General features: G+C 37.0%; 1 protein-coding gene across 2 annotated transcripts; it reads right to left on the bottom strand.

Moving 5' to 3' along the window:
• Positions 1–39,701: 39,701 nt before the first annotated feature.
• LOC143598253 (phosphoglycerate kinase, chloroplastic-like) lies at positions 39,702–43,287 on the bottom strand. 2 transcript variants are annotated; one of them, XM_077076521.1, is made up of 5 exons: positions 42,847–43,287; positions 42,657–42,734; positions 41,748–42,008; positions 40,215–40,532; positions 39,702–40,123 (listed from the first exon to the last, which is right to left on the bottom strand). In XM_077076521.1, exons 1-5 carry the CDS (start codon positions 43,264–43,266, stop codon positions 39,770–39,772), a joined length of 1,431 nt encoding a protein of 476 aa, XP_076932636.1. In that variant the 5' UTR covers positions 43,267–43,287; the 3' UTR covers positions 39,702–39,769. The 2 variants fall into 2 exon arrangements, with proteins under 2 accessions (XP_076932636.1, XP_076932642.1); XM_077076527.1 differs by having other exon boundaries at positions 41,748–42,015; positions 42,847–43,071.
• Positions 43,288–70,401: the final 27,114 nt, after the last annotated feature.

Below are 70,401 nucleotides of genomic sequence, written 5' to 3'. Positions count from 1 at the left end.
AATAAAGGTCAACTATATGAATAGTTGGTGAGTTCACACAAGTTTTGATATAAGTACATAAAAATCTACAATTCCATGAACAAGTGTAAATGAGCAAGTAAGGTTATTTCCAGTTGCGATTGTGCACCAACGTACTCGGATAATAGCGCAAGTAAGTGTCTTTTCTTTTGGTAACAACCAACGTACTCGGATCGGAGGTCCCTATTCCACTCATAACATCAAGGTCCTGAGTGCATAGGGGGGCGTATGATCATACTTAATGAGGAAACCATGATGTAAGGCCCCGAACCCGGTAGCCCTACTTTAGCGTCGGATTTACTCATAAACGCAGTTCGTACAAATCAGAGTTCATTAAAACTTTCGCGGAATATAACATTTCATAACAAAACACGTCTTGTCTTAAAACATCATTTTGTCTTTCAAAATAATCGAAACATTTAACTTAAACGTCTTGAGTCTTCCGATGCCAGCCTCTTATTCAGTGCCACGTGTCTCCTCAAGCGAGCTGCCTCATCCTACTCACCTGCGTGCATACTAAAAGTCAGCTACGCTGAGTGAGTTCTAGTTAATCATACACCATACAATACATACACATACATACATATCCGAAGATACATATCCATACTTAACTAGTTACCCTTCTGTTCTACATACATACTTACTACCATACATACATACATATCTACAATCACTAACCTCAGTCTACCGAGAGTACGTTCATAGTCCGCCGTCTATACCTGTACTCAAGGTCGTGAACACGTAAAAGGTCCGCAGTCCTTACCTATGTTCACCATTCATGGTACGTACAAGGTCCGTGATCCTTCCCTATACCATCATACATCCACAACACGTACAAGGTCCACGATCCTTCCCTATGTTGCAATCTAATTCATAGCACGTACGAGGTCCACAGTCCTCCCCCATGCTAAAGCACGTATAAGGTTCACAGTCCTTTCCTGCGCTGACGCCTACCTATATTACGTATAAGGTCCGCAGTCCTTATCTACGTTACGTATAAGGTCCGCCGTCCTTATCTACGTTGGCGTCTATCTCCTATAACACGTATAAGGCCCACCGTCCCTATCTACGTTTACATCTATCATCTACATCACGTATAAGGCTCGCAGCCCTTAACTACGCCATCACCTGCCAAGTCTATGTCCAACAGAAGTTAGAGGGATTTGCCATCCTAACTTACTATGTCGAACGTAGAACTCACATACCATTCGTGTACCTGTATACACATACTTCATATATACAATAATTACATCATAGCATAAAAACATTCTAGACGTTCTTTACATCCTTCATTTAACAACCATACCCCTTGTCGTTACGTGCAATATCCGAAGATCGTTCACGCCCTGACAAGTATTCATTTGTAATATTCATACATCCTCGATATATAATATTCGTACCTTTATTTTTAACCTGACAGTACGCGCAATATCCGAAGATCGTTCGCGTACCGACAAGCAATCATTCATATCCATCACATATATCACATATGGCATACACTTATCACTTAGGAATAACAACACATCAAGTATGCACACAGCCCCGAAAACATAACAAGGAATGGGGCTAGAAACTCACCAGAACTCTGCTTCTTCCTCTGATAGTTGTAAATCCCTTCTTTAACTGTGCTCGGCTGACTGTATAAGTTACACGTATCAATACTCGCCTGATCTAATCTGGTGGCCTAGTATTAGCTTACTTTTACTTATCGTTTTAATCTATTCTCTAATCGAACTTGACTTTAGGCGAAGTTAAACCTTAGGCGAACTTAGCTTTAGGCGAAGTTAAACCTTAGGCGAACTTAGCTTTAGGCGAAGTTGTCATCAGGCGAACTTGGCTTTAGGCGAAGTTGTCATCAGGCGAACTTGGCTTTAGGCGAAGTTGTCATCAGGCGAACTTGGCTTTAGGCGAAGTTGTCATCAGGCGAACTTGGCTTTAGGCGAAGTTGTCATCAGGCGAACTTAGCTTGCAGGCGAAGTTCATCAGGCGAACTTAGCTTGCAGGCGAAGTTGTCGTCTGCAGCTACTGTTCGTTCTTAAATCCCTTAATCACCTTCGTTTCTTAACCAAATAACTCGATTTAGGTACCCACGGGATCGTCTGACCAGCGCCTACAAACCCCAACCATCAATCGACCTAACATCGATGTTTAAAGGGTGCGATTTAGGCATATAGGTTACGGGTTCTTTTATCAATCGATTAACTCATCAAATCTTAACCATTTTCAGTAAGATTAGCTTTGTTGGATTCGTTTTTACCATACAAACTCAGATCTATCATTTCTCAAATCAAACCGAACCTATACGAACGATTTCTAACTATAAACGTACCTTGAACGAGTCGAACTACGAACACGGTTAAGCCTTGATGTTGTTTTGGTCCGTCACGACGTTCCAGCACCACCAAGCTCGGGTTTTCGCCTTCGGATCTTGGTTCGGGTCGTGTGTGTTTTGGGTGTGTGTGTATGGAAATGAGGATTAAATGGTGGTTAATGGTATTTATATTTAGGGATCATGGGCTTAAGCCCATGGACTCTCCTTCCTTCTTTCATAACCCAAGTCCATAACCCATATCCATTACCCAACACTAGCCCGACCATACCAACTCCTACTCTATTTATTTATTTCCCGATAACCCGAGTAAACTTTCCCTCTATTATTAAGTAATATAATTAATATCATTTTGGAAATTTCGGGATGTTACACATGAGCACGTAATCTTTGAGCAAGTAAGCAAATAAACACACAAGTCCATGTAACGAATTGTAGTTTGTAAATAATAAGAAAACAAAATTGTAATGTTTATAGGATATATATGCTACCCCCAAAATGTGTAAAAGCGTTAAAATAAAGGGGTGTGAGAAACTTACCTTGACGTTGAAGACAAACTTGAAATAAAACCAAAAGTACGTAAATGAAATCGAAGCAATTGAACGTCACAAACTAGAATTAAAAGCATAAAAATTAATATTAACTGATGACTTGTAAAATGTAGCTATTCATACAAGCACTATAAGTATTTTCTAAGCGATTCCTAGAATTCTTAGTATCCAAACAATCCCACGGATTATTAAATGTTTGACCAAAGTTTAACTTTCGTTGACTTTTGACCAAAAGGTCCATGTTGTTGACCGTTGAATAAAAATATTGACCGTTGACCAAAATATTGACCGTTGACCCTAAATGTTGACCGACGACCCGTTGGTGGCTTTTGACCAATTATCTAGACTTAAAATAATCATAAGATATTCATAGTCGCAACCTAACAATCGATCATGTAATTAGCAGTTAATCATTTTTCATGCAACCCTATGACTAAGTCACACTTTTACCAATTTCATTTCTCATAAGTAAGACCAATAATTTAGTCAAATAATTTCAAGTTGACCAATAAAGTCAAATTCCAATATAACACAACAATCTTTGTACAAACTACAACTATTTTTACCAAACAGCATGCTGGATAAATTTGGACATGTTTTAAGTCACAAAAACCTATTTTTCTAACCAGTCAAAACATTCAAATAATTTACCAAATAATTTCCACAGATACTTTCAAGTATTAGGATAAACATAAAATTTTCTTGTAATATTTCAACAGTCACAAACATCATGAAAATTCATTCACTACAGCAACCTATTTTCAGCTACCTTATCAGCACAAACGAATGTAAATATTGCTAAAAGTTCCATATATGTTCAATTGATGCAAGACCAATTGGATTGGATTCCTAATTCAATTTATAACATTCCAGAAGTGGAATAACACCAATATCTATTTTCAATATCAAGTTATACAATTTACAACACATCTTATCAAATTTCTCTTTCAATTAGGATTGCAACCCGATTTTGTAAATTAATAAAAACTAGTCAAAAAAAGTCCAAAAATTATGATTCTTGACTTTTTAAAAACTAGATTCAAATTACTTAATCATAGTATCACAAATTAATCAGAAACACGAACGTATCATCATGTTATACAATCTACAATCTAAAACACAGAATCTGTCAACAAGAAGATTCAAACCAAAAGTCACAAAAATCATGATTCATGTATCCTTATGATCTTTAATCATCAAGGAACCATTTTTTATAACCAAATCTCATGTATATCATTTTTTTACTGATTTATAAAATAATATTTATGTACAAAAGGTTTCCATATTTTCTTTTATGACAAGACACACAATTTCTTGTAAAACCATCAACTTGATCATCTTTTTTATTTCTTATGATTACATGTGTTTGGATACTCAATCCCACAATCTCAAATCAAATAAACATAAAAAAAATATATATTAATCATGCTTACTTACTTGCTTGATCAATGCTATATAACTATTTGTTCTAAGAATCACCCAACTTGATTATGATATTTTGAGAGTGTTTTAGAAAATAAAATGTATGTGTGTGTAATGTGATATGGACGGCCAAAAGGAAGAAACAGAAAGTTATAACCTTAATTGTTATTTACTCATCATTAACTCAATCATTAAGACATAATTAATTTTTATTAAACTTTAGTTTTTATTACATGTGACATGTTACATTCTACATTTTTATTAAATCTTTCACATAAAAACAAATGTTTTTTTCTTTTAGCCCGCGGCCTAGGTAGAAAGGAAAGAAATGTTTGTCAAGGTATCCGACTTGTTGAATAAAAATAGCCTTAAAGGACTTAAGACTTGTTTGGATCAAAAAGTTTACTTTAAATATGGTTTGAATAAATAATTACATTATCATTAGTGGCGACGTAATACTAGTAATAATAATATTACTAATCATAATAATAATAAAAATATTATTGAATGAAAAATAGTTTTCAAAAGGGCTCAAAACTTGTTTGAAGCAAATATTTTACTTTAAACATTATTATATAATAGTAGTGACGATGATACTAGTAATAATAATATTACTAATATCAATAATAATAAAAATATTAACAATAGTAATAACATTTCTAATAATAACCATATTGATAATTACCGTAATAATAATAATGATGATGACGGTGATGGTACTGATAACAATAGTGGTAGTAATATATTAGTGATGATAATATTAATAACTTTAATAATAACAATCATAATAACAATAATAATAATGATAATAGTAGTAATAATAACTATAGAGATAATAATTTGTTTTTCTTTAAAGAAAATCCATTTGACTGAAAGTTAAAAATAACTGAGGATTTGGAATTAGGCGCGAGGCGTTAGTAAAAGAAATAAAATATAGGGAGGTATGCAAAAGAAAGTATAGACGAGTTTTATGAGTTTTGTAAAGATCTAAGTATTGAAACCGGGAAATCGTGTAAGGTCGCCAAGGATGCGGGGTGAGGGTGTTGCATAGCGGAACCAAGTTAGGCCTTCCAAAGTAAAGCGGGTGTGCTAGGGTCACCACAATGATAGTAGGTTTGAAGCATGACGTCAAATATGTGATTGAGACAAATGGTTAGGTACAGGTCTTGCAGATGGGTGAGTGGCGTCGAGTTTGGGTGGGTTTTAGCAATAAGTGGTAATTGAATCTACAACAGATTGAAGTATATCAACGTTTCAAGGAAGTAAAGTGATGAGATTTACACATACTGTACAAAAGGGTATGTTTCAGCGCGAGGCTCTTCGGTTTGGTTTAGTTTGCGTTTCTAATAATGGTGTTGGGTTTGAATTTGAATTTACTATACCGATGAAGGTGGGTGTGGTTAAACGTGGGATGATCGGGATCACGGAGGCCATTTTTTTTATCTTGGACTGTCATTTTGTGAGTTGAGTGTGACAACTAAGGAAACAAGGAGGCATGATACGAAACATGAAGAATTCGCGTGACTTGGGACGTAAGTATGAAAATGACTAATAGATACACCAATAAAAACAAGTAAAGAAATTAAATCGCATGAAACAAATTTGAAATAGAAACTGGAATTCTCATGAAACGTCATGAGTTTTCACCTTTCAATAAACGAAAACCTCATAAATTATTGAATAATCATATGGAAAAAGTATTAAACTTAACAATAAATAGTGAAATCGAATTGAAAATTGAGTGTTCATGAACCACCATGACTTTTCGAACTTTCAATTCTAAAACATAAGAGTAAATGAATATAGCAATAAGGTAATTGAAATGAAATTCGACCATTCATGTATCACCATGACCTTTTGAATTTTCAATTCTAAAGCGTAGTAGTAAATGAATAAATAATAAAATGATCGAATCGAAATTCAACCATTTATGTATCACCATAACTTTTTGAACTTTCAATTCTAAAACGTAATAGTAAAAAGATAAATTAATCATATTGAAATTAGGTTATTACCTTTCGAAATTCTAAAATTTTAAACCGTAAATGGATGTATAAATAAAGAAAATGAGTCACAAAATTTTTTAAACTTAACTATTCTCGTATTAAAATGCGTAAATCACCATGACTTGACAGACGTTCAGTTAAAACACATTGTAAAAAATAGAGAGTCGAACGTCAAACATCGCATAAACCATCGAAAACTAAAAATCGAAAATCTGATTAATGAAAATCCTCAAGAATCGTTACGCTAGGCGTAAGCCTTGGACTTGTGTGTGCTTGTGTAATTGAAGTAACTGAATCATCAGTATAATAGTATTTGCGTACATGAGGCATAAACAAATCAATAATAACCAAATAATGTGCATTAACGCTCACATAATTTCTAATCATGCAACCTAAACAATTAAGCAAATAAACTATAACCAACTTACACTACGTCTAATGTCCTATCTTATAGTCACGGCTCTGATACCAATCTGTAACACCCCGGCTAAAGTGGAAATGCCTAAGTGTGACGTACAGATTGCTCAAAACACATGTGACACTATTAAGTTGACAATAATATTATTAATTAATTTAAGCATCAAGTGCACAAGTTTGCAACAAAAAAAATACAAGAGAAATACAAGAAACAATTAACACTTGTCCATTTATTAATATAACCTAAGTTATAGTGTCTTCGTCACGGCAGCATTCTCTAAAAAAATGTACCTGTAGTATATATATAAAATAAAGGTCAACTATATGAATAGTTGGTGAGTTCACACAAGTTTTGATATAAGTACATAAAAATCTACAATTCCATTAACAAGTGTAAATGAGCAAGTAAGGTCATTTCCAGTTGCGATTGTGCACCAACGTACTCGGATAATAGCGCAAGTAAGTGTCTTTTCTTTTGGTAACAACCAACGTACTCGGATCGGGGGTCCCTATTCCACTCATAACATCGAGGTCCTGAGTGCATAGGGGGGCGTATGATCATACTTATATGAGGAAACCATGAGCACGTAATCTTTGAGCAAGTAAGCAAATAAACACACAAGTCCATGTAATTAATTGTAGTTTGTAAATAATAAGAAAACAAAATTGTAATGTTTATAGGATATATATGCTACCCCAAAAATGTGTAAAAGCGAAAATAAGGGGGTGTGAGAAACTCACCTTGACGTTGAAGACAAACTTGAAATAAAACCGAAAGTACGTAAATGAAATCAAAGTAATTGAACGTCACAAACTAGAATTAAAAGCATTAAAATTAATATTAACTGACAACTTGTAAAATGTAGATATTCATACAAGCACTATAAGTATTTTCTAAGCGATTCCTAGAATCCTTAGTATCCAAACAGTCCCACAGATTATTAAATGTTTGACCAAAGTTTCACTTTCGTTGACTTTTGACCAAAAGGTCCATGTTGTTGACCGTTGACTAAAAATATTGTCGTTGACCCTAAATGTTGACCGACGACCCGTTGGTGGCTTTTGACCAATTATCTAGACTTAAAATAATCATAAGATATTCATAGTCGCAACCTAACAATCGATCATGTAATTTGCAGTTAATCATTTTTCATGCAACCCTATGACTAAGTCACACTTTTACCAATTTCATTTCTCATAAGTAAGACCAATAATTTAGTCAAATAATTTCAAGTTGACCAATAAAGTCAAATTTCAATATAACACAACAATCTTTGTACAAACTACAACTATTTTTACCAAACAGCATGCTGGATAAATTTGGGCAGGTTTTAAGTCACCAAAACCTATTTTTCTAACCAGTCAAAAAATTCAAATAATTTACCAAATAATTTCTACAGATACTTTCAAGTATTAGGATAAATATAAAATTTTCTTGTAATATTTCAACAGTCACAAAAATCATGAAAATTCATACACTATAGCAACCTATTTTCAGCTACCTTATCAGCACAAACGAATGTAAATATTTGCTAAAAGTTCCATATATGTTCAATTGATGCAAGACCAATTGGATTGGATTCCTAATTCAATTTATAACATTCCAGAAGTGGAATAACACCCATATCTATTTTCAATATCAAGTTATACAATTTACAACACAGCTCAGCAAATTTCTCTTTCAATCAGGATTGCAACCCGATTTTGTAAATTAATAAATACTAGTCAAACAAAGTCCAAAAATTATGATTCTTGAATTTTTGTAAACTAGATTCAAATTACTTAATCATAGTATCACAAATCAATCAGAAACATGAACTTAGCATCATATTATACAATCTACAATCTAAAACACATAATCTGTCAACAAGAAGATTCAAACCAAAAGTCGCAAAAATCATGATTCATATATCCTTATGATCTTTAATCATCAAGGAACCATTTTCTATAACAAATCTCATGTATATCATTATTTTACTGATTTATAAAATAATATTTATGTGCAAAAGGTTTTCATATTTTCTTTTATGACAAGACACACAATTTCTTTTAAAATCATCATCATCTTTTTTATTTCTTATGATTACATGTGTTTGGATACTCAATCCCACATTCCCTAATCAAAGAAACATAAACAAAATATATATTAATCATGCTTACTTAATTGCTTGATCAATGCTATATCACTTTTTGTTCCAAGAATCACCTGACTTGATTATGATATTTTGAGAGTGTTTTAGAAAAATAAAATGTATGTGTGTGTGATGTGATATGGACGGCCAAAAGGAAGAAAAAGAAAGTTATAACCTTAATTGTCATTTAATCATCATTAACTCAATCATTAAGACACAATTAATTTTATTAAACTTTAGTTTTTATTACATATGACATGTTACATTCTATTATAAACATTTTCTAGTGACCATATGTTGTGTACTAGTCTTTTTGTTACTTGTCATGTAATATATCATAGGTTATATTATTTTAATTATTCACTTCTCCTGCAGCATATAAGTATACAACAACTAATCATGTAGCATGTAATACAATTTCACCCACCACATATAATGCATGTAACATATCATGTGTGACAAATTTATTATAACCTATCATATATTATAACATGTGTGACAAGTTTATTATTCTAGTTATCAATAACTACTTACTCTCACTTAGGTCACCAACGACACCACTGACTCAATGTATGCATACATGACACTATATGCATGGGAGTTCATTAACTTAGTTAACAGAACTAACCGGGTTTACTGACACAGTCGACAGGTTTTAACTGAAAATGCCGGGTATCACATCGGGGATTAGAAACGTTGAATGTATATTTTATTATAGAGTTGGATATTATAATATGTTTTATACATATATTTATAAAGAAAAACCGAAAATTTAAAACGCTCGGATTTTCGGGTTTGAAAAGTAACGAATGTTACATCGTTGCCCTTTCATTTTCAAGGCTGAGCCTACCGACACATCCCAAGTTAAGTGTGCTTTCTATTATTTATCTCATATTATTAGTAGTTTGAAAAACCAATTTTTGATAAATTCATCATCTCCCACTTTAACGCAAAAAACTATATTCAAGAGACATTTTTAAAACATTTTTCAAATTTTTTTTTCAAATTTTTTTTTAACATAAACTCGATTTAAACTACGACTCAAATATCCTATCCCCACACTTAAATTTTGCATTGTCCTCAATGCAAGGATAAGGACGACATAAAATAAAAATAAAAATAAAAATAAAGTCAGACTACAAAACATTAAAAACCTAAAAATAAAAACAAAAATAATATAAAAAGTTAATATGCTAGATAATGGAAAAGACTTAGCAAGTAATATGCGAATGAAACATGATGCCAAAGTCTTCTTCCATGAATGCCCTCCAACTACGAACGTGCTCAGCAAATGGTAACTCCTTCTCTCACACACGAACGTAAGCGGCAAAACAAAACAAACATATCAATAAATGTATCTTATCATAATGATAGATATTATACAATTAAAGTACGTCAACCCACAAATAAAACATGAATAATTAGCAGCAAATAAAAAGTCTTCAACTTTGGATGAAGACTATGATCAGATCGATGCTGATGATCTTGAAGAAATGGATCTGCAGTGGCAGATGGCTATGATAGTAAGAAGGGTAAATAGATTTATGAAGAAAACTGGTAGAAAGTTCGTTGGAGAAAGACCGAGGTTTGATAAGTCAAAAGTTCGTTGTTATAACTGTCAACAAAATGGTCACTTTGCTAAAGAGTGTACAAATGAGAGAGTCGAACGAAGCCAAAACAGACCTACTCAACAGAATGGGGGTGGAAGTGAAAACAAGGCTATGGTATCTCAACAAAACGGTGGATACAACTGGAATATACAAGTTGAGGAGGTGTTCGAACAGGCGAATCTGGTAAACATCGAAACTGGAGGAGGTGACAAAGAAATGGGAGAAGATCAAGCGTACATGGCAGAAGTGAACGATCAGCTCTCTGAGGTAAGTTCTGAACTTCATTGTTAACAATGTGAAAACCTGTCTGATCAATTGAAAACGTTAACTGATCAGTTTGTTAGTTTGGACACTCAATTTAAAAACTAAAAAGAAGATTATCACTATTCTAAAACTAAAGAAAACAGTTACTCGGTAAAAATAAAAGCTAGTGAAAAGGATATCAGAAGTCTTAAAGCCGCTCTAGCTGAAAAAATACAAGTGATTTTGTATTTTTTGAAAGTATGTAGAATCTCTTGTGGAAGTGCCATTGTTATAGCTGCATGCGCTTTACTTTCTGCCTCATACATTTTCTTTTCATTATCTTCCATCTTACTGTACTTCTTAATCTGTTCACGACCCTCAAACAAGGACATTGGAGGAATGTACCCGTCTTGAATGCAAACCCACATCTTTGCGTCTTGATACTTCACATACTGTTCAAATCTACCTTTCCACGTAACGAAATCGGTAACCTTAAGCAGTTTCGGAGCTTTAGTTGCTGAACCGACTTCAACCTCCATCTTTACCAGCTCTGTGATGTTTATCGAATTCATAGTTGAAAGAATGGTGATTCAAGAGTCAAAAACAGAATTCTGTGAACAGCAATGGCGAAGTTATGACAACTTCGCTTGTCCCCTAACTTCGCTTGTCCCCTAACTTCGCTTGGACCCTAACTTCGCTTGGACCTTAACTTCGCTTAAAGCCTACGTTCTGTGACGGCAAGTTCGCCCAAAGAACAAAGGTTTTTTGTTTTTTGCAGGTTTGGTTAGGTTGATTTCGAGGGACGCGAGGGTGATTTGGAGGTTTATTTGATGAGGGAAGAGGGGAAAAAGACAAAAACGAGGTATATCAACGTAAACCCGTTCCGCGAATAGTCAAACGGAACGATCTTAACACCCGTGTGATAATCCCGAACCACACAATCACGAGCAAAATGCTCTGATACCAATTGTAGGTTCCCAGCCGGATCTACACAGGAGTATCTCGTAACACGAGGGTGCGGAATCCCCACGTAATACGATACGAGTGTAAGATAAGCAATACGTTGAATCGATAGATAAACACACGGAATAGAATGATAAAAGTGATATAATACCAAAGCCAACACGTGATGCTAAAGATCACAATCCAACTCGTTCAGGAAAAACTTCACCCTAAAAGCCGAAGTGGAGGTTTAAATAGACCTCGACAACTTCGCCTAACATACTAGGCGAAGTTGTCATAACTTCGCTTATCCTCCAAGTTCGCCTAACACTAGCGAACATACAATAAACAATATTCAAAACATTACAAACAAACTAAACGATTACAGACACAGACAAAACACAAGATACTGAACTACTGACATTATGCACCAACATTTAGTATCAGACATGGAGCAACCTGGATAGGAGGTGGAGGACCTATCATATATTATAACATGTGTGACAAGTTTATTATTCTAGTTATCAATAACTACTTACTCTCACTTAGGTCACCAACGACACCACTGACTCAATGTATGCATACATGACACTATATGCATGGGAGTTCATTAACTTAGTTAACAGAACTAACCGGGTTTACTGACACAGTCAACAGGTTTTAACTGAAAATGCCGGGTATCACATCGGGGATTAGAAACGTTGAATGTATATTTTATTATGGAGTTGGATATTATAATATGTTTTATACATATATTTATAAAGAAAAACCGAAAATTTAAAACGGGTCGGATTTTCGGGTTTGAAAAGTAACGAATGTTACATCGTTGCCGCGTAGGCGATCATATATCCATCGGGATCGTACCGAAGCGAACGATCGTTTGATGAAGGACTACTTCAACGACACACCTACATTTAACGACGCTATGTTTCAACGTCGTTTTCGGATGTCTAAAAATTTACTTTTTCGCATTGTGGGAGATTTGGAGCGAGAGTATACGTTTTTCAACAAAAACCCGACGCAAGAGGATATTTAGGATTCACCGTCATCCAAAAGTGTACTTCGGCGCTACGCATCCTCGCATACGGCAACACGACCGTCATCAACGACGAGTATTTAAAGTTGGCTGAGAAAACGGCGCGAGACTCGTTGGAGAATTTTTTGCATCGGTAAAATTTAAATTGTTTACATTAATTAATGTTTTTAATATAAATGTTTTTTAATAATTTATTTGTATAGGAATAATTCGATTATACGCTGGTCGTTATCTGAGGATTTCCAACTTCAAACTACCTGACTCGCATATACGATGTACACGAAAGCAAACATTCTTTTCCCCGCATGATTAGGAGTATAGATTGCATGCATTGGGAGTGGGGAAACTGTCCAACTGCATGGCGAGGTCAATACTCTCGTGGTGACCATGGAGTACCAACGGTTAGTCTTCAAGCCATCTGTTCACACGACCTCTGGATTTGGTCGGCCTACTCCGGCTCCGTCGGGTCCAACAACGACATAAACGTTCTCAACATGTCCCCCGTGCTATAGTATTACATCAGCCGTAGCATATCGGTCTTACCGTTTTATGCCAAGGATACCTTCTATCGTCACAGATACTATTTGAAAGATGGGATATATCCAGAGTACTCGATCATCGTTAAAACGTTTCAAGACCCGATCGAAGAAAAAAAGAGAATGCTTTAAGAAGAAGCAAGAATTCGCACGAAAGGATATTGAGAGGTGTTTCAGGGTTCTAAAAAACGTTGGCATTATGTGAAAAACCCATGTCGTGTATGGACAATGGCAAAAATGAGCGATGCCATGTATACGTGTATCATATTGCATAATATGATTTTAAAAGATAATGGCAAAGCAATATGTCAACACTATATACCAGGAAGCGTTCCAGAACAGTTCCCTCAACCAACCGCAGAGCAACGAACGCAAAACATTCACGAGCTCACATCAAATGAGATACACCAACTTAAGGCGGATTTGGTTCAACACGTGTGGGATAATCGTCCCGTTGAAGTAGAAGATGAGGAGAAAAACCAAGACGAGGAGGAGAACGAATACGAAGATGAAGACGAGGACGAGGACGGGGATGAAGATAATGAATAAATTAGTCTTTTTATTTAGTATTTTTATATGTATTTTTTATTTTATTTTTTGGTGTGTTTTTTTTTATTTTGATTATAATTTATATTTCTTTTATTTAGTTAATTTAATAAATTTAATAACTTAATTAGTTTTGTTTGTTTAGTTTAATTACAAAATAAAATAATAAAAAATGGTGGCGTGGCACTGGAGGGGCTACAACATCATCGCACCCAAAAAACAAATTCATACATTTTGCTGACTGGGCGCCACGTGTCACAATTCGCCCAATTCGTAGCCCATCCACTACACATAGCCTTATAGATAGATATATATAAAAGAGAAGTTTGGCTTCGCTAACCAAGTGGCGGAACCAACTTGTCCATCCCATTTTGATTTCTTTTTTAGTAGGTAGCATAGTGAACGTAACGAGAACCGACCTAACGTCAATTTTTGTTTATGTAATGGAAACATACTGAATTCGTGTAAACTCACTGCATCAACGTCCGGGACTGAAAATTCTAGGGTTTTTATGCCATTTGTTTTTTTTTTTTTGTTTTAGTTCCGGTACCTAACGAACGAGAAAGAAACCGACCAAATTCGCGTAAAGCCACTGCCTTTTGTTTTAGTTCCAGTACCACAGTAACGAAAACCGACCAGCTGCCATTTTTGTTTTAGTTCTACTATCGTAAGAAACCTACTGAATTCCCATCGACTTATCATCTCAACGCTCGAGACCGACAACGCTTGAGTTTTACCACCACCCAAATTTTTATACTTCCATGTCCTATGCAACACGCCGGGTAAATTCCTAGTTTTAAATATAAATAAAAGAGTTAATGGCCATTTTCGTTCCTGTGGTTTGTTACTTTCGTCACTTTAGTCCAATGTTTGAAATTTTATCAACTTAGTCCTCATAGTTTTAAATATTAGCCAATTACGTCTCATCCGTCTAACAGCATCCAGTTATGCCGTTAGTTTAAGGGTATTTTTGTCTTTCTCATTTTTATTTTGAGTTAATAGTCATTTTCGTCCCTGTGGTTTGACACTTTTGCCACTTCAGTCCAAAGTTTGAAAATTTTGTCATTTTAATGTTCAATTTAATTCAGTTTTTTTTGTCTATAACCCTGGAGAGCATAATCCAAGCCCAAAACTGGTCTGCATTTACTCTGTCGACAACAGTATTCATACTCCCTCCTCTCGTATTTAGTTTCTAGATGGTGCCTAAACTCTCCCCCACGGTGGAATTCAATGGTAAAGTGGTCAAAACAATTCCCCGAAACCGAATTGTACGGAAAAACTAAAAATTGTTTCTTTGATGAATGCATAATAGTTAGGGTTTAGAGATTAACATATCGTAACGAAAAGCTGAGTCGAAATCAACTATTATACATTAATCAAAGAAACGATTTTTAGTTTTTTCTGTACAATTCGGTTTCAAGGAATTACCTTGATCACTTTATCATTGAATTCCACCATGAAGGAGAGTTTTGGAAATGCCTAGAAATTAAATATGATGAGGTATGCTTACTGTTGTCAAAAGAGTAAATGCATACCAGTATTGGAGGTTGCTCGATGGTTTTAAGCTTGAATTATACTCTTCAGGATTATTGACAAAAAAAAATTGAATTAAACTGAATATCAAATTGACAAATTTTCAAACTATGGACTGAAGTGGCAAAAATTTCAAACTACATGGACTAAAATGATCATTAACTCAAATTAAAAAGGAGAAGACAAGAATACCCTTAAACTAACGGCATAGCTGGATGACGTTAGGCGGATGGGACGTAATTGGCTAATATTTAAAACTATGGGTACTAAATTGACAAAATTTCAAACTTTGGACTGAAGTGACGAAAATAGCAAACCACAGGGACGAAAATGGCCATTAACTCAAAATAAAATGTCATCTTTGTTTACTATACTTCCACTTTATTCACTAAAAAGTGATGTTTACACTAAAATGGAAGCAAACGAGCATTAATTAACTTATATAGACTTTGGGGTATTAACTGTAAAGGTATTGGTACTGGATCAATATGTGAACCTTTGGATCGGATTGTCTTTTATTGTCTTCTGGCTTCATGCTCTTTACTAGGACCTGCACACTTAAATACATTCTTAGTCTCGCCACATGAATGAGAGACTCCTTGTGACCGACTCCAACTAGTTGGAGGAAAGCAAATGCAACAGTTAATGCCTAACCAACGATATTGAACGCGCTATTTATAGTGCTCAAGAGGCCTTTACCTAAACGGAGACATGTCCTAATAGTAGTGCAATCGCTTGTCTCACTGTCTTGTGACACGCGGTTGCAGAAAAGCACGCTCTTCTGTTGGAGTTGACGTTTATTCTTTGTTTATTAGATTGTGTGTATGATTTAGGAACACATGGTGATTTTGTGCAACTCTGCATGCCACTTCCACCAAGCTTATTGTATGTTTCCCATTTATCACTAGTTGTTTATCCAACGGGGTGCGTCTTCTTCTTTTCGGGTGTTTCCCATGGTTATTTGCTAGTCCAACTTCCTTCCATTGTTTGTCTGCTCCGCCCACTCTTGTTCGGAGCTTATCCTCCATCTTTAATAACATTATGATTCTTGACAAGTTGGACACGATTAAGTTGTTACGCAGCCTTAGACGCAAGAAAACTAAAAGTTTAACGCAAAAGATATAAACACGTTTACTATACAACTCAAATTCTTCCGTATGCAATTTCTTAAATTTTTACTTGTTTTTATCATGTTTGTAAGTCCCGAATCTGGATCACTACAATTATGATATCAATATGACAAGTATAGGTGCGGAATACCTATACTCGGTGATTCAAGAGCACGAAGTTAACACAAGACGATAACACAATATTGCTTCAAAACACACGTATATTATTGAATACATCGGGTGCTTAAGCACTTACAATACTTGATCAAATAACTAGGAATGAACAACTCTCTAGTTCTACTCACTCTCTGCTCTCGTAAACAACTCTTAAACCCTATACAATAAGATCTATTTATAGGGAAACCAAAACACTAGCCCAACCATAGCCCAAAGCCCACTGAGATCCATAAGGATCTCGGTTTACATTCATAGCCCAATACAAAACCCAATAAACATATAACTAAGTACAAACCACCAAATATGAACCCAACAATGTTCCAACTTTAAACATATGACACATACATGTTATTTGTTGATGTAAATATATGAGTGAATAAATGCCCATTCATTTACAAATTATATTAGTTTTCTTCTTAAGAGCTATTTTGTACTTTTGAATTTTACCTTTCGTTCATGATGCTTTGAGTCAATAACCATATTGTTAAGATCTTATATTCAAATCCACAGCAGTCGATTTATGGGAGTTTAGTGTAGGTTCCCAGCCGGATCTACACAGGAGTATCTCGTAACACGAGGGTGCGGAATCCCCACGTAATACGATACGAGTGTAAGATAAGCAATACGTTGAATCGATAGATAAACACACGGAATAGAATGATAAAAGTGATATAATACCAAAGCCAACACGTGATGCTAAAGATCACAATCCAACTCGTTCAGGAAAAACTTCACCCTAAAAGCCGAAGTGGAGGTTTTAATAGACCTCGACAACTTCGCCTAACATACTAGGCGAAGTTGTCATAACTTCGCTTATCCTCCAAGTTCGCCTAACACTAGCGAACATACAATAAACAATATTCAAAACATTACAAACAAACTAAACGATTACAGACACAGACAAAACACAAGATACTGAACTACTGATATTATGCACCAACAGACTCCCCCTTGGTAGTAGCTTCATATCTCTATCTTCTTTCTCGTGTCTAGTAATCCTAAAAATCTCGTGCCACCCGTCTTACACAGACAGAGACCACCCTCTGGTACTTCTTGGCTTCATCTTTCCACGCAGGAATGTAGAATATCTTCTTATCGTTTAGTACCTGCAAATCAGCTTGAGACAAATTTACCAAGTGCATGGGATCATACACTCTCAGAATCTCCTGTTCGTCCTCATCTTCCATAACAGCTTCAGCTGTCTGACTATCAACGTACCACCACTTGAGACTCTTTAAATCATCCTTGGGCATCTTCTTCATCGGCACTTATTTCAAACACCGGATCGGCTTATACTTCATCACCATCCAAGGCTTGCCATCAGCCCTCATTCCCCGATCTTTATCTTCAACCAACCTTCCTTTCTGAGGCTTTAGAAGCTCAAACTTTTTCTCCTTAATAGCTTCCTTCCATACTATCTTTCCAATTATTCTTGCAATATCATCATCACTCCTATTAATCAATCTCAAACGAGCCAAATCTTTCACCTCGCACTCAAGCAAGGTGTTGAGCGATCTCAAAGCCTTCTTAAAATATTGAATCCCATCATAACATTTTATCACAAACAACTTTATCTCTTCATCATACAACCAGCAAATGATACCTTTCTTTGACTCAGGGTATCCCTTGATGTTGTAACTCTTCTAAAACATTGTTGGAACCGCTGGCTTCTTTGTTTTGACAACCCACTGAGCACAGCCTTCTTTCCATCTCGGCTGTTCTTCCCACTCAGACTCATCAGACACATTTGCTCTTGACTCAAGTTCACCTTATCAATATTCGGAATATCATGCTCTACACCATCATCAACAATCTCCCCTTCTTCTAAGTCACCGTCAATCTCTATATGTTCCCCAATCTTTCCAAACTCATCATCCGTTAACAAATCATCAGCTGACACATCATCATTACCCAACACTTCCTCATCATCCACAACCACCACATTGTCACCACCTGATCCACCTGATGTACCAGCAGACTCCTCCTGAGATATGGAAGTCCCAAGAGCTTGTTCAGTTCTTGGCAACTCACCACCTGCACCTTCCGATGCATTGGGATCATCGTCTCTATCTTGCCTCTTCTTGGCTCTCAACTCATCACCCTTCCAGCTCGTCTCCCCCTGAGATGCTAAGAACTGTTTTAGAGCATCAAATAGTTTACCGTGTTCAACAAGGAGGGACGATTGGATCTGATTTTCTGCTACAAGTCGCTGGATAGCTTGAGTCTGGGTTAGATTGATTCTTGACTGTTCAGCAACTACCCGTTCAAGAGCCGCTATCCTTTCAGAATCAGACAAAGTAGCATCAAAATCAAAACGCATGTGAGAAATGTCTTGAGCATAAGGTGGAGGAATTCCCAAACTAGCTGGAGTATCAGAATTAGGCTGAACAGTAACCGCGGGTGGTATTTTGACAGGTAACCCCGCAGTAGCAACCAACGTTGACTCAACAAATCTTGCAACAACCTCCGATGGAGTAACAGTAGGAGGTGGCAAGGAAACTATCTCCGGAGCAGTAAACTGAAACGTGGTTGGAGGAATACCAAATGATGATGACATTGTCACCAATGGAACACCTGTGGTAATCGGCATTGTGACAGTCGTAGAAGCAGGAACCATGGTCATACTGGATAACGAGGGTGGAGAAAAGCGAACAACCCTCGAACCTTCACCAACACTTGAACTTTCACCAACCCGTGCCTTCTTTGATCTTCGTACCAACGGATACAAATCCTCCTCATAATCAGATTCGCTGTCATCCGAGTCTTTCTTTCTCTTGCCATGTATTCTTTCTTGTCTGGCAAGAATCTGTTGTGCTTCAACGATATCGTCAGTGGAGGAGTCAGAGTCGGTTCTCTCAGAATCCGCCACAGATGTAGCGACCATAGAAACATGAAAACCAGATACCTCTGCTATTGAGACATGAGCTTCAGTAGCCGGATCCATGTCAAACAGCCCTTGCCCTCCAAAGGCAACTTCCGGATCAACAGGCGGTGCTTGCTGTCCCATGGCTGGAGGTTGAACCACAGGAGGTGGTTGAGGAACATTAGCCTGTTGCGGTGCCGGATCAAGAAATTCATCTCCTGGAGGAGCAACATAAGCAGGATTCACCAAATAACCAAACAATGCAGTGTGCCGCGGACGAAGTTCTGGTTTGCTACGAGCACTTGATGACCTACATTGCGCAAAAATTCTCTTATTTACACTTTCAACATAACGGATAGGACGTCGTTGAGGCAGAGTAGGAGCTACGTGATTCAGAATCATCTGTAGGAATCTCGGATACATTAAAAATCTTTCCCTAGCGACCGCGCGTCTCTGACGATCAATCTCATAAAAAACCATCTGACTAAAGCTGTAAGGCTTGTTGTAAGTCAGGGCAGTCATTGCAGATTGCATCGTTGCCCCCATACCGTCTGTACCAGCTTTACGACCAGACATACACACTATCATCACGTGCATCAGAAACCGCCACTGATCTAATAAAAATCCTTTCTCCTTTGAGTGTCACCCAATGGACCCGAATAACCCATGCTCAGAAACGCACCATCTCTGAATGTAGCCGGAAAGTCTGTGGGATCATTTGTAGTTTCAACCCCGAACTGTAAAGCAACCCTTATATGATCTGCCAAGAACTGTACTACCTGATTGTTTACTGTAGCGCGCATAACCGGAGGATCAACTCTACAGTCATATTCAACCGTTCGCCAAAAGTCTTCGATATTTGGTAGCGAAATGGGAAGAGTAGTCGTGATGGCGTGAAAAATACGTGAGCGAACGAGAAATGAAATGATCTCACGATAGTCGTCTATACCATTAGCATCCGGATCTAAAGTGATATACATGTTGTGACCCGGAAAGAACTGTCGGTTGTTACTGCACCTTCATCACCACCAGCACCTGCCACAGCTGCCATATCTGCACAACAAACGGTTTAAGTTAGAACGCCGGCTTGACAGATCATAACTTCGCCTTTTACCAGGAGCAAAGTTATGATATATTTGATTGTTAACTTCGCGTAAAAACCCAACTTCGCCTGAGAACAAACCAGATCACTTAGGTAATATGTTCCTGAGCAGGCGAAGTTAGTCATATGGCGAAGTTGAGAACAACTTCGCGTAAACCCTAACTTCGCTGCTTAATCGGCGTACCATGATGATCCAATTGTAGCTAGGTTTGGCCAATCTGAGGATGAAAACATGATAAAGGTTGTTCGATAAAGACTCAGATGACCATGTTTTTACTAAAACACTGTTAAAACGAATTTTTGAACGAGGGTTTAAAGAACCGTTCAACCAAGTCCACAAATTGGATCATCAAGACACTGATTTTCACCATATGTTACGAATTGCGGGTCACAATGATCCTACAAACCTTTAACTCGGACAAAAATCAGATTATAATGATGGTTAATTCGTGGGTATAAGTTCGGCGAGGGTTATATGTTTGGAAATAATTTGACAAAGTTGACCACCGTTTTCACCTTTATATAGTTTTGAAAATACAGGGGCGAAGTTATGGTTAACTTCGCCCCTTTGACAACTTCGCCTAAGGTCAAACAGCTGGTCAACTTCGCTATATTGATAACTTCGCCAGATCCAACTACGCTTAAAAACAACTTCGCCTTAAGTGAAGTTGACTAGAATTAAAGAAAAAGGGATCAAAACAAGTAACCAAGTGTTTATTAAAACGTACCAAGGTATAAAATATAAAACAAAGTAAATATAATTAAATAAACGGGATCAAATTTCAGTCATGACGAGAACCTGCATGTTTTAGAAAAGATCCGAACAGGAATCATACTGATTAAGCGGCTGTCACTCAGATTCATGTTCAGCGGTATTATGACATAAAGAAGCAGGTTGTAGGCAGGTATAAAACTTAGTATGGTTTTCATCGCTTCTGTGATACGGATTAGGTTCAATTAAGCTCAAAATTTAGATGGATATCACATGAGAGATTGTGATGCCTCCTATCTATTCTCAAAGCGTATTTAGCTTTCCCCAAGTCACTCTGAGTTGACCTCGACCCGTAGTGTCTGATTAATCAATGAGCACACATCTATCTTTAGAGTCTTCTTTCCGTTCTTTATTCTGCTTGAAATATTCTTTCTTGTCTCTTTCTAGATATTTGAAACACTTTAAGCTTCAGAAGGCCTAAACTATACATAATTTTTTCTTTTTTTTTATACTGATACAAATAATGACATTAATACAACTTCAACTTGAAGACAAATTGCAAGTCCCGAATCTGGATCACTGCAGGTACTTAACACTATCTTCTCGGGAATCAGAACACTCACGGGCTCGTGTATGATTGGGTAATCACTTTTCTGCCTATCATTCGGAAAGATGTATATGGAGACATGCACAACTCAGAATGATTCTCCACATTAAATCGAGGAGATTTAGTTTGTATCACTTCTACTTTTACGCACCATAGAAAGCTACCATAACATACAATGACTGTTCTAGAGTCTTTTAGGCCTAAGAACTTCACCAGTTAAGCACACAAAATCAGTTTTTCTATCACTTTCCAAGGTTGGATCAATTTTCTTTTAAACCTCGTATTGAAACTTCTTACGAAGTTATAGACTTGAAAAATTATATCATCTCCCAAAAAAATTTTAAATCTTATCGCCCCGATCAAGTCATAGTTTTCAGGTAAACGGCTATCCTGAAGATCCAATGGATTAGCTGGACCGACCACATACGAGTATGTGTCCGTCTAACTAAGTATGAACGACTATTTTTCAGCGAAAGAATAAAAACCCATCATAAACTGCCCCGGTCTCTTTCAGTCATCTGGTTAATGGCTATCCTCATAATCTACAAGTAGAAGTAAGGGCCAAACATATCCGAGGATATGTCCTTCAAACTTAAGCAACCGACATAATTTTAAGCGATAGTGATGTTTTTTTTTCTTTTTTTTTCTTTTTTTTATAGAAAACAAGGTTACTCGGGATTGATCATCCCATTAAGCTCAACAAGATTTTGAAAACGGGATCGGTCAAACGCTTTAGTAAAAAGATCGGCAAAATTATCCAAAGAATCAACCTTTTCAAGCACAATTAATTTCTTCTCAGCACAATCCCGTATAAAATGATGACGAATGTCAATATGTTTAGTTTTGCTGTGTTTAACGGGATTGTTAGTTACTGAAATTGCAGCAGTGTTATCAATGCAAATAAGAGTTTGAGTGAAATTCAGACCATAATCGCGCAATTGCTGTTGTATCCATAAAACCTGGGAGCAGTAGTTTGATGCTACCATGTACTCTGCTTCGCAGGTGGAAATGGCTACTGAGGTCTGCTTTTTGCACTGCCACGACACCAATCTTCCTCCGAGAAACTGACATCCACCGGTTGTTGACTTCCTGTTCTGATTGCAACCTCCATAGTCAGAATCTGTGTAAGCTACCAAATCCAGTTCTCCCCCTTTCGTGTACCACAATCCTAACTTAAGCTTGCCTTTGAGATACGGCAAGATTCTCTTCACTCCCTTCATGTGAGATTCCTTCGGGCTTTCCTGAAAACGAGCACAAAGACAAACTGCAAACATAATGTCAGGTCTAGATGCGGTTAGATACATTAAGGAGCCTATGATTGCTCGATATTGAGTGGGATCCACATCTTCATCACTATCGGAATCAACACGCAGTTTGTGGTTGACGCAGATTGGAGTGTCAAATGGGGTACTATCATCCATCTTGAAGCGTTAGAGCACATCATGGACATATTTCGTTTGATGAATAAACATGCCATCCTTCTTCTGATCTACCTGCAATCCCAAAAAGAAAGTTAATTCGCCTATGGCGCTCATCTCAAACCTCTTCTTTATGACCGCTTCAAATTTCTGACACATAGTAACTTTTGATGCAGCAAAAATGATGTCGTCCACATAAACCTGAACGAGAAGAAACTCTCCCCCTTTTCCCTTGACAAACAGCGTACTATCAATTTTTCCTCTTTCAAACCCATTTTCTAGCAAGTAGTCTGACAATGTTGCGTACCAGGCACGAGGAGCCTGATGTAACCCATATAAAGCTTTACTCAGTTGTACACATGATCAGGAAAATCTGGGTCAGGGAAACCCGGAGGTTGTTCAACATACACCACCTCATCGACTTTACCATTAAGAAAGGCACTTTTCACATCTAACTGGAACACTTTCATCTCTTTGTGTGCAGCAAATGCCAGAAATAATCGAATTGCCTCCAATCTTGCCACAGGAGCAAACACTTCGTTGTAATCGATTCCTTCTTGATGATTAAACCCTTTTACTACCAATCTTGCCTTGTTCCGTATGATTATCCCCTTCTCATCTCTCTTACATTTAAATACCCATTTTGTACCGATAGCGTTCACTTCTTGCGGTTTTTTAACTAACTGCCATACTTCCATCTTCTCAAACTGTGTCAGTTCTTCCTGCATGGCTTCAACCCACGAGCTATCCTTTAGTGCCATTTGATAATTCTTTGGTTCAATCTGGCTGATGAAGCAGGTGTACAAGCATTCATTTATAATACCCGTATCTTTAAAGCTTGCATAAACACATGTGTGTTCATCCAAACTTCTTCTAGTACGTACACCATCAGAGGGATTACCGATCACATTTTCCAAAGGATGATTCTTGTGAATTTTGGTGGACTGGACCGGACTGACTTCCTGATTATTCTCAAGATTTGTGGCAAGTTCATCAGTGTGAGACTGAGGTTGAGTGTGAAATGGATTATAGAATTCATCTTCCTTCGAGACAGCAGGAGTTTCGACTGCATTTGACGAAGTTGGTTGATTTTCATCATATTGTGGACGTTGCATAATGGTCTCCTCCTCGTCATACAGTATTTGTGAGGCCATTTTCTCATCGGTGTCTGCAAAATCCAAGTAAGGCACATTAAAAGATTTGAATAGTTTATCATAGTCGAAAGCCTCTGCCGGTCCCATGCTAGGCCTTGGTGATTTGTAACTAGTAATGTCAGTGTTACATATCACCTCAACCTTGCAGTTCGATAGATTAAAGACTCTTCTGTTGGGTGTCCCAACAACATAGCCAACTAAAATACCTTCGTCAGCTTTCTCACCAAATTTAGAGTTAGTCTTTAATATCGAACATGGGGACCCAAAAGGTTCAAGACCTTTCAAGTTTGGCTTTCTACCATGCATAAGTTCATAACAGGTTTTATTTAATCTTTTAATAGTTAAAACACGATTAAGGATGTAACAAGCTGTAGCCACAGCCTCAGCCCAGAACACCACGGGAAGTTTAGCATCAGCCAGCATGGTCCTGGCGCCTTCGATTAGAGTTCTATTCTTCCTTTCAGCTACTACATTTTGTTGTGGAGTATATGGGGCACTGTACTGATGCTCTATCCCTTTCTGTAGACAAAACATTTCCATCTGATAGTTCTTAAATTCTGTCTCATTATCACTCCTGATGTACTTAACCTTTCTCCCAATAATATTTTCCACCTTGGTAATCAAGTTAATTACCAACTGAACTGTCTCATCCTTTGTCTTCAGAAAATATACCCAAGAGTATCGAGAGTAATCATCGGTTACAACCAAGCAGTATGACGTTCCACCTAGACTCTTTACATTCATAGGACCAAAGAGATCCATATGAAGTAGGTCTAGGGTGCTGACAATTGAGTTAACCATTTTGGAGTGATGAGGCTTTTTGTGTTGCTTTCCTTTCTTGCACGACAAGCATTGATCTTCAAAGTTAAAATTCTTCAAGGGAACCCCAAGTACTAGCCCAATCTTGACAATGTAATTCATTTTGCGAAGATGTATATGTCCCATTCTTCGATGCCACAACTCTGACTCAGACTCAGTTGCCTTTGACAGAAGACATGACTCTTCTGTTGTCATCTCAGTTGATCTCATATCCATTACATACGTGTTCTTTTCTCTTGGAGCTTTCATCACAACCCAGGCCTCTGGTATCTTGAAACCAGGATAAAGAACGATTGCCTCATTTTTAGTAAAATGCACCGTGTATTCTTTGTCACAAATCTGAGATACACTCAACAAGTTATGCTTCAACTCTTCCACAAAATTCACATTCTCTAACTTTATTCTTCCATTCGTCACAGTTCCAATACCACTGATTCTTCCTCCACTCTCTCCAGCGAAACTAACCCTTCCTCCTTGAACAGATTTCCAGTTACGTAACAATTTCTTGTTACCAGTCATGTGCCGGGAACAGCCACTATCTACAACCAACATATTGTTTACAGCCCTGTTTGACTGTTCCTGCACAATTAAAGAAATAGATTAAAATCTGGGGACCCAAGACCTTCTGGTCTTGGGTTGAGTAAACCTGTTATCCGGTATCCAGTACCTTGATTGCCCAAAGTCAGTTTGAGGATAGTTTCAGTAAGTTCTGAACGGAAAAATTCTAAAGGACTGGCTATGAGGCCATCCAAACCTTCGTGAATTAACTGAATTATAATTGTTGGTTTGGTAGTTTACTGGGAAAAAACGAGACTGATTTCTTTGAAATCTTGGATTAGTCCAATGATTGAAATTTGGTGTGTTCACATTCTTACCAGCATCATAATTAGTATTCGTCTTATTGTCAGTTTTCGGAGGCCTCGTACTTCTAAATTTTCTCTATTTCAGAGGACAATCAGCGACAAGGTGTCCTACTTTGTTGCATCTGAAACAACTTCTGTTTTGAACTTTCGTCTCAACAGTTGTTGCAGATGTCGAGGTTGTGTTACTACCCGTTTGTCTAACATATGGTGGGACAAACGGATTTAGGGAAGATTTCTTTTCATCAGGCTTATATTCCTCCCCACGTTTTAGTAACACAACCTTTTCTTCTATCTCATCAGATTCAGAAGACTTGTCTGAATTTGATGAGACGGAACTAGAGACAGATCCAGTGACATTAGAAGTTGTCTTACTTGTTTCACTCTCATCAACTTCGGTTTCTTTAGCAGAAACTTTTATTGGAACTGTCTGACTAATTTCAACATTCTCAGATTGCTGATTACTAGGATTAAATGTATAATTATTATTGTACGGTGGTGGAACTTCATAGTATCCAATTCCCCCTTTGATATTCGGGGAACGTTGAACACTTATGATGTGATCTAACATCACAGAAAAATTTCTAAATATTATTACGGTAATTATCAATATGGTTATTATTAGAAATGTTATTATTATTGTTAATATTTTTATTATTATTGATATTAGTAATATTATTATTACTAGTATCATCGTCACTACTATTATATAATAATGTTTAAAGTAAAATATTTGCTTCAAACAAGTTTTGAGCCCTTTTGAAAACTATTTTTCATTCAATAATATTTTTATTATTATTATGATTAGTAATATTATTATTACTAGTATTACGTCACCACTAATGATAATGTAATTATTAATTCAAACCATATTTAAAGTAAACTTTTTGTTCCAAACAAGTCTTAAGCCCTTTAAGGCTATTTTTCATTCAACAAGTCGGATACCCTGACAATCATTTCTTTCCTTTCTACCTAGGCCGCGAGCCAAAAGAAAACATTTGTTTTTATATGAAAGATTTATAAAATTTGCGAGTCTTTGCGATAGCTAATTTTGTCTAAATAAATTTTATTTCACCATTAGATTTAAAAGCATCACGATTTACAACCGATTTTCGTAAGATTAAAGTTCTCTTTTCATTCCCCTTCATTAACGCCAATGAGTTTCAGCTAAGAAATCATGGCACCACCTCCCACGTCAACTTTCATACCACAAAACAACACTCGAGAAGACAAACGTCACAAGCAACATTTTCGTTTCTTTAACTTCTCCTTCACGTGTTTTATTTTTCTTTCGGACATACCCAAAGTGATATTACATCCACGTCTTTAGAATATTGTTTACGAAGTTTATTTTGATTTTTCTTTGATCTTTAATCCATATTCTTTTGTATTTTACGAAACGTAAATTCGTACATTATTCTTATTCGCTTTCTTAAATCGGTTTACGTTTGTTATTTCGAATTATGTGATCTATGACCAATTTCCCATCAACGTAACCGTTAAGTGGAAATTGGGACTATGAACATGTATGTGTACATAGTTACCTAATAGAAACCGTATTTTAATTTTATTTCTACATTTTACTATTGGTGACCGGTTCTCTACAAACGAATTCGTTTACTTAGAACAGGGACTGTGTCCGATGTACATGCCTGGTGTGCTTAAAGTAGTCAAATAATTATTAACTAAAATTATTCTAACCTAGACACTAAGTAATACTCTAGACCCTTAAACTTAACTTAAACTAATAACCAGCAAGTGAACCGGTCGACTCTAGTACAGCTAAGTAAGTTCGGAAATCGAACCCACGAGACACTTTAAATTACGAAATTAGCAAACAAGACTCAACTACAAGGCACAACTATTTATTAATAATATTTGAGGGGGAATTTAAAACTAATAATTAAGACTTAATAATAATTAACTAATGATTACTTTAATTAACTAATAATAAACTAAATTAAACCTAACCCTAATTACTTTAAACTAATAAACAATTTGGAAAACTTTGATTAATTCAGATGATGAAGATAACTATCCAGGCCAGAATCCCCAAAGTTACGGTATTAATTAAATGGAAAACTCAAGTTATGGAACTGGAATCGTAAAATAGACCCTTGACAGAAAACCCGAACAGGACCCTTGAACTTCAAGAAGATGCCTATGGATTTCTAACAAGTTTTAAGACTCACCAGTTTTATATTAAACTTTCTTACGGTTATTTAATCGCTTATGTCTAAGTATCTTTTATGACAAAAACCTACCTTAGTGCGCGGGATTCAAAGATAGCCAAGCAAACTCAATTAACTTAATAGACTAAGCTGACAATCAAACCTAGACGGACTCCTTACGAAGAACTAAATCTAGCAATCCCAACAAGCAAAGATCTATTAATAGCCTATCACCTTACAGCTTTTTAGACAGCAGCTCACTTTTATTTGTTTACTTAATTTTATTGTTTCTATGATCTTATTCGAATTTAATCACAAATTAGTCAAGAACACACAGTAAATGACCTAACAAAACCCTATCCTATGAAACAATCAACAAGGGCAGTGTGAAATAATAAATTCAAATAAACAAAACCAAGCAATCAAACGCATCAATTAAATCAAACTTAACCGTTTACTTAGAACATAAAATCCATAACGAAACAAAATCCAAATAAAATCAAACCGAAATAAGGTTCGTCACGACCTAGGTAGTTTATGGAATTTAGCATAGCATCTTAAAGTCTAAATCAAAAAAAACGAATAATAATGAAAACATGGTGAAAATATAAGAAACGGGGAATCGAAGATGATAAAACCCGTAAACTCGAACGTGAACGTGTCGCTCTTCACCGGATGTCCTCTTGCCTTCAAAATCACCAACAAACTCGTAAAATAGCTCCAAGAACTCTCCAAAATCGGCCAAGGGTTTCAGGTTGTGTCAGGTTTAAGTTAAATGTGTTTAAATAACCAAAAGAAGGCCCGACATTAAGCAAAAACGAAATTAATTAAGCCCAGTGTTGCCTAGGCGCCGCGCGGAGGGCATTTGGCCTTCCGCCTTAGCGCGGCGCGGCGTGCTTTTTTATGGGGGCCGGTCAGACCGGCCTGGTCTGACCGGTTCTCTGTTCTGGTTCTTCCTGACGCGTTCTGGATCTCTGATTCGGCTCGTTTTAGCTCGCTTTTCGCCCTTTTTAATCACGATAAAATCCGAAACCTACGAAACATAGAAACGTTAGTAGTATACAAATTTCGACTAAAAACGAATAAAAACTATTAAAATATTAATTAAAATGAACAATGGAAACATATATATTTAGCATTATATCAAATATCCTCACACTTATTCTTTTTTCGTCCCAGAAAAAGTTTGATGCAGTTGGATCAGAATCGGAAAATTAAAGTCTAACAAACATATAGGTTAATTTTTAAAGCTTAGAAGAACGCAAAAACCGCGATCACCGATATTGTTGTCCACTTAAACCCATGCCTTAATCTTTACCGGGACAAATATGATCCGACAATTTGTTACTCAGTGGTTTACACAGTTAAGACCCGCTTATTTTTAGCTTTTACCGGACCAGACCACCCCAACTTGACTTAAACCTCAAAATTAGCAGATTTAAAACTTTTGTTGCCCTATTTTTCATAAATAGTTAAGACGATCAAGGGTATTGTTTATCCACCTAAGCTTAAGCATCAAAGTCTACCAAGCAGCCATTAGATACGATTAAGGTTCAATTAATTTATAGCTAGTGTTCCCCACAACATGACATACCCTCGTTATCAAGCAACACCCCGAACCCATCACCATAGGTGAGTATGCAAAATTTCATATGTAGGGCTTACATGTAGCGTGTCCCTTGTGGTCCGTTTCTTAATGGTAATGAGACGCGAGCAAGGGGACCCCACATGGCTAACAGCGTGGATGATCAAGTCTGTAGTGAATTTGCACTTTTGTACTCTTGTGATCATGTTTATAGACTTATAAGGGTTTGCTCTTTTTGTCTTAATTTTAAATATTCACAACCCCACTTAGGAATTGTGAATACCCAGATGAATAAATTGCATACAGACCCATGGTCTCCGGACCCGAAGCATCCCATCAATACAAGATTTAAGGTTAAAAAACCATACGCCAATAAGGTGTAAAACACTAAACTAGCAGTTTTAAGTTTATATCACAGGCTACACGGCATACTCTAACGTTAAACCTACCCAAGCATCATATGATAACGTATTCAGATTTTTAAACTTTATAATATTTCCACATTTCATACCAATATATGAGGCTTGAGTATGGCCCGACCTTTCATTACTTATTTTCCACGGACAAAACGCTTTACCCACAAAAGATTTCCGTTTTAACCATTTTATCAAATTTGCCCTTTCATTTTCAAGGCTGAGCCTACCGACACATCCCAAGTTAAGTGCGCTTTCTATTATTTATCTCATATTATTAGTAGTTTGAAAAACCAATTTTCGATAAATTCATCATCTCCCACTTTAACGCAAAAAACTATATTCAAGAGACATTTTTAAAACATTTTTCAATTTTTTTTTTAACATAAACTCGATTTAAACTACGACTCAAATATCCTATCCCCACACTTAAATTTTGCATTGTCCTCAATGCAAGGATAAGGACGACATAAAATAAAAATAAAAAAAATAAAAATAAAGTCGGACTACAAAACATTAAAAACCTAAAAATAAAAACAAAAATAATATAAAAAGTTAATAAGCTAGATAATGGAAAAGACTTAGCTGGTAATATGCGAATGAAACATGATGCCAAAGTCTTCTTCCATGAATGCCCTCCAACTACGAACGTGCTCAGCAAATGGTAACTCCTTCTCTCACACACGAACGTAAGCGACAAAACAAAACAAACATATCTATAAATGTATCTTATCATAATGATAGATATTATACAATTAAAGTACGTCAACCCACAAATAAAACATGAATAATTAGCAGCAAATAAAAAGTCTTCAACTTTGGATGAAGACTATGATCAGATCGATGCTGATGATCTTGAAGAAATGGATCTGCAGTGGCAGATGGCTATGATAGTAAGAAGGGTAAATAGATTTATGAAGAAAACTGGTAGAAAGTTCGTTGGAGAAAGACCGAGGTTTGATAAGTCAAAAGTTCGTTGTTATAACTGTCAACAAAATGGTCACTTTGCTAAAGAGTGTACAAATTAGAGAGTCGAACGAAGCCAAAACAGACCTACTCAACAGAATGGGGGTGGAAGTGAAAACAAGGCTATGGTATCTCAACAAAACGGTGGATACAACTGGAATATACAAGTTGAGGAGGTGTTCGAACAGGCGAATCTGGTAAACATCGAAACTGGAGGAGGTGACAAAGAAATGGGAGAAGATCAAGCGTACATGGCAGAAGTGAACGATCAGCTCTCTGAGGTAAGTTCTGAACTTCATTGTGAACAATGTGAAAACCTGTCTGATCAATTGAAAACTTTAACTGATCAGTTTGTTAGTTTGGACACTCAATTTAAAAACTTAAAAGAAGATTATCACTATTCTAAAACTAAAGAAAAAAGTTACTCGGTAAAAATAAAAGCTAGTGAAAAGGATATCAGAAGTCTTAAAGCCGCTCTAGCTGAAAAAATACAAGTGATTTTGTATTTTTTGAAAGTATGTAGAATCTCTTGTGGAAGTGCCATTGTTATAGCTGCATGCGCTTTACTTTCTGCCTCATACATTTTCTTTTCATTATCTTCCATCTTACTGTACTTCTTAATCTGTTCACGACCCTCAAACAAGGACGTTGGAGGAATGTACCCGTCTTGAATGCAAACCCACATCTTTGCGTCTTGATACTTCACATACTGTTCAAATCTACCTTTCCACGTAACGAAATCGGTAACCTTAAGCAGTTTCGGAGCTTTAGTTGCTGAACCGACTTCAACCTCCATCTTTACCAGCTCTGTGATGTTTATCGAATTCATAGTTGAAAGAGTGGTGATTCAAGAGTCAAAAACAGAATTCTGTGAACAGCAATGGCGAAGTTATGACAACTTCGCTTGTCCCCTAACTTCGCTTGGACCCTAACTTCGCTTGGACCTTAACTTCGCTTAAAGCCTACGTTCTGTGACGGCAAGTTCTCCCAAAGAACAAAGGTTTTTTGTTTTTTGCAGGTTTGGTTAGGTTGATTTCGAGGGACGCGAGGGTGATTTGGAGGTTTATTTGATGAGGGAAGAGGGGAAAAAGACAAAAACGAGGTATATCAACGTAAACCCGTTCCGCGAATAGTCAAACGGAACGATCTTAACACCCGTGTGATAATCCCGAACCACACAATCACGAGCAAAATGCTCTGATACCAATTGTAGGTTCCCAGCCGGATCTACACAGGAGTATCTCGTAACACGAGGGTGCGGAATCCCCACGTAATACGATACGAGTGTAAGATAAGCAATACGTTGAATCGATAGATAAACACACGGAATAGAATGATAAAAGTGATATAATACCAAAGCCAACACGTGATGCTAAAGATCACAATCCAACTCGTTCAGGAAAAACTTCACCCTAAAAGCCGAAGTGGAGGTTTAAATAGACCTCGACAACTTCGCCTAACATACTAGGCGAAGTTGTCATAACTTCGCTTATCCTCCAAGTTCGCCTAACACTAGCGAACATACAATAAACAATATTCAAAACATTACAAACAAACTAAACGATTACAGACACAGACAAAACACAAGATACTGAACTACTGACATTATGCACCAACATTTAGTATCAGACATGGAGCAACCTGGATAGGAGGTGGAGGACCTATCATATATTATAACATGTGTGACAAGTTTATTATTCTAGTTATCAATAACTACTTACTCTCACTTAGGTCACCAACGACACCACTGACTCAATGTATGCATACATGACACTATATGCATGGGAGTTCATTAACTTAGTTAACAGAACTAACCGGGTTTACTGACACAGTCAACAGGTTTTAACTGAAAATGCCGGGTATCACATCGGGGATTAGAAACGTTGAATGTATATTTTATTATGGAGTTGGATATTATAATATGTTTTATACATATATTTATAAAGAAAAACCGAAAATTTAAAACGGGTCGGATTTTCGGGTTTGAAAAGTAACGAATGTTACATCGTTGCCGCGTAGGCGATCATATATCCATCGGGATCGTACCGAAGCGAACGATCGTTTGATGAAGGACTACTTCAACGACACACCTACATTTAACGACGCTATGTTTCAACGTCGTTTTCGGATGTCTAAAAATTTACTTTTTCGCATTGTGGGAGATTTGGAGCGAGAGTATACGTTTTTCAACAAAAACCCGACGCAAGAGGATATTTAGGATTCACCGTCATCCAAAAGTGTACTTCGGCGCTACGCATCCTCGCATACGGCAACACGACCGTCATCAACGACGAGTATTTAAAGTTGGCTGAGAAAACGGCGCGAGACTCGTTGGAGAATTTTTTGCATCGGTAAAATTTAAATTGTTTACATTAATTAATGTTTTTAATATAAATGTTTTTTAATAATTTATTTGTATAGGAATAATTCGATTATACGCTGGTCGTTATCTGAGGATTTCCAACTTCAAACTACCTGACTCGCATATACGATGTACACGAAAGCAAACATTCTTTTCCCCGCATGATTAGGAGTATAGATTGCATGCATTGGGAGTGGGGAAACTGTCCAACTGCATGGCGAGGTCAATACACTCGTGGTGACCATGGAGTACCAACGGTTAGTCTTCAAGCCATCTGTTCACACGACCTCTGGATTTGGTCGGCCTACTCCGGCTCCGTCGGGTCCAACAACGACATAAACGTTCTCAACATGTCCCCCGTGCTATAGTATTACATCAGCCGTAGCATATCGGTCTTACCGTTTTATGCCAAGGATACCTTCTATCGTCACAGATACTATTTGAAAGATGGGATATATCCAGAGTACTCGATCATCGTTAAAACGTTTCAAGACCCGATCGAAGAAAAAAAGAGAATGCTTTAAGAAGAAGCAAGAATTCGCACGAAAGGATATTGAGAGGTGTTTCAGGGTTCTAAAAAACGTTGGCATTATGTGAAAAACCCATGTCGTGTATGGACAATGGCAAAAATGAGCGATGCCATGTATACGTGTATCATATTGCATAATATGATTTTAAAAGACAATGGCAAAGCAATATGTCAACACTATATACCAGGAAGCGTTCCAGAACAGTTCCCTCTACCAACCGCAGAGCAACGAACGCAAAACATTCACGAGCTCACATCAAATGAGATACACCAACTTAAGGCGGATTTGGTTCAACACGTGTGGGATAATCGTCCCGTTGAAGTAGAAGATGAGGAGAAAAACCAAGACGAGGAGGAGAACGAATACGAAGATGAAGACGAGGACGAGGACGGGGATGAAGATAATGAATAAATTAGTCTTTTTATTTAGTATTTTTATATGTATTTTTTATTTTATTTTTTGGTGTGTTTTTTTTTATTTTGATTATAATTTATATTTCTTTTATTTAGTTAATATAATAAATTTAATAACTTAATTGGTTTTGTTTGTTTAGTTTAATTACAAAATAAAATAATAAAAAATGGTGGCGTGGCACTGGAGGGGCTACAACATCATCACCCCCAAAAAACAAATTCATACATTTTGCTGATTGGGCGCCACGTGTCACAATTCGCCCAATTCGTAGCCCATCCACTACACATAGCCTTATAGATAGATATATATATATAAAAGAGAAGTTTGGCTTCGCTAACCAAGTGGCGGAACCAACTTGTCCATCCCATTTTGATTTCTTTTTTAGTAGGTAGCATAGTGAACATAACGAGAACCGACCTAACGTCAATTTTTGTTTAAGTAATGGAAACATACTGAATTCGTGTAAACTCACTGCATCAACGTCCGGGACTGACAATTCTAGGGTTTTGATGCCATTTGTTTTTTTTTTGTTTTAGTTCCGGTATCATAACGAACGAGAAAGAAACCGACCAAATTCGCGTAAAGCCACTGCCTTTTGTTTTAGTTCCAGTACCACAGTAACGAAAACCGACCAGCTGCCATTTTTGTTTTAGTTCTACTATCGTAAGAAACCTACTGAATTCCCATCGACTTATCATCTCAACGCTCGAGACCGACAACGCTTGAGTTTTACCACCACCCAAATTTTTATACTTCCATGTCCTATGCAACACGCCGGGTAAATTCCTAGTTTTAAATATAAACAAAAGAGTTAATGGCCATTTTCGTTCCTGTGGTTTGTTACTTTCGTCACTTTAGTCCAATGTTTGAAATTTTATCAATTTAGTCCTCATAGTTTTAAATATTAGCCAATTACGTCTCATCCGTCTAACAGCATCCAGTTATGCCGTTAGTTTAAAGGTATTTTTGTCTTTCTCATTTTTATTTTGAGTTAATAGTCATTTTCGTCCCTGTGGTTTGACACTTTTGCCACTTCAGTCCAAAGTTTGAAAATTTTGTCATTTTAATGTTCAATTTAATTCAGTTATTTTTGTCTATAACCCTGGAGAGCATAATCCAAGCCCAAAACTGGTCTGCATTTACTCAGTCGACAACAGTATTCATACTCCCTCCTCTCGTATTTAGTTTCTAGATGGTGCCTAAACTCTCCCCCACGGTGGAATTCAATGGTAAAGTGGTCAAAACAATTCCCCGAAACCGAATTGTACGGAAAAACTAAAAATTGTTTCTTTGATGAATGCATAATACTTAGGGTTTAGAGATTAACATATTGTAACGAAAAGCTGAGTCGAAATCAACTATTATACATTAATCAAAGAAACGATTTTTAGTTTTTCTGTACAATTCGGTTTCAGGGAATTACCTTGATCACTTTATCATTGAATTCCACCATGAAGGAGAGTTTAGGAAATGCCTAGAAATTAAATATGAGGGGGTATGCTTACTGTTGTCAAAAGAGTAAATGCATACCAGTATTGGAGGTTGCTCGATGGTTTTAAGCTTGAATTATACTCTTCAGGATTATTGACAAAAAAAAAATTGAATTAAACTGAATATCAAATTGACAAATTCTCAAACTATGGACTGAAGTGGCAAAAATTTCAAACTACATGGACTAAAATGATCATTAACTCAAATTAAAAAGGAGAAGACAAAAATACCCTTAAACTAACGGCATAGCTGGATGACGTTAGGCGGATGGGACGTAATTGGCTAATATTTAAAACTATGGGTACTAAATTGACAAAATTTCAAACTTTGGACTGAAGTGACGAAAATAGCAAACCACAGAGACGAAAATGGCCATTAACTCAAAATAAAATGTCATCTTTGTTTACTATACTTCCACTTTATTCACTAAAAAGTGATGTTTACACTAAAATGGAAGCAAACGAGCATTAATTAACTTATATAGACTTTGGGGTATTAACTGTAAAGGTATTGGTACTGGATCAATATGTGAACCTTTGGATCGGATTGTCTTTTATTGTCTTCTGGCTTCATGCTCTTTACTAGGACCTGCACACTTAAATACATTCTTAGTCTCGCCACATGAATGAGAGACTCCTTGTGACCGTCTCCAACTAGTTGGAGGAAAGCAAATGCAACAGTTAATGCCTAACCAACGATATTGAACGCGCTATTTATAGTGCTCAAGAGGCCTTTACCTAAACGGAGACATGTCCTAATAGTAGTGCAATCGCGTGTCTCACTGTCTTGTGACACGCGGTTGCAGAAAAGCACGCTCTTCTGTTGGAGTTGACGTTTATTCTTTGTTTATTAGATTGTGTGTATGATTTAGGAACACATGGTGATTTTGTGCAACTCTGCATGCCACTTCCACCAAGCTTATTGTATGTTTCCCATTTATCACTAGTTGTTTATCCAACGGGGTGCGTCTTCTTCTTTTCGGGTGTTTCCCATGGTTATTTGCTGGTCCAACTTCCTTCCATTGTTTGTCTGCTCCGCCCACTCTTGTTCGGAGCTTATCCTCCATCTTTAATAACATTATGATTCTTGACAAGTTGGACACGATTAAGTTGTTACGCAGCCTTAGACGCAAGAAAACTAAAAGTTTAACGCAAAAGATATAAACACGTTTACTATACAACTCAAATTCTTCCGTATGCAATTTCTTAAATTTTTACTTGTTTTTATCATGTTTGTAAGTCCCGAATCTGGATCACTACAATTATGATATCAATATGACAAGTATAGGTGCGGAATACCTATACTCGGTGATTCAAGAGCACGAAGTTAACACAAGACGATAACACAATATTGCTTCAAAACACACATATATTATTGAATACATCGGGTGCTTAAGCACTTACAATACTTGATCAAATAACTAGGAATGAACAACTCTCTAGTTCTACTCACTCTCTGCTCTCGTAAACAACTCTTAAACCCTATACAATAAGATCTATTTATAGGGAAACCAAAACACTAGCCCAACCATAGCCCAAAGCCCACCGAGATCCATAAGGATCTCGGTTTACATTCATAGCCCAATACAAAACCCAATAAACATATAACTAAGTACAAACCACCAAATATGAACCCAACAATGTTCCAACTTTAAACATATGACACATACATGTTATTTGTTGATGTAAATATCTGAGTGAATAAATGCCCATTCATTTACAAATAATATTAGTTTTCTTCTAAAGAGCTATTTTGTACTTTTGAATTTTACCTTTCGTTCATGATGCTTTGAGTCGATAACCATATTGTTAAGATCTTATATTCAAATCCACAGCAGTCGATTTATGGGAGTTTAGTATCAGACATGGAGCAACCTGGATAGGAGGTGGAGGAGCGCGAGAGGCAAAAAAGAAGAGAGAGGGTGGAGGTGCCCGAAATTCCAGACAATATCCTTGGGTTTTGTTAGCGGGAGGAGAGAGGCGGACGAGGGAGAGTATTGTGGATACTCTTAAGTAATGTTAGTAGTGGGTTGTGCTGCTTTTAGTAGCGTTGATTATTTTCTTTTGTAAGCCTAGATACTAATTTTCATATAGGCTAACCATGAACAGGGATCATCTCAAAACTATTTCCTTACTCTAAAAACTATTCTGTGTTCTTTCTATCTCCTCTATTCTCAAATTGATAAACAACATGCCATTTTGGGTAGACGTGCACAAAAAAACCGGTTCCGGAACCTAACCGGTGGAACCGAACCGGAACCGGTTCCAGTTCCAACCCGGTTGGAACAATACCCGGTTTGGGTATTTTTTGTACCCGAAAATCGGGACCGGTTCTACTATATATATTTCAGTACCGGTTCCAACCCGGTTCCTACCCGGTTATTATTTGGAACCGGTTCGGGTCGTACCCGGAAAAACCGGTTCCGACGGGTTTTTTTTCAAGGGTCAAACAAAAAGTCAAACTAGCCGTTGGAACCGGTTCCAACGGTAATATAGCCGTTGGAACCGGTTTTTTAGACACCAAATAGCCGTTGGAACCGGTTCCAACGGTAATATAGCCGTTGGAACCGGTTTTTGAGGCAATATATCCGTTGGAACCGGTTCCAATGGTAATATAGCCGTTGGAACCGGTTTTTGGGCCAAACCTATATATAACTTGTTTCCATTACTTGTTTCACCATTACTTGTTTCCATTACTTGTAATTATTTGTTTTGGTAAAATTATTTGTAACTTGTTCGACTAATTATTTGTTTTGGTAAAATTATTTGTTTCGACGAAGAAGAATTGTACTATATGTTTTATTATAATTTGTTTGATTAATTTTTGTTACTTTTTTAATAACGACGAACATTTTATTTATTTAAAAACTAACTATTACAAACATTATTAACACATAAACGATACTAAACATAACAACTAAAACATAAAAAACAAAGTCCGTCGTTTTAATCCGGGAATACTTATTTTTGGGTTGTAGAGCCGGACGACTCTCCCACTTCCTTTTTTTTATCTTCAAATCTTTTTTTCTCTCGACAATACTTATTCGTATGTTTTCGTAATGTCGAGTTGGACCCTGCTTTAAGAAACTTCGAGCAATATTTGCAACGTGCCAACTCATGTGAGTCGGTCATGAGACACAAATCGTAATGGACCCAAACATCGGGGCATCTTGTTGTTTCGATCACCATAACAACGTCATCATTGGATGCCATTTGTGGTCGGTTTAAGGTTAATTTTGGTTTGTAGTGTGTTTTATGGTTTTGGAATTGGAGTGTGTTTGATAGTTTTGAAACTTGCTATTATTAGTAAGAAAATACCCTATTTATAGTTAAAAAACCGGTTCCAACGGTCAAAAACGGCTATATAGCCGTTGGAACCGGTTCCTAACGGCTCTAATTTTTAAATTTCAAAAAAAACCGGTGGAACCGGTTTTTACGTAAAAACCGGTTCCGGTTCATACCCTACCGGTTCTTAAAAGTTCGCATATCTGGGCACCGGTTCCTGACTGGAACCGGTGTCATTCTCTACCCGGGTTGAAAAAAACCGGTTCCGAACCGGTTCGGGTTTTCAAGGTGTACCCGATTTGTGCAGCTCTAATTTTGGGTAGTCTCACAACACTACAACCCAAAATCACATATAGCCTCTTTACAACAATTATTCTTTATATTCAAGAAAATAATATTTTCAAACAAAATTTACGCTTCATCAAGAGCATCCACACCAGGTAGTATTTTACCTTCCAATAACTCCAAACTCGCACCACCACCTGTTGATATGTGACTCATAACATCCGCCACACCAACCTTCTCAACCGCTGCCACTGAATCACCACCTCCAATGATTGTAGTCACCCCTTTCCCGCTAAGTTCAGCTAGCTTCTTTGCAACCGCTTCGGTGCCAACTGCGAACTTGTCAAACTCAAACACCCCCATTGGTCCATTCCAAATAACTGTTTTGGTAGTCTCCAAAGCCTCATTAAACGTCTTGACCGAATCTGGTCCAATATCCAATCCCATCCATCCATCTGGAATAGCAGCAGCGGGCACAATCTACATAAAACATTACTTCTTGGTTTATATTCTAAACAAAATAAACACAAAGTTACGCACGCATGTAAATAAGATTATATATGCAAGCAACCTTGTTGTTTGCATCGGGTGCGAATTTATCTGCAATGACTACATCGGTTGGTAATAATAAGGAAATGCCTTTTGCTTTGGCCTTTGCAAGGAGTGTGGTTGCAAGATCAAGTTTGTCTTCTTCAACCAATGAAGATCCAACTGATAACCCTTGCGCTTTGTAAAATGTGAAGATCATTCCACCACCCAAAAGCAATATGTCACACTTTTCTAAAAGGGATTCGATAACGCCAATCTTGGATGACACCTTTGAGCCACCAACAATGGCAGCAAATGGCCGCTTTGGGTTTGAAACCGCCCCATCAAGGTAATCCAATTCCTACATTAAACACAAACATTGTACCTTATTTTTGGAATGATCAAAGTAGTTAAGGTTAGGGATGTAAACGGGCTGAGTCACTCGAGATCAGGTGATCAGCTACTAAAAGCTCAATTCAAGCCGAGGCTAAACGAGCTCTCAGGCTCAAGCTCGAGTTTGAGCCAGAGATGAAGCTCGTATAATAAACAACATCGAGCCCAAGCTTCACATCCAGAACTTGACTAGGTCACGAACCTAAACTAACTTTTATTTATTTGAAATCAGTAAATTTTACTTCATACAGGTAATAATTACAAATAAAAATATTGTTATATATAAATTTATAATAGAATTAATTAAATAATAAATATTTTGTTCTATATACAAAATAATTATATTATACATATACAACAAGAACAATCATACCTAGTAAAATCCTATTCATAGCAAACCTATTAGTAGGGTCTGGGGAGGGTGGGGAGGGTCAAATACTCAAATGTAGTAGACAAGCCATACCTCAATCCCAAGAGATAAAGAGTTTACTTCCAGTGAGACCCTCGGCTCATATTATACATATATATATATATAATAATAATTAAATATTCAATAAATAATATACAAGTCGGGCTGGAGCTTAAAAAATTGTTAAATGAGTTGAGCTCGAGAATTACATATAGATAGTGGTGTAAACTAGTCAAGCTACTTGTGAACCACTCTAAATCAGCTTGCCAAAGGCTCGATTAAAGCCGAGTTTAAACAAGCTCGAGCATACCTAAAAATAACCTTGTTTAATAAACAAGCACAAGCCCGAGCTTAACCTACCAAGTTCAAGCATGCTCCAGAGCTTAAATAAGTCGATTACTTATATACTTTTTATTTAATGTATGAAATATATATATTTTATATACTAAAATCATGATAAAATTCACTAAATAATGTATATTATGTTATATTTGAAAATTATAACTAAAATATATATATAAATTAAATATAAACATATGTAAATTCATAAATATATAATAAACAAGGCAAGAAACTACTCACAAGATGACCTCGAGCTTTAGAAATAAAATTCGAGCTCAGGCTCAGTTTGTTTACTACACCCTGCATATAGAGCTTTAAACTAGACAAGCTCGAACTCAATATCTCTTAAATTAAAAGATCTAAGCTCTAGCTCGGGCGTTTGGCTACTTTACACTCTTAAATTTAAGATTAACTTAGGATGAGCTATCAAACCTTTTGCAAAAGGAAACCAGCAACAGATGGTTTCAAGAATTTCGTGACTCCCTCAGTGGATGCATGAGCTCTATGTGCGGTTCCAAAAGCATCATTGACATAAAGATCTGCTAGTGATGCTAGCTTTTGTGCAAAGAACGGATCGTTCTTTTCTTCCTCCTTGTAGAACCGAACATTCTCGAGGAGAAGAACACCGCCATCCTGAAGTGAAGCCACTAGCTTTTCAACCTCTGGCCCAACACAGTCAGGCGCCTTCACAACCTGTGCACTAATCATACTTCAATAAATGTATAATATATCTATCATAGCAAATCTGTTTGGTTTCCTTTCACTTTTAACCAAATTTAGATTCTTTTTCAGTAGTTTTTTTAAATAAAGGTTGATCTAATATTATTAATAGCTAAGCTGATCTAAGTAAATGACTTTGAATGACTATAATAGCATACGGGCTGTATAATAGGGCGAAAATTGGTAACACAAGGCGTATAGATTGACAACCCCCCCCCCCCCCCTCTCCCCCATCCCCCATTTGACCAACTTTTACCTGCCATGTGTGGCCCGTTTTACCATTTTTCCCATGTCAATATGTCATATGGCTCGTATGCACCTTACAACCTGTATCACACATTAGTGGGGTCCAGTTATTTTTCAGTGGTGTTCCTTTAGAGTTTAGAAGAAGCCAAAACAAATTATACACTTGACTTGATAGCTCAGTTTCAGCCATAAACCTATTAGAAATCATTTTTGTGATTTATGGAAACCAAGTTTTGAACTAAACTACTAACAATAAATCATAAAACTGGCGAAACAGAAAGCAGGTTCAGGTCAAAACGGGTTCACGGCAAAATGGGTTCATATCAAAACCGGACTAACTTAATTCTTTGCAAAAAATAAAATAAAATGCAGTACCTGAACGCCAATAAGTTGTGAAAGTCTGGGAACCAAAGGAGCCAGGCTAAATTTGGGAGTAACACCTTTTGGTCTACCCTGATAAGTTTAAAAAAAATTAATAATCATAATAAGAAGAAACAAATGTCAGAGGCAAAACGTCGAACACCTTGTGTGCAAAACCAAATAATAATTAAAAAGTGAATCATACCAAATGACTAGAGAGAATAACTTTAGCGCCATTGCTGATCAGATGCTTAATAGTGGGAACAGCAGCTCTGATTCTGGTATCATCAGTAATATTCTGGTTATCATCCAACGGCACATTCAAATCGGCCCTAACGAACACCTTCTTCCCCTTCAACTCAGCCGGAGAGAGGTCACCAACGCTCTTCTTGGCATTCGAAACAACGTGAGAGACTGGTTTGGAAGAGTTTGTGAGTGATTGGAGCTTGGTTGCCACGTGTGCAGAGAGAAGTGGGTTGGTGGCGGCGAACCCGAGAGTGCGGAGTGGTGATCGGAGGAAAGTAGAGTGGAGGCGGAGGGTGTGGTGGGCCCGGGTGGTGGTGGCGGAGGACGAAGAGATTGTTGGGAGGAGTGAGAAGGAGGCTGGTGATGAAGCAGACGCCATTGTTGATAGATAGAGGGAGTGAGTGAGTGAGTGAGTGGAAGAAGGAGACGGGTTTATTATTATTATGTGGAAGGGAGTGGGTTTGGGGATTGGGTGTTATCGTTGAGGAGAGGCCGAAGATGTTTGTCATCGGATATGCCTCCGAATTATTCAACGACTTCTTTTACTGACGGACATAAAGCGTCGTATATGATGTGAGGTTCGTTTTCTTTCTATTTTCAAAATTCCTATAAACACAAAAACTTTTATTTCTTTAGTTTAAAAGCTACATAGTATAGACTCATGAATTATATATATACTAGTTTTTATCCTCATATTACAGGGTTGTTTTATATTATTCATTTATAATATATATATATATATATATTTTAAATTTTAATTTTATTTATTGTACATAAGTTAATAATATACTTATTATTTGATGATGAAAAGGTTTCACAAATAAATGAGATGTTATAACTTGTTTCAAAAACTTTTTGGGTTTGGTGAGACCCATGAGCCGCTTATTTTTTTACTATAAAATTGTTTTTATAATTATAAATAATCTAACTATCTATATAATTGTCTACAATGAAATCTCACGTGTCGCTCTTAGGTTGTTCCCCCATTCTCTAGAGTCACCAGATTGCTTGATTTATAAATGGAGATTTCTCATGCATTTGACTCGAAATTATGGGTATGGATCTCACCAAACCCAGATAGTCTTCAAATAGGTTATAACATCTCATTTGTTTGTGAAACTCTTCCATTGTCAAACAATAAGTGGGTCTCACTAAACCCAGATAACCTTTAAACGAGATATAATTTGTGATAACTTCTAAGGGTTATGGGTCTTATCAAACCTAATAGGCCTAAAATGGATTATAAGATCTCATTTATTGGTAAAAAGTTTCATCATAAAACCCTAATTTGATTTATCTCTTTTACATGTTCTTCGTTGCTGGTATATCATCTCCATCGCCAGTTAACTTCCGATACTACCCACCATCGTCAACTACATCAACGTCCTCTTTTTCATTAGACAAATATTTGTCTTCATGTTTGTTCATTTTAAAAAATCAACATGCCCGTGTTCGTTTATGTTTGTTCATGAAAAATCTATAAAACATACGCATCTCAATTGAAAAAACCCAACGCTATAAAATATAATAACAAACTAATATATATATATATATATATATATATATATATATATATATACATATATATTAAAATAAAGCAAAACTACATTAACAAAATAAAATAAATCATCATAAATAGTAAAACGATTAAAAACAAAGACTTAATAAACCCCCCGTAACATGGAAGGATCAAACTAGTATATATATAAAGGGAAAGATCTGATACAACAATGTCTTAACGTACAATACGTACGCGGATCCATTTTTCACGAAATCGATCCATGAAATCACATCCAAACATCTCGGAATCGTCAGTACATATCCAGTTAATCATTGGTCGAAAAATTAGTTTCGGATGGTTAATCAATCAATTTTTCACTTTTTTTCAGCAAAACCATTTTTGCGTTTTCTGAGCGTTTTAGGTTTTTGCCTTGGTTTTTTGCCTTTAAGCGTCTCGCGTACCTATCGTACGTTAAGGCATTAGCGTACAGTAACTGCACCATATATATATATATGATTGATTTCTTTTGAGAACCGCTTTGAGTTTTAAGAACTCAACGTAAAAACTTTTTTTTTAAATTTTTTTTATACATTTGTAATACGTAAGTGTAAGTAATATACAAAAAATTACGGTAATTTTTTACACATCGAATCGACTTTTTACACATGTGTAACTAAAGTTTAAACTTGTGTAATCAACAAAAATCATTATTCTCTCTCCTAATTCATTTTTTAATAAAATTTAATCTTATCCACATATTCTAACTCATTTAATTAAATGTGTGGTCTAAAATTAAGTTTTTAAAGTTCTTACTCATCAAGTTCTCAAAATATCCCTCCCCTATATATATATATATATATAAAGATATCATATATTAATTTTTAGTATATCTCTATTTTATAGGATTTTCATATCAAATATTCAAATATTTAGTGAGATTAATTTTTAACTTAATGAGATGTTATAATCCGTTAAAGAATATCTGTATTTGGTGAGACCCATGCCCGTGAATTCGGGTCAAACGCATTATAAGTCTCCATTTACAAATAATGCAATCTGATGGCCTGAAAGAATGTAGGAAGCAACCAGAGAGCTTTTAAAGCTTTCGTTTATATATATTAGGTCACCCGTAGTTGGCGGCCTCCTCCGACAATTTTTGGGCGATAGGGGCTAGAACAACCCCCCCCCCCCCCCGCGGAGAAATGTGGGGCGATAAGTGGGGGGGTCTATTTTTCGTCAGTGTTAAGTGGATAATAATAATAATAATAATAATAATAATAATAATAATAAATTAAGGTGACCGTTGAACGGTCACATTTTAAAAAATAAATAAAAACTTAATATAAATACCAAACCAATTCAACCATTTTCACCATATCATACACAAATTCAAATATAAATACCAAAACTAATTCAACCATTTTCATCATTTCATACTTCTTCACATTTTAATTTCATTCTATCTCAAAATGGATTCCCCGGATGCCCCTAACTCTTCCGAAATTTGGGATCAAGTAATTAAGGAGAGTCAGAGAATTTATCAAGTGCAACAACGAGCGTTGGAGGAGACAAAAGAGGTCATAAGCGCAATGCGGGTCGTCGCCAATAAGAGAGTGTCTGGCTCTACTAGCTCTTCGTTTGTAACACCCCGGCTAAAGCGGAAACGCCTGAGTGTGACGTACAGATTGCTCAAAACACATGTGACACTAGTAAGTGACAATATTATTATTAATTAATTTAAGCATCAAGTGCACAAGTTTGCAACAACAAAAAATACAAGGGAAATACAAGAAACAATTAACACTTGTCCATTTATTAATATAACCTAAGTTCTAGTGTCTTCGTCACGGCAGCATTCTCTAAATAAGGTACCTGTAGCATATATATATATATATATATATATATATATATATATATATATATAAAATAAAGGTCAACTATATGAATAGTTGGTGAGTTCACACAAGTTTTGATATAAGTACATAAAAATCTACAATTCTATGAACAAGTGTAAATGAGCAACTAAGGTCATTTCCAGTTGCAATTGTGCACCAACGTACTCGGATAATAGTGCAAGTAAGTGTCTTTTCTTTTGGTAACAACCAACGTACTCGGATCGGGGGTCCCTATTCCACTCATAACATCAAGGTCCTGAGTGCATAGGGGGGCGTATGATCATACTTAATGAGGAAACCATGATGTAAGGCCCCGAACCCGGTAGCCCTACTTTAGCGTCGGATTTACTCATAAACGCAGGTCGTACAAATCAGAGTTCATTAAAACTTTCGCGGAATATAAAAACTTTCATAAAACATTTCATAACCAAACACGTCTTGTCTTAAAACATCATTTTGTCTTTCAAAATAATCGAAACATTTAACTTAAACGTCTTGAGTCTTCCGATGCCAGCCTCTTATTCAGTGCCACGTGTCTCCTCAAGCGAGCTGCCTCATCCTACTCACCTGCGTGCATACTAAAAGTCAGCTACGCTGAGTGAGTTCTAGTTAATCATACACCATACAATACATACACATACATACATATCCGAAGATACATATCCATACTTAACTAGTTACCCTTCTGTTCTACATACATACTTACTACCATACATACATACATATCTACAATCACTAACCTCAGTCTACCGAGAGTACGTTCATAGTCCGCCGTCTATACCTGTACTCAAGGTCGTGAACACGTAAAAGGTCCGCAGTCCTTACCTATGTTCACATTCATGGTACGTACAAGGTCCGTGATCCTTCCCTATACCATCATACATCCACAACACGTACAAGGTCCACGATCCTTCCCTATGTTGCAACCTAATTCATAGCACGTACGAGGTCCACAATCCTCCCCCATGCTAAAGCATGTATAAGGTTCACAGTCCTTTCCTACGCTGACGCCTACCTATATTACGTATAAGGTCCGCAGTCCTTATCTACGTTACGTATAAGGTCCGCCGTCCTTATCTACGTTGGCGTCTATCTCCTATAACACGTATAAGGCCCACCGTCCCTATCTACGTTTACATCTATCATCTACATCACGTATAAGGCTCGCAGCCCTTAACTACGCCATCACCTGCCAAGTCTATGTCCAACAGAAGTTAGAGGGATTTGCCATCCTAACTTACTATGTCGAACGTAGAACTCACATACCATTCGTGTACCTGTATACACATACTTCACATATACAATAATTACATCATAGCATAAAAACATTCTAGGCGTTCTTTACATCCTTCATTTAACAACCATACCTCTTGTCGTTACGTGTAATATCCGAAGATCGTTCACGCCCTGACAAGTATTCATTTGTAATATTCATACATCCTCGATATATAATATTCGTACCTTTATTTTTAACCTGACAGTACGCGCAATATCCGAAGATCGTTCGCGTACCGACAAGCAATCATTCATATCCATCACATATATCACATATGGCATACACTTATCACTTAGGATAAATGTATTAACAACACATCAAGTATGCACACAGCCCCGAAAACATAACAAGGAATGGGGCTAGAGACTCACCTGAACTCTGCTTCTTCCTCTGATAGTTGTAAATCCCTTCTTTAACTGTGCTCGGCTGACTGTATAAGTTACACGTATCAATACTCGCCTGATCTAATCCGGTGGCCTAGTATTAGCTTACTTTTACTTATCGTTTTAATCTATTCTCTAATCGAACTTGACTTTAGGCGAAGTTAAACCTTAGGCGAACTTAGCTTTAGGCGAAGTTAAACCTTAGGCGCACTTAGCTTTAGGCGAAGTTGTCATCAGGCGAACTTGGCTTTAGGTGAAGTTGTCATCAGGCGAACTTGGCTTTAGGCGAAGTTGTCATCAGGCGAACTTGGCTTTAGGCGAAGTTGTCATCAGGCGAACTTGGCTTTAGGCGAAGTTGTCATCAGGCGAACTTGGCTTTAGGAGAAGTTGTCATCAGGCGAACTTAGCTTGCAGGCGAAGTTCATCAGGCGAACTTAGCTTGCAGGCGAAGTTGTCGTCTGCAGCTACTGTTCGTTCTTAAATCCCTTAATCACCTTCGTTTCTTAACCAAATAACTCGATTTAGGTACCCACGGGATCGTCTGACCAGCGCCTACAAACCCCAACCATCAAATCGACCTAACATCGATGTTTAAAGGGTGCGATTTAGGCATATAGGTTACGGGTTCTTTTATCAATCGATTAACCCATCAAATCTTAACCATTTTCAGTAAGATTAGCTTTGTTGGATTCATTTTTACCATACAAACTCAGATCTATCATTTCTCAAATCAAACCGAACCTATACGAACTATTTCTAACTATAAACGTACCTTGAACGAGTCGAACTACGAACACGGTTAAGCCTTGATGTTGTTTTGGTCCGTCACGACGTTCCAGCACCAACAAGCTCGGGTTTTCGCCTTCGGATCTTGGTTCGGGTCGTGTGTGTTTTGGGTGTGTGTGTATGGAAATGAGGATTAAATGGTGGTTAATGGTATTTATATTTAGGGATCATGGGCTTAAGCCCATGGACTCTCCTTCCTTCTTTCATAACCCAAGTCCATAACCCATATCCATTACCCAACACTAGCCCGACCCATACCAACTCCTACTCTATTTATTTATTTCCCGATAACCCGAGTAAACTTTCCCTCTATTATTAAGTAATATAATTAATATCATTTTGGAAATTTCGGGATGTTACACATGAGCACGTAATCTTTGAGCAAGTAAGCAAATAAACACACAAGTCCATGTAACGAATTGTAGTTTGTAAATAATAAGAAAACAAAATTGTAATGTTTATAGGATATATATGCTACCCCCCAAATGTGTAAAAGCGTTAAAATAAAGGGGTGTGAGAAACTCACCTTGACGTTGAAGACAAACTTGAAATAAAACCGAAAGTACGTAAATGAAATCGAAGCAATTGAACGTCACAAACTAGAATTAAAAGCATAAAAATTAATATTAACTGATGACTTGTAAAATGTAGCTATTCATACAAGCACTATAAGTATTTTCTAAGCGATTCCTAGAATTCTTAGTATCCAAACAATCCCACGGATTATTAAATGTTTGACCAAAGTTTAACTTTCGTTGACTTTTGACCAAAAGGTCCATGTTGTTGACCGTTGAATAAAAATATTGACCGTTGACCAAAATATTGACCGTTGACCCTAAATGTTGACCGACGACCCGTTGGTGGCTTTTGACCAATTAGCTAGACTTAAAATAATGATAAGATATTCATAGTCGCAACCTAACAATCGATCATGTAATTAGCAGTTAATCATTTTTCATGCAACCCTATGACTAAGTCACACTTTTACCAATTTCATTTCTCATAAGTAAGATCAATAATTTAGTCAAATAATTTCAAGTTGACCAATAAAGTCAAATTCCAATATAACACAACAATCTTTGTACAAACTACAACTATTTTTACCAAACAGCATGCTGGATAAATTTGGGCAGGTTTTAAGTCACAAAAACCTATTTTTCTAACCAGTCAAAACATTCAAATAATTTACCAAATAATTTCCACATATACTTTCAAGTATTAGGATAAACATAAAATTTTCTTGTAATATTTCAACAGTCACAAACATCATGAAAATTCATTCACTACAGCAACCTATTTTCAGCTACCTTATCAGCACAAACGAATGTAAATATTGATAAAAGTTCCATATATGTTCAATTGATGCAAGACCAATTGGATTGGATTCCTAATTCAATTTATAACATTCCAGAAGTGGAATAACACCAATATCTATTTTCAATATCAAGTTATACAATTTACAACACATCTTATCAAATTTCTCTTTCAATCAGGATTGCAACCCGATTTTGTAAATTAATAAAAACTAGTCAAAAAAAGTCCAAAAATTATGATTCTTGACTTTTTAAAAACTAGATTCAAATTACTTAATCATAGTATCACAAATTAATCAGAAACACGAACGTATCATCATGTTATACAATCTACAATCTAAAACACAGAATCTGTCAACAAGAAGATTCAAACCAAAAGTCACAAAAATCATGATTCATGTATCCTTATGATCTTTAATCATCAAGGAACCATTTTTTATAACCAAATCTCATGTATATCATTTTTTTACTGATTTATAAAATAATATTTATGTACAAAAGGTTTTCATATTTTCTTTTATGACAAGACACACAATTTCTTGTAAAACCATCAACTTGATCATCTTTTTTATTTCTTATGATTACATGTGTTTGGATACTCAATCCCACAATCTCAAATCAAAGAAACATAAAAAAATATATATTAATCATGCTTACTTACTTGCTTGATCAATGCTATATAACTATTTGTTCCAAGAATCACCCAACTTGATTATGATATTTTGAGAGTGTTTTAGAAAATAAAATGTATGTGTGTGTAATGTGATATTGACGGCCAAAAGGAAGAAACAGGAAGTTATAACCTTAATTGTTATTTACTCATCATTAACTCAATCATTAAGACATAATTAATTTTTATTAAACTTTAGTTTTTATTACATGTGACATGTTACATTCTACATTTTTATTAAATCTTTCACATAAAAACAAATGTTTTTTTCTTTTAGCCCGCGGCCTAGGTAGAAAGGAAAGAAATGTTTGTCAAGGTATCCGACTTGTTGAATAAAAATAGCCTTAAAGGACTTAAGACTTGTTTGGAACAAAAAGTTTACTTTAAATATGGTTTGAATAAATAATTGCATTATCATTAGTGGCGACGTAATACTAGTAATAATAATATTACTAATCATAATAATAATAAAAATATTATTGAATGAAAAATAATTTTCAAAAGGGCTCAAAACTTGTTTGAAGCAAATATTTTACTTTAAACATTATTATATAATAGTAGTGACGATGATACTAGTAATAATAATATTACTAATATCAATAATAATAAAAATATTAACAATAATAATAACATTTCTAATAATAACCATATTGATAATTACCGTAATAATAATAATGATGATGACGGTGATGGTACTGATAACAATAGTGGTAGTAATATATTAGTGATGATAATATTAATAACTTTAATAATAACAATCATAATAACAATAATAATAATGATAATAGTAGTAATAATAACTATAGAGATAATAAATTGTTTTTCTTTAAAGAAAATCCATTTGACAGAAAGTTAAAAATAACTGAGGATTTGGAATTAGGCGCGAGGCGTTAGTAAAAGAAATAAAATATAGGGAGGTATGCAAAAGAAAATATAGACGAGTTTTATGAGTTTTGTAAAGATCTAAGTATTGAAACCGGGAAATCGTGTAAGGTCGCCAAGGATGCGGGGTGAGGGTGTTGCATAGCGGAACCAAGTTAGGCCTTCCAAAGTAAAGCGGGTGTGCTAGGGTCACCACAATGATAGTAGGTTTGAAGCATGACGTCAAACATGTGATTGAGACAAATGGTTAGGTACAGGTCTTGCAGATGGGTGAGTGGCGTCGAGTTTGGGTGGGTTTTAGCAATAAGTTGTAATTGAATCTACAACAGATTGAAGTATATCAACGTTTCAAGGAAGTAAAGTGATGAGATTTACACATACTGTACAAAAGGGTATGTTTCAGCGCGAGGCTCTTCGGTTTGGTTTAGTTTGCGTTTCTAAGAATGGTGTTGGGTTTGAATTTGAATTTACTATACCGATGAAGGTGGGTGTGGTTAAACGTGGGATGATCGGGATCACGGAGGCCATTTTTTTATCTTGGATTGTCATTTTGTGAGTTGAGTGTGACAACTAAGGAAACAAGGAGGCATGATACGAAACATGAAGAATTCGCGTGACTTGGGACGTAAGTATGAAAATGACTAATAGATACACCAATAAAAACAAGTAAAGAAATTAAATCGCATGAAACAAATTTGAAATCGAAACTGGTATTCTCATGAAACGTCATGAGTTTTCACCTTTCAATAAACGAAAACCTCATAAATTATTGAATAATCATATGGAAAAAGTATTAAACTTAACAATAAATAGTGAAATCGAATTGAAAATTGAGTGTTCATGAACCACCATGACTTTTCGAACTTTCAATTCTAAAACATAAGAGTAAATGAATATAGCGATAAGGTAATTGAAATGAAATTCGACCATTCATGTATCACCATGATCTTTTGAATTTTCAATTCTAAAGCGTAGTAGTAAATGAATAAATAATAAAATGATCGAATCGAAATTCAACCATTTATGTATCACCATAACTTTTTGAACTTTCAATTCTAAAACGTAATAGTAAAAAGATAAATTAATCATATTGAAATTCGGTTATTACCTTTCGAAATTCTAAAATTTTAAACCGTAAATGGATGTATAAATAAAGAAAATGAGTCACAAAATTTTTTAAACTTAACTATTCTCGTATTAAAATGCGTAAATCACCATGACTTGACAGACGTTCAGTTAAAACACATTGTAAAAAATAGAAAGTCGAACGTCAAACATCGCATAAACCATCGAAAACTAAAAATCAAAAATCTGATTAATGAAAATCCTCAAGAATCGTTACGCTAGGCGTAAGCCTTGGACTTGTGTGTGCTTGTGTAATTGAAGTAACTGAATCATCAGTATAATAGTATTTGCGTACATGAGGCGTAAACAAATCAATAATAACCAAATAATGTGCATTGAACAATCAAATAACGCTCACATAATTTCTAATCATGCAACCTAAACAATTAAGCAAATAAACTATAACCAACTTACACTACGTCTAATGTCCTATCTTATAGTCACGGCTCTGATACCAATCTATAACACCCCGGCTAAAGTGGAAATGCCTGAGTGTGACGTACAGATTGCTCAAAACACATGTGACACTATTAAGTTGACAATAATATTATTAATTAATTTAAGCATCAAGTGCACAAGTTTGCAACAAAAAAAATACAAGAGAAATACAAGAAACAATTAACACTTGTCCATTTATTAATATAACCTAAGTTCTAGTGTCTTCGTCACGGCAGCATTCTCTAAAAAAATGTACCTGTAGCATATATATAAAATAAAGGTCAACTATATGAATAGTTGGTGAGTTCACACAAGTTTTGATATAAGTACATAAAAATCTACAATTCCATAAACAAGTGTAAATGAGCAAGTAAGGTCATTTCCAGTTGCGATTGTGCACCAACGTACTCGGATAATAGTGCAAGTAAGTGTCTTTTCTTTTGGTAACAACCAACGTACTCGGATCGGGGGTCCCTATTCCACTCATAACATCGAGGTCCTGAGTGCATAGGGGGGCGTATGATCATACTTAATGAGGAAACCATGAGCACGTAATCTTTGAGCTAGTAAGCAAATAAACACACAAGTCCATGTAATGAATTGTAGTTTGTAAATAATAAGAAAACAAAATTGTAATGTTGATAGGATATATATGCTACCCCAAAAATGTGTAAAAGCGTTAAAATAAGGGGGTGTGAGAAACTCACCTTGACGTTGAAGACAAACTTGAAATAAAACCGAAAGTACGTAAATGAAATCAAAGCAATTGAACGTCATGTTAGGACATGAAATGTCACATGTATGTCCCCAGTTCTATCAGGATTGGTTCAACATGAAACCAACGATCGTGAAAACAAGTTAACGTACTGAAAATGTCAAACGAAGCTGATTCGATCGAATCAGTGACTGATTCGATCGAACCAGATCTCATTCGATCGAACCAGATCTCATTCGATCTAACCAGGTCTCATTCGATCGAACCATATCTCATTCGATCGAATGAGTATCTCATTCGACCGAATGAGTCTTCGGTATATAAACGTTACTTGGGAAATTTCACATGCAGAGAGAACAGTTTACACCACTCACGAACCAGCAGCCTACAGAAACTCTCTCCACTGTTCTTCGTGTTCTTGGTCGTTTCCTCCAATCCTAGGCGTCAAACCCCTTTAGGAATCGTACCTACGTGCCCGTTGATCACCACCGAATCGCCGTGTTAGAGGATTCCGCACTCTAACACGTTGCCCCGTGAATCGTTGGGAAACCGAGTCCCGAATCGGTCCTACAAAGTGGTATCAGAGCTTAAGGTTCTTGATTCACGAAAGATTCGTGGTGATATTCGTGTTTTTCTCGTGAAAATCATATATTTTGCTTGAAAAATTTTCGAAAACTAGTGTTTTTGTTCTTGGTGTTCTTATCAAAAACTCATAAAAGTCATATATTTTGGTTTTTGATCTCAAGATTTGGTGTTAAAATTCCGGGTTTTATCAAGAACATTCATCGTGTTCTTCGTTTTTAATCGTTTGATCCATTTTTGTTTGGTTGGTTAATTGTTTGAGTGTTAATACACTTAAAAGAGTCATATTTTGCTTCCAAATCAACTTGGATTCGTGTTAGTGAGTTTACAACCGAAAATCTGGTCAAATCTTCTAAGTTTGGAAATTCCAGAAATCCCGATCGAACAAGTCGTATTTTTGGAACTCATTCGATCGAATAAGCCCCTTATTCGATCGAACCAGTTTGAATTTTGACCGAATCAGTTTTTCCCGCCGTGATCTGCGCCAAGTCCATTCGATCGAATCAGTTCATCCTTTCGATCGAACCTGATTCCAGTCGATCGAACAAGTCTTAGATTCGATCCACCCATTCGATCTCTTTCTTAGTCGACTGCCAGAACCCTTTCGATCGAACCGGACATCCATTCGATCGAACCTGTCACCTCATTCGATCGAACTAGATCGTATTCGATCGGATAAGCTTCGGAAGACCAGAACAGTGAATCAGTCAGTCATTCGATTGAATCAACACACATTCGATCGAATAAAGAACACATTCGATCGAATCAGAACACTCACTCGATCGAATCAGTCACTTTCGATTAAAAGATCAAAGATTGAAGCAAAGAAGCAAACATGGCTGCCAGTTCAAGTACAAACAAAAGGATCCAATCGATCCTTGAGAGTGATTCAGAATCTGGAAGCTTCAACAAGCCTCCAAAGTTGATGGCACTCAATGAGTTTACTACCTGGAAGACAAGATTCCAGATTCATATCACAGGTGTGAATCCTGGACTATGGGAAGCGGTTCAGACATCGTGGGTGCATCCTACAAACGATGATGGTGAAAGCCTGAGCTACTTTAGGCTGTCAGAAGAACAAAAGATAGCCTTTGATGCTGAGAAGAAAGCCTTCTCCTTACTGTCTCAATCTCTCTCCAGCGATCTCTTCCATCAGTTTAACCAGTTCACAACAGCATCAACACTTTGGAACGCACTGGTTGAACGATGCGAAGGATCTGAGTCACTTAAAGAAATTCACGCACGGGAGCTAAAGCGTGAATTTGATTTGTTTGGTCCAGAATCCGGAGAAGACATTGAATCGTTGCTGTCAAGGTTCTATCATCTTATGTCAGAGTTAAAGTCCTATAATGTCAAAACAACAGGGACTGAAAAGGTTAGATGTCTCGCTCAAGGACTCCCAACAAGCTGGAACACCTTCCTGACTGTGATGAGAAGAAGTCATCAATTGGAGACGATTCTTCTTTCTGACTTTATAAAAGAAATCAGACAGGAAGACGCTGAATTAAGAGCATCCTCCAGGAAACCCAGAGCAACATCTGACAAGTCGCTGTACATGTCAAACTCTCAAATGTCAGATTCAAATGACCATGCTCCAATGAAGACTGCGTTTGTCTCCTCAATGTCAAATCAATCTAAGGGGACCGAAACGAGATCTTCTGCACCACCCACATCAAATTCCGGAAATTCAAGTTCTAACTCCGGACCCAAGTCAACTGAAAAGGCAACGTTAAACACTGAAGGCTTGGGAAAGGTAACGGTGGAAGTTGCCAAAGAACATATGGCAACGTTAGGCACAATAATTGAATCATACAGTTTAATGGTGGCTGGTAAACTTGGCAACAGTCATCTGGACAGCGATGACTATGAACAGCTAGATGAAGACGATATGGAACGCATCGATATAATGTGGGCACTTGGCAGCGCGTTCCGTAGGGCTAGAAAGTGGGCTAAGAAAACAGGCCAAGCTCTTTCAATCAACAATAAATCCAAGTTTGGTTTTGATAAAACAAAAGTTAAATGCTACAACTGTGGCGAACTTGGTCATTTTGCTAAGGAGTGCTCTAAACCAAAGAGGGAAGGTCACCAATATCCCTTCCGAACTACTTCAACTTCATCTACTCCTGCTGCAGCAGCTGCAAATGTCAACAATGAGAGACAACTGGTCCCTCAGAATCAAACAACAGCGAACAACGCCAACATCAACAATGAAGCTGCTCTTGCTGTTCAAGGTGATGAAGGCGAGTCCTGGAACTTCAGCATTAACATGGCTGACATCACCATTGTGGATGGAGACTCAGAATCTGGGTCTGATGATTCCTCAACTGATGAAGAATACGTTGTCGAGGAGCCAGCTACTGAAATGAATGAAGGAGAGCAAGAAGCTGAAGTGTCATCAGTGGAGATTAAGGAGGATCAAGCAAAAGAGTCAAATGTTCCTCAATCATGTCCAAGTTCAACAATTCCTGCAGAAGCTGCTACTGTTGAAGAAGTCAACAAGGTACTGTCAAAAGCAAAGTCTGCATCTTTTCTGGAAAGAGCAGGGAATCTTTACTTCGCGTTCATGGCAGAGACGTCAAATGATGCCAAGGTAAGTTCTAACCCTACTACTCCCAAACCAGAAAATACCAAATGTTTAAAATGTGATATGTCTGAACAAGAAATTCATTCTCTGAAAGAGAGAATTGAAGATCTCGAGGCTTATAAACAAGCAGCCTCAAGATCTTTACTTGAACTGACTGACGCTCTTGCACAAAACAAGGCTTGGAAGCAGAAAGAGTCTGCTTTTAAAGAAAAAGTTGATAGCCTTAAGCGTCAGAACAAGGAATTGGAGATATGTGTTCTAAATCAACAAGATTCTATAAATTTTCATATCAATAAAAATAATGTCTTGAAAAAGGAAATGGAGAACACAAAAGCTGATCTTGAATCATTGACTTTCAAATTAAAAAGTTACTCCAATTCCTCTTATTTGCTAGAACACATTATCCCCGAGTTCCGGTGCAAAAAGGAAAAAGGTGTGGGATATCACAATGTCCCACCCCCTGTGCTGAACCAATTTGTGAGCACACCAGGAGCTGTGCCAGATGATGACTCAAATGTTAAAACACCCGAGGACACAGAACAAATTTCAAAGTCCAAGGGTAAAGAAGTCATTGACTCGGCTCCTGAGACCAAACCAAATGTTGTTGCCACAGACTTAGGTTCCACAACTAAGTCAGGCCCATCCACATCTAAATCAAAGGCAACAACAAGTAATTCTCAGAAGAACAAGTTTAATCATAAATCTGAGAAAGTGCATGTGGAACATGGTACCCAGTTTGTCAAGGAGGGTAACTTTAATGAAAAACATAATTTTCAAAAACCCCCTCCCAGACAAACTTCACCCCAATATGTCAAATCAAAGGGGTACTATGGTAACAAACAACAACAAAGTTATTTCTCTCCACCACGTCAAAGGGGGAGAAACTACTGTTTCTCATGTGGAGAGGTTGGCCATATAGCAAGATTCTGTTACAATTACATGGATCCTAGATATGTCAAGTCAACTCCTATGAGGCGACCGACCGTTGACATTCAAAGTCAAACTCGGTCTCACACACCGCGGTCGGTTTCTCCTAGGAAACCTCAGTCAACCTCACCACACAGATCACCGAATCCCTCAAGCCCAAACGTTTCCACTTCAACAAGTGAAAGTCAGTCTTCAACCAGTTATGTCAAACATGTTGAGAAGAAGACTGATAGTTGGAAACAAAAGAAAAACAACACTGTTGATAACGATGTCAAACCAGAAAACAGTGTTAATGAGGGTAAATGGATTGAATTGTTAATTCGTGATGATAATGGAAAACCCAAGACCATAAAGGCTTGGGTTTCCAATGATATTTAAACCTTTTTCTTTTTGTGTGTAGGTTGCTCTGTATGATCCAAGATTCAACATGTGGATCATCGACTCAGGAGCTTCCAGGCACATGACTGGAAACATGAATCTCCTATCCAGTGTCAGACAGATAAAAGGAGGTGCTGTTTCCTTTGCAGGAAATCAAGGTGGTTACATCACGGCCCAAGGAATTGTTTCTAATGGGCGAATTTCGTTTGATAAGGTTAATTTCATCAAGGAGTTGGAGAACAACCTGTTGTCGATAAGTCAAATCTGCGACAAGGGTTTCAAAGTTATGTTTGATGATCGAGACTGCCACATCTTGGCTAAGGATTTCACCATTTCTGAAGACAAGGTTTTAATGTCAGCCGCACGCCAGAGTGATCTCTACATTCTGGATATGGCTAAGGCAGGGTCATCGTCTCCAACGGAGACATGTTTTGTGTCCAAGGCATCCGAACGTGATACTGTCATATGGCATAAACGGATGGGACACATTAATGTCAGGAACATGAACAAGCTTGTGCATAACAGGCTAGTTGAGGGAGTTAATCTGAGAAGTTTCCGTCTCCCTGATTCGTGTGTGCAGTGCAAAGCGGGAAAGCAAGTAAAAAGGTCTCACAAGTCTAAGAGTTTCCACTCGATTGATATTCCATTGGAACTCCTTCATATGGATCTTTTTGGCCCAATCAGCGTCAAAAGTATCTCTGGGCACTCATACTGTCTAGTGGTTACTGATGAATACTCGAGATTCTCTTGGGTGTTTTTCTTGAAAGCAAAGTCCGAGACATTTGGGTGTATAAATCTGCTAGTTACAACTCTTGAGTCACAGTACAATCTGAAGGTTCGGAGAATGCGTACAGATAACGGTACAGAGTTTAAGAATGCGAATGTTGACAACTTCTGCAAAGAAAGAGGTATTGTTCAGGAGTTCAGTGCCCCGTATGTTCCACAAATGAATGGGGTTGCTGAAAGGAAAAATCGAACGTTAATCGAGACAGCTAGAACAATGTTAGCAGACTCAGTGTTGCCTGTCACGTTTTGGAGTGAGGCAATTGCCAACGCCTGTTTCACATTGAATCGGGTAGGCATTGTCAAGCGCCACGGCAAGACAAGCTTCGAGCTTCTTCAACGACGGAGACCTAATTTAGAGCACCTGGAACCATTTGGAGCTCTTTGCACGTTACTTAAAAGGCAAGTCGGTAATAAGTTCGAGGAGAAGATCATCAACGGTTATTTTCTGGGTTACAGCGTACCTCTCAAAAGGGTCTTCAACAGATCAACAAAATTAGTTGAAGAATGGTACCATGTCGACGTTCAACGCTACACAGAACCAGCCAAGGGGTCAGGAGAAGAGTGGTTGTTTGATTTTGACAAATTGTTCAAGTCATTCAATCTGTATGAGGTTGCTATTCAAATGATGTATGAGGCGCAAAATGCACCTCCTGATGAATCACAGCAATCTTCACCTCATCCTGGTCCATCATCGTCTTCCTCCACAGAGTCTAGCGAGCAAGTTCAAGAGTCATCCGAATCTGAATCTGAAGATGAATCACCAACAGATGATGTACAATCGGCACCGACACAGGTTACTCCGCAACCTTCATCGTCAAATCAAGAAGCGTCAAATGCAGATCAGCCTCTAACGTCTACTTCAGAGGCACCAACCGCTCCAGTTCCTGAGCCGAACTTAACTAACTTGGAACAAAATGTTGTCGTTCCTGACAATCCGGTGGTCAGGACTGAACATGATCATCCACAAGACAACATTATAGGGGACATTCAACAGGGTGTCAAAACACGTCGTCAACTGAATTTTGGCCTCTACACTGAAATGATGGAGTCAGGATCAGTTGCGCTAAATGCCCATGAATGCTTCTTAGCACAAGAAGAACCACGCAGCATCACCGATGCACTGAAAGACGCTAACTGGGTCTCAGCCATGCAAGAAGAATTATTACAGTTCAAGAGACTTGGTGTGTGGAAGCTGGTGGATCTCCCCAAAGGACAGAAGAAAATTGGCACTAAGTGGGTACTCAAATGTAAACGCGACGATCGTGGAGTGATTGTTCGCAACAAAGCCCGCCTGGTGGTCCAAGGGTTTAGGCAAATCGAGGGCCTAGACTACAATGAGGTGTATGCTCCGGTTGCGCGTTTGGAGGCAATCCGGATGTTCTTGGCGTATGCGTCTTTCAAGAGATTCAAAGTATATCAGATGGACGTCAAGAGTGCCTTTTTGTACGGTCACATCGAAGAGACAGTATATGTGGCACAACCTCCAGGTTTTGAAGACCCAAATCACAAGGACAAAGCCTACCTGCTCAACAAGGCTTTATACGGTCTTCACCAAGCCCCGAGAGCTTGGTACAAGGAACTATCCAAACACCTTCTGAACAACGGGTTTAGAAGAGGAACGATCGACTGCACGTTATTTACAAAGGAGAAAGAAGGAGATCTCATTATGGTACAAGTGTATGTGGACGACATCATTTTCGGGTCCACGAATAAAACACTATGCAAGGAGTTTGAACAAGTGATGCAAGAAAAATTTGAAATGAGCTCCATGGGTGAGATGAAGTTCTTCTTAGGACTTCAGGTTGATCAAACAGACTCCGGTGTCTTCATTCACCAGACAAAATACGTCAATGACATCTTGAAACGGTTCGAGATGTTGAGTTCCTCTTCACAGGGAACTCCGTTAGAGGTTAATCACGGGATTAATCCTGACGAGAAGGGTGAATTGATCAATCCAACTCACTATAGAGGGATCATCGGATCTCTAATGTACCTGACTGCTTCTCGGCCGGACATAATGTTTGCTACGTGTCTCTGTGCACGTTACCAGTCAAAGCCGAAGGTCTCCCATCTTATTGCAGTCAAAAGAATTTTGCGTTATCTGAAGGGTACTCCAGATTGGGGTCTTTGGTATCCTCAGGATGATAACTTTGATCTACATGCGTATAGTGATTCGGACTATGGTGGTTGTAAACTCGATTACAAATCAACAACAGCAGGATGTCAGTTCTTTGGAAGTCGTTTAGTAACGTGGCAATGCAAAAAGCAGACGTCAGTCTCCACTTCAACAGCTGAGGCGGAATATATTGCGGCTGCCAGTTGCTGTTCTCAAGTTATTTGGATTCAGCAACAGATGCGTGACTACGGTATTGAATGTTCTACTACTCCCATATATATTGATAATTCTGCTGCAATTTCAATTACCAAAAATCCTGTCCATTTTAGCAAAACAAAGCACATCGAAATTCGATATCACTTCCTTCGTGACTGTTACGAAAAGAAGTTAATCGATGTGGTAAAAATCCCCACTCAGGAACAACGCGCTGATCTCTTCACTAAATCATTTGACAAACCACGGTTTTTATATTTGCTAGAGATCAACGGCGTTAAACGTCAATCAAATGATGTTCCTGAAGATATCATTTAAATTGTTTTTCATTTTTCCTTTTCTTAAAAATTTAAAAAAAATCCAAAAAGATTTTGTTTTTATAATTTTTTAGGGGGAGAAAGGTTTCAAGAAAAACCAAAAACAATATAAAATACAAAAACCCAAAAACATCAAAAATTTTAAAAATTTTGAGAAGTTGATCTTGTTACAAGAAAGATGATAGTACACAGACGCCATCATACTGAGACATCAAAAAGATTTTTATTTCTGTATAGCTTATTCTCATTTTCCTTATATTAAAAAAAAAAAAAACGTCACTATCGCTTAGAATTATGTCGGTTGCTTCAGTTTGAAGGACATATCTTCGGATATGTTTGGCCCTTACTTCTACTAGTAGATTATGAGGATAACCATTAACCAGATGACTGAAAGTGACCGGGGCGGTTTATGATGTGTTTTTATTCTTTCGCTGAAAAATAGTCGTTCATACTTAGTTAGAAGGACACATACTCGTATGTGGTCGGTCCAGCTGATCCATTGGATCGTCAGGATAGCCGTTTACCTGAAGACTTTGACTTGATCGGGGCGAAATAATTTAAATTTTTTTTTATCCAAAAACATTCATATATTCAGAAAATGAGAAATTGTATCCAACCTTTGGGAAGTGATGGCACACTGACAGTAGCATGATGTTAAAAAGATATAAAGTGAAAAATTGGTCATGCATAGTACTAATGTGATATATTGGTAGGCTTATCTTACTGAATTGAGTCTGGATTTGACCTATCTAAATCATTTAGATTGTCAGCTATGGGTGTACATCTAAGATAAATTGACGAGACGTCACTGTCTAAAGACCAATATCAATTGAGGATATGTCTTATCACACGTACACGAATTACCATCGGCCCAAATTGGTTCCCCCAAAAGCTAAATTCTTAAAGAATGTTAGATCTTCGTGTTGCAGGTCTGCTTTCATCGAAAGTCCCTTCTAAATCAATTGCTTTAAACGTTGATTAAGGAGGAGTATTAAATATTTTATACTTCACCGGCCTTGGAATGATCTCCCTCTGTGATACGTAAGTATCGACCTGGACAGCGCTCTTCCATGCTGTGATATCTAAAGTTATTAACTCCCTCTGTGATACGTAAGTATCGACCTGGACAGCGCTGATAACTTGGATATCTGTATTAAATATCTTATGCTCCACCGGTTTTGGAATGATGTCCCTCTGTGATATGTATGTATCGACCTGGACAGCGCTCTTCCATACTGGTATATCTAAAGTTATTATCTCCCTCTGTGATACGTAAGTATCGACCTGGACAGCGCTGATAACTTGGATATCTCCTGAAAAAAAAAATATAAAATAAATGATTTTGGGACAAGTAGATGAATACCGAACACGTATGTGAAAACATGATAAAATCATCAAGTTGCTAATTAAATTCGCAAGAATGAGAAAAGCAACAATATTTGATGAAAAGCTAACAAAGGGGATCCTATAAGCTTATGGTCGTTCGTCAAAATAAGATGCGCCGATTTGACTGTTCAATATGTTGTGAGGTCCTACATGAGTCAATCAAAATATGGTGGGATACATAGCTGTGATCACAAGCAATTTCAAATGGTCATTGACAGACGAGAGGATGTTTGTTTAAGTTTAAATGGACAAATATACCCATAATCGCATTGGTAATATGTATCGATCAAAAAGAAATTATATTGAACTTACTGAGTGCTACAATGTCAGTACTGATCCCATGTTCGGATCTCTCTCACAAAAAGAATGTTCATTATGCCTAGTTTAATATTATATACTCTTTTATTAAGAAAAATCAAAAACATGTGAAAAATCTCGAAAAGTCTCAGTAGATAGTCAAACAAGTCTGTATGATTTCTTATTATAGATCCTTCTCAACCAAAAATATTGTATTTTAAGTCTTATACAGTTGTTTATTTTAGTTTAAATATTATAAAAAATTCAAAAAGATTTTTATTCTGAATTATTTTTATTTTTATTCTGATTTAATGTTGATGAGAAATCATCCAGTGACAGGCAGTCTGATCCCTGTCCCTCCCTGTAAAAAAAAATGTTTTATTTCTATTTATTTTTCATTTTATTTAGTTCTGTTTGTTTGAAAATCGATGAGAAATCATCGTGACAGGTAGTCTGATCCCTGTCTATTCCTACTAAATGTTTATCCAGTGTGTAGGAATGAAAGAAAACTTCATGCAGGTTGCTAAATGTTTATCTGCGCAACCGACTGTGCATGAAAGAAAGAAGAAGTGACAATGGAAACCCAAATATGGTTGTGCCTGATATTTTTCCGTGTGTTTACTAATGTCTTATGATCTATATGTTCTGTAGGAACTAAGCTCTCATTATCGGAAAATGTCTAAGAAAACTAACCAAGTATCAAAAGTTTATGTTTTCTTGCAAGTTCAAAGGCACCACGATCGATGGCAGGGAATAAAAAGTTTAAAAGTTTATTTTTTCCAAAGTTTGTCCCTCATTCGATCGAATATGTTGCTATTCGATCGAGTAAATCGATCGAATGAGCCGATTCGATCGAGTCAGTTGTTGTGAGAATGAGAAGTGTTGCGAGAGACTTTTTCGATCGAATAGACTCTCATTCGATCGATTGGTCCAATCGAACAAGTCCATTCGATCGAATGAGTCCAGAAACAGTATAAATACTCAGACTCATTCGATCGGTCAGTATTATTCGAAAAAATTTACGAAAATTTACTCTCAAAATTGTTTACGTGAAACCCTCGTTTTGATCCGTCCATCTTATTCGATTTTTCACGTACATCAATAAAATGTAAGTTTTTTTGGTTTTTAACCGTGTTTTGATCATGTTTTTGGTCGTTTTAGTTCTCGGAAACGAACTTTAGAACGAAACTGATATTGAACTGTTTTTAATCGTTTAAGTCTTTTAGTTTAATGTTGATACATGTTCTTAAACATCAACTGGTGCTATCTGTGTGTCGCGTATCCTTAAACGATCGAAAATGTCGATCGGATTTCTGCAGTTTCTGGGCTGAGTTTGAAGGAGTCGAATCAGTCTACTCGATCGAACGAGTCTCTTGTTCGATCGAATGAGACTTATTCGATCTGTAGTTCGATCGAATCAGAGGTCAAAGATGATATCTATCTCATTCGACTGTCTGTGATCGAACTAGATCTTACTCGATCGAATGAGTAGATCACTCGATCGAATGAGTAGCTCATTCGATCGAATCTTGACTCATTCGATTGAACAAGTCCAGAATGTTTAAAAATGTTAAACGAATTCAGTCTTCTCGATATCTGTTCGTTCTAATACGTTTATGATTGCAGATAAAATGGCTGAAGTTGCAGAAGTTTTCGTTCCCTTCAAAACATCAATCAAGCACAATATTGTAGCCTTTCTCGACGAAAAGGCAAGCCATGGGAAAGACTTTGCAACAATGATCAAATTCCTGAAACGGTCCAGGATTCACGGACCTATCTCAAGGGTAGTAGAACCCATTATGTCAATTCAACAGGAATTCTGGAGGAATGCCTTGCACGACAAAACTGTTGTGCCGTCGGTAATTCGCTCCAATGTTAGAGGGCACGGAATTGTTGTATCTGCCCAAATCCTCAGGGAAGTCTGTGGGTTTGCTGATGCTGATTCAGATCCTACTGGGTTACATCCTGCTGGAACCAGAGGATGTTTTGCAAGAATGAAGTACGATGGTGACCTGAATTCCGGTCTACTCCATAAATCCAATCTGTGTCCAGAGTTCAAATATCTTGCACACGTGGTGATGCACTGCTTAGGGCCTCAAAGAACAAGTTTTGACAAATTGAGGGAAAGCATGCAGTTCACAATGGCTGCATTAGTGATGAACCGCCCCTACAACTTCTCGCAAATGACCTTCAGCCATATGGTGGAAAATCTGACAATAAAACAAGGGGCGGGCGAGAAATTTCTACAGTACCCGAGATTTGTGCAAATGATCGTCGATAGTCAAGCTCCGGGTCTACTGAAAGAAAATGAGGGTGATGTGGTGAAACTGGACCACATGAAGAACGAAACTCTCAACCGTTTAAAATCTTACAAAGACCGCCCCACAAGACCGCCACACAAAAGGTGCTTTGGGCACGTGACAAATCCGTCTTACAAGGCTCCTCCGAAGAGGAAGTGGAGGAATGCCGCCAGTGATTCAGACGTCGAGAACTTACCCTATCAGAAAACCAGCGACGAATCTGACACTGAGGAGGAAGCGGTACCGGCAGACACCAGAACAGATGCCGAAAAAGAGGCTGATTCATTCTTTAATGTTGAGGTTCTGGATGCTGGTGATGAAGCAAGTGCATCAGATGTGCACTTTGCTGGTGAGGTTAGGGCAGAGGATGTTGCGGGCGAAGAAAGGCCTGCGAAGAGACAAAAGAAGAAGGTTACAAGGAAGTATCGGAGTTTATTTTCTGATCCCCCACGTCCTCAAATGTTACAATCAGTTGGGACTTCGTCTGCTGCTCCTCCCGTTCAACAAGCACCGCCACCAACACAGCAACCAGCAACACAATCAGCACCACAACCAACTACTCAACCTCAACCTGAAATGTCTATACCTCCTCAGGTTGCAACAGAAATAGCTGATCTTCACAAGGCTATGATGAAGATGTTCATGTTCAAGACTGAGCAAGAAGAGCTGAATAGACGGCAAGAAGAGCAGAATAGACGGCAAGAAGAGCAAAATAGACTGAGAGATGAGCAGATTGCCCAACTTCGAGCCGAAAACGACATGCTCAGAATTGAAAACAGTCAGCTGAATGCGACTGTCGCTGATCAGGGCTCTTCTATCAAGGAACTAAGAGAGTCAAATCTAAGCCTTGAGGCGAAAGTAACCGAATTGAAAGGAGATGTTCTACGTTTGGAAGGTCCATCAAATGTTGATGTGGACACAGACGAACTTGACTCTTCAGATGATGGAGGTGAAGGTACTAAAGAGTGAATTGAGTGAATGTAGTGAGGACTTAAATGTTAAATCCTGTTAAATGATGATTTTTGTATAGACTCAGTTTCATATGTAATGATATTGTATTTCATGTTTATGATATTACATATGTTTACTTAAAATTGTTGTTAAATTGTGGTTGTTTAATCAAACAGGTGATGATGATCCGTTCAATGTCCAACCGCTGCAATCAAAAACTGCAGCAGAATTTTTCACGTTTTTACTGGACAATCCAAATGAGCAGCGAAACTTCGCAAGTGGAGACTTGGAAGAAGGTGAAATTTCTCATAATTTCACAGAAGAAGAATTGGAACAAATGTTTGAATTATCCAACGTAGAAACAGGCAAGTATCTGGCTTTGCCTCCAACAGATCAAATGTCTTCTTCTGCTGCTACACCTGATTCATCATCATCAACGGCCACTGATCCCTCACACGTCGATCCTTCTCAATTTGATGAAGTTGAAATGGAAGACTTGTCAAAGGAAGAGTATCCTGAATACTATACGTCTCAAAATGACGATCTTCCTAACTCTGCAAGTTTCTTCCAAAATGTAACAGAGGAGGAAATACAGAAGAAGGCTGAAGAAAGGTCAAACAATATGGAACAGCCTTCTGAAGCGGATCAAGCCGATTTTTTAGAGAAAACCGAGGAATGCAAGAAAGCATTCAATGCTATTCTTGAGAAGATTAGATCCAGACGACAAGCGAAGCCGACCATTCCTCATACAACGTCATATAAGATGAAGGGTCGCAGAACTTCAGGAGAAATTATCGCTTGGGCATGTCTGAAGGATCTTAACTGTGTAGCTGTCAAGAGAGAAAGGGGGGTTGAATACTTTCAACGTATTACTGATTTGAAGACCCTTCCTACTTATGATCTGAACCGTCTGAATTATCTTGATATGCTATACGCCAACTCATCTCCATTCGCCACGTATTATCAGAGTGTATTGCGAAAAGAGTACAACACAAAATGGAAGATGATCACACCACAAAGGCCGAAGAGATATATAAGCAAAAAGGAGATCGATCCGATCACCAACAGGCCAAAAGTTATCTTGAAGTACATGCCACCACTCACAATGAAGAAGATTCCTCTGAGAAAGATGAAGCAGGACTTCTACAAATCATTCAGGCATTGGTACTATGATGGAAGACTGCATGAGGCAGTTATTGTGCTCAATGACTATGGAAACTGGAGCACAATTCGTATTTTTGATCCAATGTGGCTCACAAATTTGTCAAGGGAGGATGTCTATACGTTGTACAAGACAGAGATTCTTTATGCTCCTGAAGACATAGAGCAAGCGTTAACGTACAGAAATGTCATTAGGATTTGCTTTGCCTATGACATACATGCAGGATCAAATTGGAAAGAACAACAGAAGAAGTATGCCCAAGAAACTAAAGATTAATTGTCATGTCTTTCGTTTATCTTGTTTCTTGTTGTAATTCAAAGTTAAATCTTCTGATTGTAATTGTTTTGAATTGAATGAAATATGATTTGGAATATTGTGATAGATTATGCTTTAATGTCAATTTTACAAATCTAATACAACTGTGCTTAAATGTTAATCCAAAATTCCAATTGACAGCGTCTCAGGATATGCGGAACCTATGGTAGGTCTGACTGACTGTACCATTTGATCAAGAGAGAACTCCATGAAGAAAGGAGTTTGTGGATGCAACGTATGCACCACTAGTTTTGAGAAAAGAGAGAGTGAGATAACTCCAAGGGGGAGTTACTCGATTGGTTACAGGCAAATAGAACTGGCTCCAAGGGGGAGTTTGTTAGGACATGAAATGTCACATGTATGTCCCCAGTTCTATCAGGATTGGTTCAACATGAAACCAACGATCGTGAAAACAAGTTAACGTACTGAAAATGTCAAACGAAGCTGATTCGATCGAATCAGTGACTGATTCGATCGAACCAGATCTCATTCGATCGAACCAGATCTCATTCGATCTAACCAGGTCTCATTCGATCGAGCCATATCTCATTCGATCGAATGAGTATCTCATTCGACCGAATGAGTCTTCGGTATATAAACGTTACTTGGGAAATTTCACATGCAGAGAGAACAGTTTACACCACTCACGAACCAGCAGCCTACAGAAACTCTCTCCACTGTTCTTCGTGTTCTTGGTCGTTTCCTCCAATCCTAGGCGTCAAACCCCTTTAGGAATCGTACCTACGTGCCCGTTGATCACCACCGAATCGCCGTGTTAGAGGATTCCGCACTCTAACACGTTGCCCCGTGAATCGTTGGGAAACCGAGTCCCGAATCGGTCCTACACGTCACAAACTAGAATTAAAAGCATTAAAATTAATATTAACTGACAAGTTGTAAAATGTAGATATTCATACAAGCACTATAAGTATTTTCTAAGCGATTCCTAGAATCCTTAGTATCCAAACAGTCCCACAGATTATTAAATGTTTAACCAAAGTTTCACTTTCGTTGACTTTTGACCAAAAGGTCCATGTTGTTGACCGTTGACTAAAAATATTGTCGTTGACCCTAAATGTTGACCGACGACCCGTTGGTGGCTTTTGACCAATTATCTAGACTTAAAATAATCATAAGATATTCATAGTCGCAACCTAACAATAGATCATGTAATTTGCAGTTAATCATTTTTCATGCAACCCTATGACTAAGTCACACTTTTACCAATTTCATTTCTCATAAGTAAGACCAATAATTTAGTCAAATAATTTCAAGTTGACCAATAAAGTCAAATTCCAATATAACACAACAATCTTTGTACAAACTACAACTATTTTTACCAAACAGCATGCTGGATAAATTTGGGCAGGTTTTAAGTCACCAAAACCTATTTTTCTAACCAGTCAAAAAATTCAAATAATTTACCAAATAATTTCCACAGATAATTTCAAGTATTAGGATAAACATAAAATTTTCTTGTAATATTTCAACAGTCACAAAAATCATGAAAATTCATACACTATAGCAACCTATTTTCAGCTACCTTATCAGCACAAACGAATGTAAATATTTGCTAAAAGTTCCATATATGTTCAATTGATACAAGACCAATTGGATTGGATTCCTAATTCAATTTATAACATTCCAGAAGTGGAATAACACCCATATCTATTTTCAATATCAAGTTATACAATTTACAACACAGCTCAGCAAATTTCTCTTTCAATCAGGATTGCAACCCGATTTTGTAAATTAATAAATACTAGTCAAACAAAGTCCAAAAATTATGATTCTTGAATTTTTGTAAACTAGATTCAAATTACTTAATCATAGTATCACAAATCAATCAGAAACATGAACTTAGCATCATGTTATATAATCTACAATCTAAAACACATAATCTGTCAACAAGAAGATTCAAACCAAAAGTCGCAAAAATCATGATTCATATATCCTTATGATCTTTAATCATCAAGGAACCATTTTATATAACAAATATCATGTATATCATTATTTTACTGATTTATAAAATAATATTTATGTGCAAAAGGTTTTCATATTTTCTTTTATGACAAGACACACAATTTCTTTTAAAATCATCATCATCTTTTTTATTTCTTATGATTACATGTGTTTGGATACTCAATCCCACATTCCCTAATCAAAGAAACATAAACAAAATATATATTAATCATGCTTACTTAATTGCTTGATCA

This window comes from Bidens hawaiensis, unplaced genomic scaffold (assembly GCF_021521415.1).
Source record: "Bidens hawaiensis isolate Kalapana, Puna unplaced genomic scaffold, B.hawaiensis_p1.1 tig00001842_1, whole genome shotgun sequence".
Classification (NCBI taxonomy): domain Eukaryota; kingdom Viridiplantae; phylum Streptophyta; class Magnoliopsida; order Asterales; family Asteraceae; genus Bidens; species Bidens hawaiensis.
This window is presented reverse-complemented; position numbering and strand designations above follow the sequence as displayed.

Coding starts and splice junctions, on each gene's coding strand:
- LOC143598253 (XM_077076521.1), bottom strand. CDS start 43,266: ATGGCGTCTGCTTCATCACCAGCCTCCTTCTCACTCCTCCCAACAATC. Junction 42,735..42,846: donor TTATTCTCTCTAGTCATTTG/GTATGATTCACT, acceptor TAAACTTATCAG/GGTAGACCAAAAGGTGTTAC. Junction 40,124..40,214: donor CACCCGATGCAAACAACAAG/GTTGCTTGCATA, acceptor TGTTTTATGTAG/ATTGTGCCCGCTGCTGCTAT.